Raw genomic sequence first — 70,915 nt, 5'->3', positions numbered from 1 at the left:
TTAAAATGTTCACACTTCATTTTATTAACTTCTTATTCTCCAGGGTTTGTTTTGTTCTTATTAAATTATAGCTGTGAACATGAAGCTTTACTAGTTACATAGGTATAAATTGCAGGCTGATTTCTCCTTGAACCTTGTAAATGATAAGCAAAGATGGGACTCTAATTGTAGAGTACCTCCCCACCCAGCAGGAAGTTAACCGCTGTAGAATTTTCTCCTTTTTCTGAGTCCCATGTGTTTAGCTAATGCAGACTTTATTGTGTGATTTCATGATGTTTTTTGTGTATCATGCAGAGGTCTGCCAAGAGGTGGATTTTACTTTGAGAATTCTAACTTTGCCATCTTTGCCATCTTGTAACACTTTTGTAATATTCATGAGGAAGGATACTGTCCAGATGGAGATGGGGCCTGTAGATGCTAACCTGCATGGACTTCCATCAACTTCAATTAGCTGCAGTTCATGTGGCTTACGTTTGCTCTGGGCACTTCAGAGTGCCTCTCACCCTTGCCTTCCTTCTGTTTCGGTAACAGCAACAAGTGGGAATGGCGACTTTGGTGACTGGAGTGCCTTCAACCAAGCCCCATCAGGCCCTGTTGCTTCTGGTGGCGAGCTCTTCGGCAGTGCCCCACAGCCTGCTGTAGAGCTCATCAGTGGTTCACAGCCAGCTTTAGGCCCACCTCCTGCTGCCTCAAACTCTTCAGACCTGTTTGATCTTATGGGCTCATCCCAGGCAACCATGACGTCTTCCCAGAGTATGAATTTCTCTCTAATGAGCAGTAACACTGTGGGACTTGGTTTGCCCATGTCAAGATCACAGGTAAGTTGTCTGTTTCCCTTGGAAATTGTTACTTATATCTCCTTAGATGTCTAATAACATGATGGGTTAGTGTAAGACAACAAGGACCCCTCCTCCACCCCCATAGTACAGTGTGGGCCTAAACACCATTAGGTGGCACAGGACTGAGAGGCCATGCTTGTGTTGTAAGTTGTACTTTTCACCCACGGTGTCTTCTGTGTGTTCTAGAAGGCAGGACAGTCTTACCTACTTACAGTCCTTGGCACAGAGAGACATGCTGAAGTCTGGTGGGTCACCACCAATTACTATTCAGTTATGTTTAAAGATTGATTTGGGGGGAATAGATAGATTGTTTGACTCATGGAAAATAGTCAATAAACTCTAGTTTGTCTGGATGGTTTTGTATCACTGTGCACCGTTGCTCAAGTAGAAAATCCAGTGATGGATGATACCCCCTGTTCCTGGTTTGTTGGCAACCGTTGTTTTAATAAGAGAAAACTCATGAGAGTTTTTAACTTTACACTTTAAGAGTTAAGATTTTTGCATAAGAGTATCTTAGACTTGAACATAGTTGGAAAGTGTCTGAGTTGTACCTGAAATTTGCTAGTTTTGACTGAATGACTGATATGTTTCTGGTGCTAATCACTTGTTTTCATGTATAGATCCTGGCTTTGGGGTGTTGGGATGAAGGAAGGGAAGAAAGAATCAGAGTGGTGCCGGAGAGGCCAGTGGTGTTCTTCCAGCCACTGTGTCCCTCTCTGACCTTTGCCTTGGTAGACTTTTCATTTCTCATCTCCCATTCCTTTTTTTCTGTCCTTTAAAATCCATTGTGCACCTCTGCTTCTTTCTCCTGGATTTCTTCTCTGTCAGTCCACATGTGTTTTGAGAGCCACTGACAGTGCCCATTCAAGGCAGTGGGGGTGCACAGAGCCAGGAAACACCAGTCAGGCCCTGTGACGTTCATTTGCCTCTTGATGGCTTGGGCCCTATGACCTAAGCAGACAGACCTCCATTCTGTTTTGTAAGGATAGGTTTCCTCCTTCCTCTGGCTTTAGTTGTGTTCACCTGGCTGGTTGGGTATCTGCTCCCTGTCCAGGTACTGCCCTTTGGGTTGTACTCAATAACTCTGTTTTCCTGGGGTGGGGAGCTATATTAACCTGAAGTTGGTTATTGTCCGGGCATTTTTCAGAGATAGTGCCTTCTAAAGGACTGAGCACTGGGTTATGGGATCATACCCAGTGTCTTCAGAAGGCTCCATTTGAGACCGGGAGTGGGTCAGTGAGCGGGATGTAAAGTGAGTAAATAAACGAAGTGTCTCAGCATTGAAGTCATTAGTATAAGGCATCCATGGTTATTTGGTATTCTGATGAAGCTGTCGTCTGATAACTGAGCAGCTGGTACTTCATTTCTAGAGCATCCTTTTCTTTTCCAGCCTCTGCAGAGTGTTAGTGCAGTGCTGCAGAAGCCTAACCCTCTCTATAATCAGAATGCAGATATGGTCCAGAAGTCAGCCAGCAAAACCCTGCCCTCTACTTGGTCTGACCCCAGTGTCAACATCAGCCTAGACAACTTACTACCTGGTATGCAGCCTTCCAAGCCCCAGCAGCCATCGCTTAATACAATGATTCAGCAGCAGAGTAAGTCACCTCAAGTGCCCCATCTGTGTTTTATATATTTTGCCCTGACTATAGGACTTCTTCAAGTGTTAAAATAATAATAGATGAATATACTGGGGATGGGTGGGTGTGTATGTGAAGATAACCATGTTCACCCTTCCCACTGGCACACTGACTCTGCACTGTGCTTCTGGTGTGATATGATACGGTTCAAGGATAGCTGAGCTACGTAGAGAGACTGTGTTAAACACCCAGGCAGTGAGATGTAGCTCGGGCTAGCTCTTGCCTGGCATCCTACAGCAGTGGATTCTCCATGGTGCTCCAAAACAGAAAGTGGTTTTTCTCAGAATCAGTGTACAGCTATCTTTGCAAACCATGATGAAGAAACAAACAAAACCGTGTGAGCTCCCCAGCTCAGGACCCCTGCCTCATGGCTATTCTTTTCTCTTGGGATGCTGAGGGATGGATGGATATCTGTGCTGTTGTTTTTCTTGTTCTTCTTACTTAACAACATAAATATGAGGGATTTTTTTCTTGTGTTAAACATTGTCAGAGAAAAATGATTTTTAGATTATCCCCTCATACCAGTGTATAGCTTCTCGTATTGGTCGTTTAAATTATTTTCAGCTTTTTAAAGTATAAATAGAATTAAATTTGTATACATTCTGTACATCTGCTTTTCCTTCTTACAACACTCTGGATCAAAGAATATAAACTTTTTTAAGGCTTTTGGTAGACCCTGACTTTGGACAGTTTATTGGGTGGGAGTCAGCAATGGATTTTGTAGGAATGTTCTGGGGTCATGGTTCTCCCACTCTTGCTGTTTCTACATCTCTAGGAGACCAGGCCAACATCCACTGAATATTTGTTTAGTGTAACCAGGGCAGATTAATTGACTTACTGGGTATTGACAAGTCAGGAAAGTGTGTCATGTTTTTCTGCTCTGTAAACCTTTACTGAAGTCATTTTTCTCCTTTCTTCTGGTAGATATGCAACAGCCTCTGAATGTGATGACTCAGAGCTTTGGAGCTGTGAACCTCAGTTCTCCATCAAACATGCTTCCTGTCCGGTCACAAACTAACCCTCTGATGGGGGGACCCATGCCTATGAACATGCCCGGTGTAATGACGGGCACCATGGGAATGGCCCCTCTGGGGAATACCGCAGGGATGAGCCAGGGCATGGTGGGCATGAACATGAACTTGGGGATGTCGGCCTCGGGGATGGGCTTGACAGGCGCAATGGGAATGGGTATGCCCAGCATGGCCATGCCTTCTGGAACTGTGCAACCCAAGCAAGATGCCTTTGCAAACTTTGCCAACTTTAGCAAATAAAAGGTTGTAATGGAGCGAGTGGAAGAAGACTCTGTAGCTGCAATAGGTGATGTTGGGATGGAAGATGCTAAGCAGTTCCCTTTTCTTTTATCAGTTAATTAAATGACCCACATAAAGAACCAAAAAGGCTGGTGTTTGAGAAGCGATGCTAGAGCACTTCAGACAAGGCAGTCAGGATCGGTTTCCCCAGTGAAGATATGCTCCTAATGGGGGGAGGGGACACGGGCCTCTCTGGGTCAGAGAGCCCGTGTCACAACATAGTCTGTGGGATAACTGGCACGGCTGGGGCTGAGTAAGTGTGCTTCACTCTCTAACTTTATACTTTTCTCTCCCTGAGGACCTTCATTGTCTGTCCCTCAGTCGCCTTGTCATGACTGGGTCAGTTCCTTTACTCCCACACTCACGTCCATATAGGAAATCACTAAAGTTGGATGATCGGTTTTTTATAAAAATATATATTTTTGTCCAAAAAAAGGCATACATATGTGATTATGGCTAAATCAGAGGTAACTGGATGTATGTACTTTTGCCAAGGCTCCAGCAGTGCTGCTAACTACCATCTGAGTTTTCACAGAATCGAACCCTCATCCACAGCTGTGAGACTTCGCCCATGTCTCCTACAATCACCCTGTGCAGGACTGGGAAACCTTTCTCAGGACTGCTCGGCGGTTTCCTTTAACAACGGAGAAGAAGACTCTTGTGTGTTGTTTGTTTGTAGCAGTTGTTCATTGCCCTTTGCAGTGACTGACTTGGCAAAGCTGCTTCCTGTGCGTATCCTTGTAGCCATCATTCAAGTCAGAAACAGTCAAAAGAGAAAAATATTTATTTTTATCTTTTTTGGTGTCTTTTCAAAAAATTGAAAGGTAAAAATACATTAAACCCTTAAGTTAAATGTACATGTTAGGACTCAGCATTGTTCACATTTAGGTTTTATACCATCTTCATTTTGTTTGCGTTTTGAGTGTGTAATACCGCATTAGCAATATGGTTCCAATAGAAGTTCGATATATATTATTAAAGGAGACCTGTAGCAGTCAGAGATTTTATTGATTTAATGACAAATAAAGGAAATTAATTAAAATTTTTTTTCCTGCTGTGATTCTGCATTAAGCTCACATGAAAATCATGATGCTAGAGTTTGGAATGCAAAATTAAATGTTTCAACCTCAAGCTGGGAATATTTTTTAAAATAAATACTATAAGTATCAAATTATTACCTCCCCACTTTATGTTGAAAATTTTTTTATTGAATTGATACAACTTTGTTTCCATTGTATTCATGATGTTCTGTTCTATATAACATTAAAACATTCATTAAACCAACGTGGGCCGCCTCGTCTCTTATCCACCAGACACGAGGCCATTGGGGGAAAAATAATTATAATTTGGGCAAAGTAATTTTTATAAATAATTTAAAATTATTTAATGACTTCTCTATTCTCTCCTATCAGGCTCTGCTGTCAGGAATTAAACATGAAGCAGCGGCGACACCCTGCTCTGCTCTGCTCTGCTCTGCTCTCGCTAATGTCCCATAGACAACATTTCTAATTAGGCAGAAGTCCATGTACCTCAGCTAAGTGGGAAGGAAAAGTGATTCATTTGCTGAATAAGAGATGAGAGAGGGTGTAATTAGCTGACTGCGGTTTTTAATCTTTCAACAATTCTGTGTGTTTAAATTAGTTTCAAAGAATGGGAGCTTTCAACTGTTGTTACTTCAGAGCGGTCCAGCCAACCTCTGCTGGCAGTGGGGTAGGCTGTCTGCATTTACGATTGAACCCTGTAATCTTCACTTAACTCTTAATTGAGAAATATGTCTTCACTTTCTCAAATATCTATAGTTCTTAAAGGAAGTAAATATTTCATACCTGAGCCTGTTTTGCTGCTGTTGTTGGTTTGGATTTTTCTTAGAGCATTTACCTCAACACATTTTCCAGCCAACTCTGACTTTCCTTTGCTGCATCTCTGTGGACATGAAGGACCCCCTTCCCCTTTCTCCTTGGACCTAAATAAACACAGTCTGCCATATCCAAAGTGGCTTTTGCCACCACAGAGGATGGCTGAGTGTTCCCTCAGTGAGGACTTGTCTGGTTCCTTTTGCCTTTTGAGATGTCTCCCTGCACAGCGAGGCCCACCTCACACTTCTCAGACTCCCCAGGCTGGGGTTACAGTGTGTGGCAGCACACCAAAGGTGCTAGTGACGTGCTCTAAGGATGTGTCTGTCTGAATGGTGTAATGGGAAAGTTACCCAGCAGTGGAGTCACAGATACTCTAGTTCTATTTTTGTGTCTTTTTTCTAGATCAGTTTTTCCTTCTCTTAGTAGTTTCAAGAACCAAAAAAATAAAAATAGCCATATGAGTAGGCTCAGTGAGTAGAGACCTGAGTTCAGGACCCGGACGGTGGAAAGAGAATCACCAAATCTCACAAGCTGTCCTTATACCTTCACAGACACACCTACATCCATCACAAATACATGCAAAATAAGTTATGTTATATATGTGTGTGTATTTATATATATATAAATTGAGAATATATCTATAGTGAAATGCCTCAGACAGTAAAGTGCTTCACTCCAGTTTCACGTGAGTCCCATCCCCAGAACTCATTAAAAGTAGACGGTGAGAACTGACTTCACGAAGTTTTCCTCTGATCAGCACGCTTGCACAGTGGCATGCACACACACACAGTCATGGAGTAAAAACATGCTCTATGCTATACTTCATTCAGCTTCCTTCCCTTTGGTAAAACCTCTAAGTCAGGGCTGGAGAGATGATGGCTCAGCAGTTCCAACTGCTTTTGCAGAGGACTGGAATTGGGTTCCCGGCACTCTGCAACTCACAGCCACCTGTCACTCAAGTTCCAAGACATCCGACAACCCCTTCTGTCCATTGTCACCTACACACATGCACATACACAGAGACTCGAACCCGTTAACACAGTAAAACATCTAAGTTGCCTTGGTGATAATAGTTTGGAGGTAGTCACAAGAACTGGGCCCTACAGTTAACTCAGTTTTATGTACAGGTTAGCACTTTGCTTCGGCCTCAGGTACTCATGAAATGGTAGATTATGTTGGCGGCTTTCCATGCATTCTGGTCTTTCCACTGTCTATGGTGATCAGTCATTATGATACAGTTTTATAGCTAAGGTAATGGGATGTGATGCCAAGTTTATATTGGACATGTTAAATGGATTTCAGAAGTAAACTGGCATTTTGTTTCAGCCCGCCTGGGTGGCAGTAGTGTAGTGATGGAGGAAGATCCATTTGCTTGGAGCTGGGTCTGATGGTCCGAACCTATAATAGATTGCAGGGGAGTCCAAGTTCAAATCCAGGCTGGACTATGTCAAAAAGGTTTCTTGTTTGTTTGTTTGTTTGTTTAAAGGCTGGTAGAGGGTATGAGGCTCAGGGTAGGATCCCACACACACAAAGTTTGAAAGCAAATATATGAGATCCCCCTTTTCGAGCTCGATCAGTATTTAACTGATTTCTAAAATGAAGTCCAGAGTCTTGCCTCTTCGTGATTAAACAGAACAGCAGGGACCCACTCACCCTGAGTGTTTCTCTTCCCCCCCCCCACTTTAATTATGCAAATACTCTATGATAGCAACTCCCTTTGCTCCTGTTGCTCTTCGCCACTTCCTGTGATGTCACCTAATTGACCTAAAAGCAAGTCCTTCAGAAAGGCCAAGTAACTGTTTTAGGCTGGTGTCTGTTTTAATTGTCGGTTATGCTGCCTTCATGGACTTAGCACCACTTTTTACATTTTTAACTATGAAGGGAACTGTTTTGACTCCATATGTATTTACCATGGAAATGCCGATGTCTGAGAGAGAGAAGCAAAGACACACTCAACTTTTGGTCTGAGATCTGCAGAATATTTCCTGCTAGTTTACTTACTTTTGAGACAGAGCTTCATGTAGCCCAGGCTGGCCTCCAATTCATTATATAGCCCAGGATGACCTGTAGCTTGTGCTCAGTCTCCAACTTGTTAGCATTACAGGTGTGCTCTACCACACCAGCCCTAGCTTTTATTAGCTGTAGAGATCTCAGGTGTATTATTTGATTGAATTCTAGAAATCTTGTTTACTAAGATCCGATTATATACAAAGACCGAAAAGAGGGAAATCCATGAAAGAAGAGTTTTTATTTACCTCTGACTCAACAACGGCCATGATTCCTCTCTTCCTTTAAGGTGGTGGGTGGGGGATCAGTCACAATTTCAAAGTCTGGCTTCTCACAAATTTGGGAGAGATCTGAAGTCCTGATAGGCAAAAATGGGCTTTAATTTCTTGAAATAACTCACACATTTATGGGACCCTTCTTTTTCTTTTTCCTTTTCTTTTTTTCTTAGCATACATCTTGGAGCTATAGTCTACCCCAAGCACATGTGCTTCCTAGTCTATAATGAGATCAGCTGATAAATGAAGCTCTGTGTTTTCAGGATCCCTTTACAATAAGCCATAAGAAAGAAGACCTCAAAATATGCTCACCTGTGGCTGCTGCAGTTGCTCAGCTGCACTATCCTGTGAGCTGCACTATCCTCTGAGTGCATTACCCTCTGAGCAGCACTACCCTCTGAGCAGCACTACCCTCTGAGCTGCACTACCCTCCAACCATAAAGTTATTTGTGAATATCTGATATGGGACCCCAAAAGGGTTGCAACAGGTTGAGAACCACTGTTGTAGAGCATATCCTATAAATTTTACTAAATGTTTTTTATGCCCAATCTTAGTGAAGTCACTCTGTAGCTGAAGCAGGCCTTGAACCTAAAATCCTCCTGCCTTACCTCAAAAGCAACAGGGATTACAAGCCTGGCTTCTTTCTTTCTAAGACTGGATGTCTTGCTCTGTTGCCCATCATCATCGTCAACAACAACCAAATCTAGAAAGCGAAAAACTTAGCAGATTCAGAGCAAGTTAACCCAAAGGCGCCTGAAATGATCAAAAGATAGGTCACAAGCAAGCTGCAGGTGGAAGAGGGTTGGGCTATGTGGCCGGTGAAGGGATCCAGTTCAGAGAGTACACACTGGGAAGCCTGTGTGTATTCTTGACAACAATCCTATGAGGCTAACTCTGGAGAAACAGAATTGAGAGGCCCAGCCACCAAATCAAATTAGATAGGAACTTTCTACAGGTAAGGCTGTTCTTTTTTGGTTTGAAGTTCTTGGGAGGGTTTGGAGGGGTTCTTTTTGGTTTTTGTTTTGTTTTTTTGTTTTTTTTTGAGACAGGGTTTCTCTGTGTAGCCCTGGCTGTCCTGCAACTCACTCTGTAGACCAGGCTGGCCTTGAACTCAGACATATGTCTGCCTCTGCCTCTGAATACCAGCCAGGCTTAAAGGTGTATGCCACTACCAGCAGGCTAGTAAGGTTGCTCTTAAGGGCCTTGAAGGGCATTGAGACAATGCTCAGCCATTTGTGAATACCACTTTGATTTCCAGTTGTTGAGTTTATTTTTGATGGGTGGGGTTGATTGGAGCATGGGTTATGCATGTGTGCACACAAATTTTAAGTCTTTGTTTACATAAAAGTAATAAGGTTAAATAAAAGAAATATTAAAGACTTTGATCTTAATGTTCTTGGTTTACTAGTTTTGTCCTTTAGACCTAATCTCTGTAATGAACCAATAAAGGATATTGTAACAGAAAAATAGTTAAGAACTTTTTGTAGCTGGACTGTGGTGGCGCAGTCCCAGCACTCAGGAGACAGAGGCAGACAGACCTCTAAGTTTAGGCCAGCCTGTTCTACAGAAAGTGTTCCAGGACAGCCAAGGCTACACAGACAACTCCCATCTTGAAAAAAGCAAAAACAAAAATAAACAAAGAAAAAAGTAAGAACTTTTCATATAGAGAGACCAGCAAGAAGACTCACTCAGTAGATAAAGATGACAGCTGCCAAGTCTGAGGTCCCGAGTTCAATCCGTGGGACCCACATGATGGAAAGAGAAAGTCATTCTCTGACCTCCACACATGCACTGGGGAATGGATGCATACACACACATAAAGAAAATGTAATACTTTAAAAAAAAAAAACAACCTTTCACATACCCTTAGTTCCTCTAATGTGGAGCTGTGTGCTTCTCTGAACACAGCACCTATCTTTATGTATGTAATGAATGGTCCCTCTTAAACACTGTCTTCACCCAGTTCTTTAGCAACCCCGAGAGCTCTTGGATTTGAATGATAAAAGGATGCCAAAAGGTGCCGATTTAGTAATTAACCAGTTCTTTAATAAAACCTCGATTACTTTATTTTCCCGATAAGGAGGGGAAAAATGTTCCAAGACAGAGTTACATTCGACATCTGGGAACCTCCTAACAGCTGGCTACCTAATGAATATTCATCAACCTAAGAGGCTCCAGACCATTAATAAACCAATAGATGTAAAGCAGAAACAATCTCTGTCAGCTTCAAATGAGATCGGACGCAATGCGCTGCAAAGTGTCACTGCCACACTGAATTGAGTTGGGGAGGTTAACAATGTGTCCATATTCCCTCTGTAGCCTCTCAGTTCTAAAACCCTCCCCAGGCTGCTGGCCGAGTTTCCCTTGTATGACTTCGTTCTTCCTGAGTCCCTAATTGGAAGCTTACAATGTCTGTGTTTAAAAAAACAAAACAACACAAAACAAACAAGTCTTTCATTTCGTTCTCCTAAGTTACATGTTCACCGAGGTTCTGAAACGAAGGACTCATCTTCACTAGAGAAAGGAGAATGCCAACATCAGACTGGCTCTGTGTGTGTCCTTGTGAGTAGAAAATACTTAGGGTGTGTACTGGCTGGTTTTGTGTGTCAACTTGACACAGGCTGGACTTATCACAGAGAAAGGAGCTTCAGTTGAGGAAATGCCTCCATGAGATCCAGCTGTAAGGCATTTTCTCAATTAGTGATCAAGGTGGGGAAGGCTCATTGTGGGTGGTATCATCTCTGGGCTGGTAGTCTTGGGTTATTCTGTAAGAAAGCAAGCTGAGCAAGCCAGGGGTAGCAAGCCAGTAAGTAACATCCCTCCATGGCCTCTGCATCAGCTCCTGCTTCCTGACCTGCTTGAGTTCCAGTCATGACTTCCTTTAGTGATGAACAGCAATGTGGAAGTGTAAGCTGAATAAACCTTTTCCTCCCCTACTTGCTTCTTGGTCATGATGTTTTGTGCAGGAATAGAAACCCTAAGACAGGGTGAAACCTAGGGACACGACAAGACTCTTGGAACCATTGTTTGTTGGGTCCTTTTGAGGGACTCCCTCACCCCTCCATTGCAGACAGTGACCTGGGTGTCCATATGCTCCCTAATTGGGAGCCTAGAGTCCACAGTGCCTCCGTGTAACACTGCTGTGCTTGGGGTCCTGTTTCCTGGTGAGATCTGAGCACATGTTTCATGTTTCTGGAAGCCCTGTCCTAAGTGAGAAATGGGGTCTAGAGAACTCTGCACTTCCGTAATGCAACAGGAGCCCTTCCTTGGCTCTGTTCTCATCAAGAGTACTGAGAGGCATTCTGGGAGAATATTGGGGTAAAGGACAGTGCTAACTCTTGGAGGTTCTTTAAATCAGCTCTGTATTTCACTTCACTAATCTTTTTTTTTTTTTTAAAGACATGGTCTCATGCAGTCTAGGCTGACCTCAAACTTACCATGTACCTAAAGATGACCTTAAAGTGATCTTCCTGCCTCCTCTTCCTGACTGTCTTGGGAGACGAAACAAAACAAAACAAAACCACAGCATCAAATACACACATGAAATGACCCCCTTGTTAAAGAAAGCAAACAAACAAACAAACAAAACAAAACATCGCCTTGAGTATATAGTCAGACTTAAGTACACCACTCAGGGAGATGTAAGATCCATTTCCATGCCGTGACCACCACCTCTTCCCAGATGGAAGGCCAAATCGCAGAAACAGAATGTAATGGATGACTCAGTGACAGAGGAAGGTGGTATACTGTGTCATTCAGGGAATATTCTATATAATAGTAATATCAGAAATCCTATAATTGGATGTGGACTGAGAGGTAGTCACATGACAGAATTCCAGTCACATGACTGAATCCAAACATGATGCTCAGTAAGGAGCTGGAGAGTGGGTCATCTGCAAAAGGTAAGGGTCATGAAAAACTAAATGTGTGCTCGCCTTCAATCTGAACACTTAGGAGACAGAACAGGCAAATCTCTATGAGTTCATAACCAGCCTGGTCTACACAGCAAGTTCCAGACCATCTAGAGCTGTTACACAGAAAAACTGGCTAGGAAAAAAAAAAAGTAATAATACTCATCCATTCCTTATATTTGCAAGATAGCCTCCTCCTCCTCTTCTTCCTCTTCTTCCTCCTCCCCCTTTCTTCCTTCTCTTCCTCCCCCTCCTTCCCACTCCTCTCACTCACCCCCTCTCCCATTACCTCCTGTTTCCCACTGCCTTCTTCCTCTCCTCTCTCCTCCTTCTTACACTGTAGCAGTAGGGACAGAATCCAAGACCTTTGCATGATGGACAGGCAAGTACTCTATTGAGCTACAGTCCCAGACCTTGTTATTAATATATTATATGTTAATTTCTTTGTTTCTTTTTTCTTTTTCTTTCTTTGTTTCTTTGTTTCTTTCTGACTTTTGGAGATAGATAAGATGTTTGATTGGTTTCAGTTGAGGGTGGGGATAAGATGGTTCAATTTTCCCTGTTGAGTTATAGTAAATATATATTATGTCTAATATAGACTAATGATATTATATACACACACGCACATGTGCGCGTGCACACACACACACATGCACACACACACACAATCAACAACTGGCATCTTTCCTTCCCACCAATTCCCTCTGAGCTCAGACAGGATCTGTCTTAGTGGCTTCCTGGATTACATTCCCATCTCTGGTCTCTCCTTCACTCACAAGGTCATACTTATCTCCCTCTGGCTAAAAAATTATTAATGACTCTCATGACCCAGTGAGTTCAGCTGCTTGATGACGTATAACCACAGTCAATCTCTCCAGAATCTTACCCTCCAATTCCCTTCTCACTCACAGTACCTCCTTTTCTTCCTCTCAGTCAGTCCTGGAGGGAGGACACAGGCAGCCTTCCCCAGATGCAGGTCCTGTCCATGGACCCAGCCTTCTCCATGTAACCACAGGGGAAGGGAGACCTGTTCTCATTTTCTCTTGGGTAATTGCATTAATAACCACATGAGTGGTATCACACAGAGCTCATGGTTCCCGCTTTGGATGGAAAGCTGTAACAGATCTATTGAAATCATGGTTAACCCTTCCTTGCCAGCCCTGTGCCAGCCCTGTGCCAGCCCTATGCCAGGCATGCTGCTGAGAGCACCACAGTTGTTAGTTACTCCAAAGGATGCTCGGGCTAACCCATGAGTTAGCACTTCAGCTAAGTAATAACTTCATGGGGATTGTTTGCAGGAGCTGGACTATGGTACACAGAATTACCTGAAAATCTTTTCACTTGCGTGTGGTTACATGGGTATATGTTCGTGTACAACATTTTATTCGAGTTAAAACCAGGCTTAGTGGCACACACCTTTAACTCTAGCAGTAAGGCGGAAGGAAGAGAATCAGGAATTCAAAGTTATCCTTGACTACTACTTAATGAGACTTGGAGGCTAACCTAGGCTATTTGAGATCATATTTCAAAAACAAACAAACAACAACAACAGCAGCAGCAACAAGAACAAACCAGGAGCTGGAGACACAGCTCAGTGGTTCAGAGTACTTGCTGCTGTCGAGAAGACCCAGGTTCAGTTCTCAGCACCAACAAGGTGGCTCATGACCACCCAGGTTTCAAGGGATCTGACACCTTCTGGCCTCTATAAGCTCTTACATAAATGCAGTATACATACATACACCTAGGCCTATATATACATATAAAAATAATAAAAATTCATCTTTTATTTAAAGCCCAAAAGCCACAAGAGCACAATATAGTTTTAGATGATAATTGTTTTTTAATGAAGTATAATTTTATGTCACTGAGTTTGTAGACATCAGGCCATCTGCACAGATCCCACTCTAAGAGGTGATGAGACTCCTCCAAGTAAATGTGCATGGGTTGGGGTCTGCAGGAGAGGCCGCCCTAATCCATTTGCTGGGGAGATTGTATGGGTACCCCCAGTGTAGGTCTCCTTGACTAATCAGGAATCGAATGTAGCGAGAAAGTATTGAAAAGCACAGGCCAGGGCTAGGGAGTTACTGCAGCAGGTAAAAACTGCTTGCCTTGAACTGAGTCCCAGTCCTGGAAACCCACATACAAAGCCAGATGTGGTGGCTCACATCTGTAATCCCCAGGTGACAGGAGGTACACATTTATACAAGTTCCCTGCAAACAAGTTTCCAGACTTGATAATGATCATGACTTTACAGAAGCCCAGCCAATTTCCTCCAGCTTTCTCTTACCTGACTGTCTCGCCCTGCCTCCTCGACTCTTAGCTCATCCCCGTTCCACCCAGAAACACAGAGTGAGAAGCATTCTTCAGAACTGAGGGAAGAACAGTTTTCCAGACCGCTTTGCACAAGTCACTTTTACAAACTCACCCTCCACTACAACTATATTCTGCACTTTTTATAATATGTGTATGTGTATATGTGTGTGTATATATATATATCTATATATACCCTTTTACTCCTTTCTTTCTCTTTCCCTACCTCTCCCTCTCCTCTCCTTTTCTCTCTCTCTTGTTCTCTCTCGCTGTCTCTCTGTCTCTCTGTCTCTGTCTCTCTCTGACTCTCTGTCTCTCTCTCTCTGTCTCTCTCCTCTCTCTCTGTCTCTCTCTCTGTCTCTCTCTCTCTCTCCCTCTCTCTCCCTCTCTCTCTCTCTCTCTCTGTGTGTGTGTGTGTGTGTGTGTGTGTGTACACGTACATGTGCATCATCAGAGAACGATTTGTAGGAGTTGCTTCTTCCCCTCAAGGGGGTTGAACCCGGGTCCTCGGATTTGCCTGTAGTGCTATCTCCACAGCCCTGCTCTTTACATTTCAGCTGCATGATACTTTGGATTAGCTAGCATTCTTATTCACGCTCTTTCCCCTTGAAGATTGTCCATCTGTCCCAAGACAATATGGGCCACATGACAACAAGAGTCTCTGTGCCCAGTGTCTCAGATGCCCACCCAGGGCCTGGCCCTTGTGCTTAGTAAAATCACCCTGTTTATGTACAGAACACATACTCTAAACTACGGAAGACAAAGGGGCGTGCGGAACTGACTGACTTGCAGTTTATCCAGTAGGAGCCTTAGGGAGACAGATCAGGTGTATTCTTAGATTCATGAAGATAGCACAGAACCTAATCCAGCAGAGGAGCCAGAGCCTGGTAGACAGTAAGCACTCAATAAAGGAAGTTGTTAGGGTTTTATTATCATGTGTTGTTACTCAGGAAGATAACCCCGCCCCTAGGATCTGACAATGTTCTTTCACAGTGGAAGCTTTTGCTTCTTCTTGGCTCACTCTGACCCCAGAAAACAATTCTCCCTAGGGCCAAGAAAGCAGTCCCCACCCCCACCCCCCACCCCCTACCCCCTAACAGGCACAGTCCAGCGCCTGTGTCCTTTAGCAGCCCCGCCCCCACCCTACAACTTCTAAAATCCTCGGCCCCCGAACTCCCCACAGGATTGGCCTCTGCTTTCTTTGTTCACTCTGTTTGCTTTGAAGCCCTTTGCAGGCACCGAGAAATCAATAAGCCCGGTTGCTGCTGCCCCTGAGTGTGGCTCTTTCCCATTCTCCTCTGGGAGGCTGGGCTCACTCCAGCCCACTAGCAAGTAGTGTGGAGCCCAGCTCTGCCTGCAAAGGAAGGTCCTTGTAAGTAATCAAGGAGCCCAGGTTTAGCTGGCTGGGGATTCCCTACCCAGGCTGTCATAAGATGAAATGGAAGCAGGCGGTTCAGGTTTGCCTGATGAAAAAGCCTCAAGTTAGGCTTGCTTCGATAGGGTATCAGTCACTGAACAAGTTAATTATTTAGGAGAGTGCTTTTTATGGTGGGGTTTCATTTAAATTTTGCCCCTTGATGTCCGTATATAAAAATGACAAATCTGTTGGACACTGTCATTGTGCGCCATGCATCTATCACTATCGAGCCTCTTTTTCATAATTGGTTTATTAATTATAGCATCTTAATGATCTGTTTAAAATAAATAAACCATTTGCACCATTTCAAAGGTATTTTGTGAGGCTCAGCTGATATGAAAATAGCGCCAGCCTTATGTGCCTCTTCAGCAAGTGACCTAATTAGTTAATAAAGTAATTGAATATTAAAAAGGATGTTGCAAGTGATTAAAATTTAAGAGCCTTCAGAATGTTATTAAAGCTATAAATCATACATCAGGGTTTTAATTTGCATAGCTCCGGAATTACTAATGGTCCCCCGTGCACAGGAGGGTTTGGCAGTCAGTCCTTCAACAAAATGTTGATGTTCAAGGCACCAAATCCTTTCAGGCTCTTTTCATAGCCACATAGAAACCTTCTCTTGCTGAATTAAATGTCTAGCTGCTGACACTGCTGCTTGCTCCTTCTGGCAGGTATGTCCATCTACACATCCATCCAGGCGTGAGCACTTGTGCACGCACACAGATGAAAATCTTCTGTGTCCAACTTCTGTGCCACGTGTTGGGCCTAGTGAGAAGCAAAATGGATCCAGCCCTCCACTTGGAGGTTTAAGGCTGGACAGTCATGTTGTCCCCTTCTTGGGGAGTTATAAACGGTGCTGAGGAGCCAGGTCTTGTCTGCTAGACTAGGGAGGGAACACCCAACTCCAGGTAAAGAGACTGGGGCTTTGCTGAGTAGGCTTTGGGTGAGGCTTGGCCAGGCTGGACATACTTGAATCTGCCAGTAGAGCATAGGAAGCACCAGCTGAACTGGCAAGTACTCTTCATATTATACAAGAAAATCAAATAGCCAGGTGTGGTATGTGTCTGTAATTCAATCCCAGTGGGCTGAGGGCAGAAGCTAGCTAATGACTGGAAGGACAAAGAGGAGCTGAACAGCACACACATGCACTTTGTATGTTTGCACTTGCTTTAGCACCAGCTGAGTGGAGGACTACATAAGAAATTCCGTAAGGGTTATGGACAATGGGGGGGGGTGGCACAGACTCTGTGACTCTGGAGTAAAAGGTGCATGTCAAAGAAACCCTGGGTTTGTTCCTACTTAATAGCTGCTCATTTGTGACTTCCAGAAAGGTCTTCAGTGTCAAGATTCCTGCAAGGATAATACTTTTATCAAACTTGAATATGAAACTTCCAGGTCCCCGGTCCTGAGCTCCCTCACTATGGCAAACTGGTTTTATGTTTTCGACGCTATTGTTTCCTAATATTGTCTTTGCAGATGGCTTTTGATTACTGCCTCGTGTTACACAGCACATGCTGACTCCCCATCTACAACAATAACAGCAGTGGCAAGCACAGGAGCTGCTTAGAGCTGGCCTGAAGATGAACGTTTTATTTTGAGTAGTCACATGTGTCATAGGGAGTCTTGATCTGAGGCAGATGTCTCAATTTTCCTCTCTCAGCACCCTTTTAAGGCAAAGTTAAAAAGCAAGCCAACCTCAGGGAAAGCAACAGCTAAACAGACATGGGGCAGGAGGTGTGCTGGAGACCAAGGCAGAAACTCTGAAGACGCCACGAGTTACCCGAGTGGGGAGGCACACTGGGCCGTGCAGTCACAGGAAAGAGGATGTAAGCACTGGGTTGGGCTTCTGACAGTGATGATCACTGGTGACCAGCCATCCTGGTGACCAGTTAGCTAATGTGTGAGCTGCCGCTTGCTGCCTCCAGCGTGTACTTCCCACGTGACTCTAATTGGCCCACACAGGAGTGAATCTGTGACCCTTCTCTCATTAGCCACAAGCTCAGACCAGCTGAGCTAGCTCACACTGGGTCACTGGGGTCCCTTGTAGGAAATTACCATTCCAGTGCCCCCATGGCCCTCTTGTAACCCCAACTAATGAATGTTCCATGGAGCCTAATGTCCTTCCTGGGGAAACACGAGGCTCCACTAGCAGCATATGTGATCTTCGGAAGGTTTAACCCAGGAAGAGCCAATTGAGGGAGCACAGAGAATTTGGGGAGCCAAGGAGTAACCTCTCAGACACATGTGCTGGGAGAAGGGAGGAGGACACTGTGGCGGTGTGGTGGATCTGGTCTCAAGACACAGAATGCAGGCACAGGGGAGTGCAGGAAACTACAGAACATCACACGGCAAGTTCAAGTGTAAACAGCACCAAGGGTGTGCTCTGTCGGCTTAGCAGGCTACATCACCAACGCTCTAAGATTGGTTTTTACTTATGTGTGTCTGTGTCTGCCGCATGTGTCTGGAGATCATCGTGGCCATTGGATGCCCTGGAGCTGGAGGTAAAGATGCTTGTAAGGCACCAGACATGGTTGCTGGGATCTGAAGCTCTATCCTCTGAGGGCCTGTAAGCACTTTTAACCACTGAGCCATCTCTCCAGCCCCAACTGGCAACTTTAAAAGATGAAAATGGTGTATGCCTGTTTTAGAGATGAGAAAAGTTTGGCTTTGAAGTGATTCGTGAAATAAGTTCACTATGAAATACAAAGGGCGTTACTTTGCTGTAGCATGCATGCTGCCTCACTGTAGGCTTGGAGCAATTCGGCTAATCAGGGACAGGAACCTCCAAAATTATGGGTCACACAGATAAACCTTTCTCTTTAATATATATATAGTTATATATAGTTATATAGTTCTCATTATAGTTATAGAAACTAGACAAACACAACCATAATCTTGTTTCTCCTTTAAAAATCAGTTCTCATTTCACCCACCATATTTGTCTCCACCACATTCGCTGCTAGAAAATCATGCTTCAGGAAGGATAGGGAAGTCTTTTGGAGGCCAGCATGAGTTAGAGTGTTGATAAAGCTTTGATACTCCACCTCCCGACACTGTTGCTTGGTGATTCCAACCTAACACAACAGGTTTCCTGTATTGATTATAAATGCTCGTTTGACTCACGAACTTGTCTGCATCCAGTTCTGGAGTGGTCACTCCACTCAGTAGCAACCATTGTCAGACCTGGGCTTTCAGACCGCGCAGCCCGACTGTATTGTTTCATTTGCCGAGAAACAAGGGAGTCCGAATAGCGGTGCAGGCGCAGTCTCCTGCCACCAGGGGGAGATCGTGACCGACACCCTGAAGTAGGGGATACTGAGAAACGTTTCTTCTCACTCTTCTTCTAAGTTCCTTTCCCTCCCTGACTGACAGCATCTGCGATGGCTGAGATTCAGATTAGGTAAAGACAACAATCCATGACAATCCACATTGCCATGGGGTGGGTCAAAGCTTCTGCATATTTAAGTATGGATTGCTGCCTGAGACATGGGTCCTTCTGAGACTTAGTGAAGCAGTTTTCTTTAACCCACTGCCACCTAGTGGCAACCGAGCAGATTGAGAAAGATATTTAGTTCTATCTAGCCGTCAAAGAATTTTTTTCAGTTCTTACTCTACCCAGGAAACCAAGGTCAAGATAGATATATTTATTTACGGGCTTTCCATATCTTGGCCAATTTCTGAGGTATGGCCAGATCTTGGGCCTTGCCTCGACCTCCCCTTTTGTGGTGGTTAGGACTTTACAAATGCAGGTGATCCCAGGTTAACTTAAGTGTATTAGAGCATGTCAAATTAACATAAGAACGTAAGTGGGAAGAGAGAGAGAGAGAGAGAGAGAGAGAGAGAGAGAGAGAGGAAAGGGTTTTGTTCATGCTAGACAAGAACTCTACCACCAAGCTATACCCTGTCCTTAGAGCTTTAGAGATTGGATCTATGTAGCCTAGGCTAGCCTCCAACTCATGACTCTATCTCCAGTGTGCTGGAATGGCAGGTATATGACATGTCTGAGCCAATATGACTTTTGTGTCCCCCTGGGTACCGTGAAAGCACACAGGAGAGATTAAGTCCTTGACATGGCAAACCCTTGGGCCACTCAGCTCGCTTTCAAGCAGTGGGAAGCTGTGATCTGTTCACAGGTTTCTGGAAGCGTGTAAAGATAATTCATGGTGACTTCACCAGATCATGAGGAGAATGGATTAATGCCAGTGAAGGCCAGGCAGAGGGAATCCACAGGTCAATTCATGCAGCTTGGAGCTGGGAGAATTCAAATTTGGGGGAGCAAAGCTGCCTGGAAAATGGGACTCCAGATATGGGTGTGCAGCAGTAGGACCACAACTAGCTAAAGCTATTTTATTTGGTTACTTGTGTGTCTCTGTGAGTGTATACGTGTGTGTGTGTGTGTGTGTACCCATTTGTGTGCATTTCTGTCCATGCTTAGGGCACTAGATGTCCTCCTTCACTCTGTCCCTTTGATTCAAAGTGGGGTCACATCCTTGAACCTGGCTAGAAGCCGGTAAGCTCCAGCTTCTGCTGCTGCCCACCAAGACTTACACCTAGGGCTACAGGAGTTGTGGGATGCCTGACTTGCTACATGGTGCACTGATCTGAACTCCAATCCTTATGACCGTGTAGCTGCTGAGCCAGTTCTCCAGCCCCTGCTTGAAATATTTTAACTTTCTAGATGTGTGTCTTCTCTTGGTAATAGACACACAATTTCCCCAGGATTTCCCCCAAGTTAGCAGAGACCAAGCAGCAAGCAAATGGATACAATCATATTTATTAATTCCAGACTCCCATTTGACACATATCAAAAGCAGAACACTGCAAAGGTTACTAGCAGCAGGCCCCTCAACAAGAAGGGTCTCAGTTAACCTAACACCAAGGGGGAGGTGAGGATGAGGTCAGTCAGCGATTTCTTCTAACAGTTGCTCTGTCAGCACTCTGTCATCCAGCTTCAGCCCTGTCCATAAAACCACCACCAAGTCACAGTGCAGAGGGGACACAGTGGCCAGAGTCTTTACATGTCTGTACTGAGTAAGCAAATTACTTTTGGTTGCTGTCATCTTAATTTTTTGAGACACTTTCCCTCTGTAGCTTAGACTAGCCTGGAACTCACAGGGATCTGCCTGCCTCAGTCTCCTAGGGGCTGGAATTACATGTGTGTGTGTTTTAGGCTCACTGTCTTGCTTTCCTGCTGGGAAAACAGAAAAGGAGACCAGCTGCTCTGAAATCAGGCAATTAATCACCTGAAACAACCCCTAAGAGTCCCCAGACATGTCCTCATAGTTCTGAAAACATAACATCAGACATTTGCTCCCAAGGACTCACAATCAAAAGCGATTGCAAAGTGCTTGGAACCAAACTCCCAGCTTTCCTCGGGGATGCCTGTATTCTGAGGGAGCTTAGACACGGCAGCTTAAAGACCCCAAGGGTCCCAGGTGTGCTGAGCTTTCTTGCCCCTGATCTTCGGACCACCCATGCTGTTCTTGATAGAGGGCTTTCATTTTTATTAGGACCGTGCAAGAGAATTGACAGACATTTGAAACATACTCAAGACACTGGGAGGTAAGGAGGCCCAACCCATCTTCAGAACACTGTGACAGGGGCCCAAGGCTTATCTTAAATCTGCCAGTTTGCCAGAAAGTAATGGCAGACTTAACAGCCTTTCCCACACAGACCAGTTGAGATGGTTTTACTTCCAACCACTGAGAAAAGCCTTCTGGGCAAGAAAGACACAGGTGAATAGGGTTACCAACAACAGGGTGCATGCATTCCAGATAGGGTGCAGGAAGAGAAAAATGAAGACATCTCTCAAACTACTCTATTTATTCCACCAGATTCTTTTTCTTCCATTAACCTGGCCTGCACACAGCAACCATTTCATTCATTAAAAGCACATACAGGGAGGAAACGCTCTGGGAGAGCACCAGTGACAGCTAGCTGTCTTTGAATATTTTTAATTTTTTCCTACAGGAAAAAATCTACAGGACATTTAAAGAAGCAATTTACAGAACCAAATGTATTTTCCAATTTTGCCTGGGTGGCTGTCACGAAAACAGCGCAAACAGAAACACAGACACCCACTTCCACTCATGCTGGGCCTGTTTTTTTTGTCTTAAAGGGCAGAAGTGTAGGCACAGACCTCTGTGAGGCCGATGAGGATTAAGGGCAGCTGGGAGCTCATGACCTGACAACCTGAAGGAGCAATCCTTCCATGCCAAGGCAGGTGAGGCTGCTCCTGATATGACAGCAGCTCACAGCAAGAGTTCAGGGGCACCCACACCTAAATGCTCTCTGCCTTGATGTGCAGCAGGGAAAGAAAGAGCAAGATATAGACTCCTTCAGCCCCCCCCCCCCTGCTTCAGATGCTAACTGGCTAAGCATTTCACAAACCACCTGCTGGTTCTAAGGAAAACCTCAAGCTTCCCGGACACTAAAATGGACAACCAGGTGAAAGCTGTACTGATACAGAGTACAAGACTGGCTCTGTGGACACAGAATGGCCTGTGGTTCTACATTTACTATGCCCATTTAATGCACGCTACTTTCAAAACATTATTCCCACCTATAACCTTCCCCGGCTTTCCTGTAACCTTCATGGGTTATGTCTGAACTTGACCAAGGTGTGGCTGTCCCTGGTGGTGGTGTGAACACAGCCAGCAGCTTCTGCAAGCTGAGCAGACAGAAACAGGCAGACCACTTTGTCAACGCACCCACTGAGACATAGACAGAAATCTGGGCTTCTCTACATTGGCTGACTGGGCCTGCATAAGCCTGCCCCCCCCCGCCTTGTCTATTTAAGCTGTATTTCTTAGTCCTTGGACAGCACCCAGGGCCTCTGTCCTGTCTTGTCCTGTCCTGTGTGTTGTCTCCATTACATTTGAGCATGAGACTGTAACAGGCCTGTTGAGTTCGGGTGGCAATATTTGCCTACCTGTAACTTCCCTTCAAGCTGAGCACAACTGTGGCTAAGCTGGTCTCACTGATGGCTGAGCCACAGGGTGGTAGGCCACCTCTTTAGTCATAGCATTGGCAGGCAGAGGCAGGCAGATCTCTTAGTTTGAAACTAGCCTGGTCTACTTAGTGAGTTTCAGACCAGTCAGACAGACACAGTGAGACTGTTTCAAAAAATAAAAACAGCTATAATCTGTGAATTATTCAGGTGGCTAGAAATTAGTTTGAACAATCAAAGCCATGTATTCAAAAGTAAGGCATATCCTTGAGCAAATTGTAACCACCACCCCCCACACCCCAACACAAGTGAGGAGGCTCTAGTACATCCAATTGTGGGGCTCCTAGGAGGAAAGGGGTGCATCTTCTAGTACATGACCTCATCAACCCCTTTCCCTGGGTTCTTCTTTTCTCATAAGGAAAACTTCAGCTAGTGATTAATCCATGCCAGGCACTGAACTCAGGATCTCATGAACAAAGCACAGGGCCCACCATGAAGCACCCAGCCCGGTTCCCTAGTTCCCTATTCCCCCAGACACTAAGCGACTCACAGATGACCTATGTGATATCATTTTGGAGAAGCAATACATTATTAAGACCTATGTTCCTTTATTTTTGAAAACTCTTCCAATGCTAAAGGCAATAATTTATTAAATTGACTTTTCTAAAAATAATTACCATGCTTTGCATGAAATTGCACATTTCCTAGAGAGTATTCATTTCAGAATCATCATCCAAATTAAACAAATAAATGGAGGGGATCTAAAGATAGAACACATACAATTTAAAGATAATCTTCACAGAGAGAGTTGTCATGTTGAGGGGAAAATTATTAATCAATCCTTATGGAAATATGGGAGAGCTATATGACAACATGAAACCGGCACCGGGAGGTTCACTAGGATGAACAGAAATTTGTTCTATTTCTTCTGATTGCACATTTCTACATAGTCAGGGGGAAAGAGCATCCATTCCAGCTTCTAGCTAAGGGGCAACAGGGTAGATGGGGGAGCACTGGCACACAGGGAGCACTGCCACTCAGGGAGCACTGCTGGAGACAGAGGCACTCTAGACTGATGAGTGAACAAAGCAACTGCTGTCTTGAGAACAAGTCTGGCGCCTGGGCCAGGAGGCAGAGGAGAATTTAGACTCCAGGATCAAAGAGCTTCGAGCTTTACCCAGAGCTTCCACAGACCCCAGTGCACCTGTCCTGCCCTCGAACTTAGATACAACCAGAAATAAAACAGGCAAAGTGAGAAGGGACAGAAGCCCACAAATCCCCCTTGGGGAACAATGCTGTTTTTAGATGCATATTCTCCCTTCAGTACCAGAACAGATACCCTTGAAAAGCAGGCCGGGGATGTGGGGCAGCAGCAGAGACAAAGTCACTTCCTCCTAGATAAAGGTGTTCCTCTGAGAACTCCTGCTTCTTTCTAGAGGGAGGAACAGACCATGGAAGGCAGCTGCCGAAGCTTCACCACAGCCTCTGAGGAAGGAAGGTTACAGGACCAGAAACAGCAGCGGAAGCTCCCTTTCTCATACAGCACCTGCCTCGCTCACTGGACAAGTTTTACAGAGCTATGCTCTAGAGTAAGGAGGATTTATTCATGGCACTGAGATATGCTTAGAGGCTGTAAAACACCTTCCTAAAAGTCTGCCACAATGCCCTGGTGAGGTAGGTGTCTGATGGGGAAACTGAGACACATCTGGTGACTTTTCATTGTCTGATGAGGCAGTGGTCCAGCTAACAGAAGAGCCAAGTGTCCCAGCCCCCTCAACTTAATTTACCCTGCTTCTCGGAGGGTTTACCAAAGCTATTCCCAAACCCGGCAGGGGAAATGTCCTATGCATACATACATTTGAACTAGCTAGCTGTTTTCCATTCTCCCTTAGAAAATAAGTTATCTAAGACAGAGCAAGTATAAACAAAACTTTGTAAGTCAATAGTGCCTAACAGTCTATGTCAAGATGCAGCCAGTTCTGTGCTAGTGATTGAAAAGCATATGGTGATACAATTCAAGTAGGAACACCCCTGGGGCCTTTGGTATTCCTGAGCACCCCTGGGGCCTTTGGTATTCCTGAAACTGGAGCATTAATGGGAGTCAAGTGTCCTTAGGACACACTCATCCTTCTAAGAACCTCACTGGCTTGACACAGGGAATAAAAGCGCGACCCCTCTTCTCTTTCACACTAACACCATTCTGAGAGACTTTCTACACAAGGCCAGGCCTGCCTGGAAAGGCAACTCTCAGCCATGTGAGAGATGCGTATTACTGAGTTCATGTAGAACTCTCTGAAGTCAGACACGAAGGGCACATCAGGACAGGGCACACAAAACACATGGGGTGACAGCACAGGTCACATGCACTAGCACCATGCCACAGGAGTCGGAGAGGACAACAAGCCACCAAGAGTGCGGTACAGTCCCATCTGGTGTGCCATGTGCAGAGGCCACCTCTGGTGAGGGAAGACAAGCTTCTGCATGCCTTCCCATGGGAGAGGGGTCAGAGCAGAGAGGTTACCACTGGCTGCTTTGAGCAACCACCTAGCCGAGCTTCACTCCTTCGTAAGCTGGTAACTTTCCTAGACCTTATTAATATCCAAGGATATGAAATTTCATTTCTTGATCAAGAAAGAATGATGTAGAACAAAGATCAGTTCCAAGATATGGGTTCAGGGTCTTGGGCAATTTACACCGCTCAAACATGATCATCATGAGATCAAACTCACGGTGCTCAGAGCACTAGCTTTTAGAAATGAAATTATTCCTTCTCAGACATTTCTGGGGTTTCCACGGAGTGGATTCCACTCATACTATGACCCTAGGTCAAAGCAAAGTGCTTATGCTTGAGACTCTGAAACAGCTCCGCGTCAGAGCATGTCCTGTGAATGGCTTTTGCCTGGTTAGTACTGCTGACCTGTCCTTCCAGAGGGTGAGCCAGCTCTATGCTCTGCATGGGCAGGACCATCGGGAATCACTTCGACTCACACTGTTTGGGGTACTAGGATATAGCATAGGAACAGTTCATGCACTTTATTTCTAAAACCCAAAGGTCAAGTGGGGCTGAGCTGCTCACTGTGCGAGATGAACCAGCAGGACATTCTCACCTCGAATGAAAATCTGATTTATGTGTCTAGTGAATACCTGCTGGTAATCCACCTTGGGCTTTCGCTTTTTCTTACGGGACTGGCCCCGGGACAGGGTGGTGGCCCTGGAGAAGGTACCTCCCACACTGGACCCTTCTGTCCGTGTAGTCCTCCCTGACAGCTCAGACCTGGACTCCTCCCTTGCAGATGCTTGCAGGGAAGAAGGGACGGAGCGGGAGCGCCTGTGTGAGCTCCGGTCAGTGTCCCCTCGGCCCCACACCGAAGCCACCTTCCAAGTCGATGTCTGTGAGTATCGAGACAGTGTGGAGTCCTCGACTGCAGATTTGGAATCTGCTTCCTTTTTGGAGGAATCTTGGAGTTTCAGCCGATCAAATAGCTATAAAGAAAGCAGTGACAATCAGCCATGGTAACGCCTACAATGTAACTCTGTCAACACACATGACAAGGTCAGATTCCTTAGGTACATCTTGTGAACGCCTTGCACCGACATTTTTTTTTTTTTTTTTTTTTTTTTTTTGGTTTTTCGAGACAGGGTTTCTCTGTGTTGCCCTGGCTGTCCTGGAACTCACTCTGTAGACCAGGCTGGCCTCGAACTCAGAGATCCGCCTGCCTCTTGCACCGACATTTTTTAAAAGGTAGCAGTCACTTTCTAATTGCTGGACGTAATTCAGATAATGACGACAAGATAAAAGGTACCCTTTATCTCTGTGGTAAAGGCATTAAAGTCTTCGAAGAGGCAACTTGTGGCTCATATACATAGGTAAGAAGCGGGTGCTTTTGGGATCTGCTGGGAGCATGAGGTGAGGGACTAAGGCTCTGATAAAGGCAGTGGGCTTGTGATCGGGGCTTCTATGCTAGAAGACAGAATGGGTACCCAGGAGGTCAGGGGGAGCTGCCTACCCTAGTGAGAGTCAGCGAAGAGTCCCGTTCGTATGCTTTGCCTAAGACAGGTTTACGGTAGGTCTCATCCACATCTGTGAGGGCCTAGAGGAAGAGCCCAAAGGGAAGAGAAGGGAAAACGGGCATTATTTATAGAGGTTTTGCAAAAAGGCAGAGGAGTATCTAGTTATAGCAGAGCTAAACAGGTGAACTGCACAGCTTGGACACAAGAAGAGAGTACGATCTAACACCAGCTGCCTAGGATTTCCAAGCTCCTTCTAGCAGATTAAACGGGCTTCTTTGACAACGACAAGGTCTTTGCCACACCATGGTAGATGTTCTAAAACTGCACATAAACTGCACATAAACATGCAGGGACCTTATTAAAATTCAAACACCAGGCCGCTCTTTTTTTTTTTTTTTAAATTGAGGTTTTCTGTTTGTTTCTTTGGTTTGGTTTTTCCTTTCTATCCACCCCCACCTCTAACCATCTCCCCTCTCCCAGTCCCCTTTGAGACAGAATCATTACATAGACCTGGCTGGCCTGGAATTCTCTATGTAAACCAAGCTGACCTGGAATTCACTGAGATCCACCTGCTTCTGCCTCTTATGTGCTGGGCTTAAAAGCATACACTAGCACACTGCTAACTTTTTTTTTTTTTTAACATTTGTGTGTATTCAGGGAGAAGGTGAACAATGCATATTGTGTTGCAACTCTGAGAGGAAAGGTAACCTGACAGTCAGGAGGCAAGGAATATCACAAAGTCACACTGCACAACAAATCTCACAGAGTTACTGAAGAGTGGCTGCCTGAGCTTGGGTGAAAGCCACAGGAAATCAAGCAGGAGGCGGGCTTTATATAGGGTTTCTTGGGGACGGAGTTTTCCAGGGTGAAGATTTCCAGGGTGAGGATTGGTGGAATTTCAAGCCAAGCCCAGGGATTGGTGGGTTTTCTAACCGGGAAGTAGGCTCGGACCTTTTACCCTATAAGGCAGGCTTATAAGAGGTTTCCTGGGGGAAACAGTTTTCTAGGGTGGAGGTTTTCAGGGTGGAGACTGTGGGATTTTAAATCCTGAGCTTAGAGTGAGGCCAGGGATTGGTGGGGTTGTGAGCTCAGAGATTGGTGAGTTTTCAAGCCCCAGAAGAAGTGAGGTGAGCTCAGACTTTTTACCATACAATCCTATTATCACTTGGGCATAGAAGTCAGATGACCAAGTTAACAGGACTCAGTTCTTACTTTCTGCCAGTGGGATCTGGGGATCAAATTTTGTCATCAGGCTTGGTGGCCAGCGACTTTACCTGCCTGAGCCATTTCATCAGCCCCAAGACTAGAGATTCCCACAGTACTGTTCAACAGAAATCTCTGGTGATTCTGCTGCAGGGCAGACCACACACTAAGAAGCAGTCGTTACTCCTTCAGCCTCAGTCTCAGTAAGCCTGGGGTCCCACCAGAGTGACGTGACAACGGGGCACAAGACCAGCCTCACAGGAACCTGTCAGGATCAGTGACACGGTGCAATGGGAGCTACCCAGAAGAATGTTAACTCACCCTACAAATCTAGAGACACAGTAATTATGGCCACTATTGTCAAAAAATATACTCTTTTTAATTCTCTCCTCCCAGGGCCAGGTATGGTGGCTCACCCTGTAATCTCAGGCAGGAGACTGAGGCAGGATGACAACTGCCACAAGCTCAAGGCCAGTCTAGGCAGCATAATGGGGTCCAAGCTGTAGAGTGACAGCCTGTCCAAAAATCCTGAAAGAGAAAATTGTCTCTTTTCAACAAAAAATCATCACAGTGTGTTAGCCTACTTTGAGAAATGAGAAGAGGCTCAGAGGGATTACCAATAGGTGAAGCCCCAAGGATCCAAATTCCCTAACAATCAAAAGAAGGGTTTCAAGCTAGATATTCCAGGAGACCAGCAGTCAGTACTCAGGTGTCACATTCCTCAGAAGCTGGTCACCTTGCTTTTTGACACAGGAACAAAAGAATGACACAGGCTTGATGGCACACACCTTTAATTCCACCACTCAGAAGGCAGAGGCAGGTGGATCTCTATGAGTTCTGGGGCAGCCTACTCTACACAGTGAGTTCCATCAGGAGTACATAGTGAGACTTCGTCTATAGCCTGGTCTATACAGCTAGTTCCAGGATAGCCAGAGTCACACAGAGAAACCCTGTCTCAATCAAAAACAAACAAAAGAATGGCTGGTAGGCAGCCTATTCTAAACTACTTTTTTTTTTTTTTTTTTTGGTTTTTCGAGACAGGGTTTCTCTGTATAGCCCGGGCTGTCCTGGAACTCACTCTGTAGACCAGGCTGGCCTCGAACTCAGAAATCCGCCTGCCTCTGCCTCCCGAGTGCTGGGATTAAAGGCGTGCGCCACCACCGCCCGGCTTTATTCTAAACTACTAAAGGAAGACATAAGTGTTCTTTAACAATACAGGTCTGTCATCCTTAGCAGTATGGGCACAAAGGACAGGAGAGTTCTTTGAACAGTGGAGGGAGGCTATCTTGTGTGCTGTCAAACATCAACCCACATGATCCTCTTATTTTAAAAAACAGCTCAAGAGGACCATACGAGCTGATGTTTGACATTTAATCAGGTAGAACTTGAGGAAGGCAACTATTTTCCATTATGGGACTGGGTTTTCGTTATTATTTCTAAATTGGTCCCACTGATATTGTGGTGGTTTGACTAGGAACAGCCCCTACAGACTCATGTGTTTGAATCCTTGGCTATAGGGAGTGACACTATTAGGAGGTGTGGCTTTGTTGAAGGAAGTGTGTCACTACGGAGGTAGGGTTTGAGGTCATATGTGCTCAAGCTATGTCCAGTATAGCACAGAGCCTCCTGTGGGTCAAGATGGAGAACTCTCAGCTCCTTCTGGAGCACCATGTCTGCCTGCATGCTGCCATGCTTTCCACAATGACAGTAGTGGATTAAACCTCTGAAACTGTAAGCCGACCCCAAATTAAATGTTTCCTTTGTAAGAGTGGCTGTGGTCATGGTGTCTCTTCACAGCAATAGAACCCCATCTAAGCAGCACTCCAGTATCTCTCACACGTGACTAGAAAAATATAATCACACTCTCCATACACTGCCCTGTGTTCCTGGGAGCAAGGGAAGAGTAAAGCTGCCTGGGTTGAGCACCCTTGCTTTAAGGGAAACCAGCAGGAAAGCTGTTTTCAGTGGTGATGGTCAGGGTGTATAAAGTATAATTCTGAGAAATTATCCCTAGGGCTTTGCTTAACAAGGTTACTTACGCCCTTCAGACACACAGGAGAGTGTTAAAAAGGCTTGTTACCATATTCCAGAACTTGTCGAATGCAACGAGGAAGCCAGTGCAGACACCTCGGAGTCCCTTGAAAGTGCGGATGTGAACATTCACCTTCACTCCCTCTCGGATGCAGCGGTGTAGCTCACCCAGAGGGCTACCTTCATGCACTGAAACAAGAGGAGGCCTTGGTCAACACTGGCTAACACCCGACTCACTGGCAGGACAGCTGGGGTCACCAGGGCCTCCCAGCATGCCCAAGGGACCCTCATCTTCCCCACTATGCGTTCCACGAGTGGCAGGGTGGACATAGCCAACACACTCAGAAAGGAGGCCAGATTCCAACAGGCTGTGGAGAGGCTGCCATGTGCGACTCAAATCTAAATCGCCCACTATCTATAAACGTCTGCTCTGTTTGATGAGCACAGTGATCCTAAGAGGTATCATCATTTTAAAAAATGTCTGCAGGCTAAAAAAAAAAAAAAAAAAGAAATAAAGGGGAGTGCACACACCAGTAGCTGGGTTCTTCTCAGTCCTGAACAACGGTTCAGTATAATTCTGGTGAGCTGCACTCCTGGGCCAACCTTTTCATGAACCAAAAGCCTTGTTCATATGTTGAGGGAAATAAACTGTGCCTCATACTGCTTTTAAATCTATGCTAGCCTTTCAAAGAAAACGGCTTTTTAGGGAACTAAATAGTATTCATTGAAATAAAAGCATATTTTCAGCAGGGCAGGGTAGCACACACTTTAATCCCAGCACTCAAGAGGCAGAGGAAGGCAGATCTCTGAGTTCAGGCCAGCCTGGTCTACAAAGCCAAATTCCAGAACAGCCAGAGCTTAACAGAGAAACCCTGTCTCAAAGACAAAACAAACGAAATCATAAACAAATGAAAATGAACATTTAAAACACATAATCATTATAGTTATTTCTGTGGGCTCAGAGTTGCTCATTTGGCTAAGTTTATATTACGCGCCATAAAAGTTTAAAGTTGTAAACTGGATGTGGTGGCACACACTTTTAATCCCAGTACTTTGGAGGCAGAGGCAGGCAGATTTCTGAGTTAAAGTATAGGTGTTCATAAAATGTAATGCTGTTTCAGTATTTATAATTTTATATTTTAATATAAAAATATATTTTTATATATTTTAAAATATATTTTTATATTTATAATGCAATGTTATATTTATATATTTATATATTTATATATTTATATTTTAATCAATATGTTGTTATAGCTGCCTTTAGGATGAATTAGTCTGTTCAATTATATATTTTTTAAAATTTAAAATCTTTATTTTTCAATTTATCATATATAATACTGGATTTCCTCATGGCACTGTAGAACAACATTTGTCATTGTTGTAGAATGGCCTTTTGATGTACACTCTGGGGAGGCTCCTGGAGTTACTGTGTTTCAGTGTACACCTTCACACCAGCAGGAAATGGACCTGACGGTGTGAGGCGCACATGCTGAGTGTCTGGCTGCTCAGAGCTCTAAACCACGCCTTATGAACACAGCGCTGTGAGCATGCAAGGAAGGGATGATGGGCAAGTAAGATTCTGTTTTTTATGTTGTGAGCTTCTCTTGCAGAGCTTGGTGCAATGATAGACTTTTCTTACTTCACACCAACTTATCTTCCATGTACTGCTGGTTCTAGTATTTAAAAACAAACAAGCAGACCAAAGAACCCCAATACATTTTTTATTTCATTCTTGCTAGTGGTGTTATACACACACACACATACACACACACACACGCAGACACACACGTACTCCAGTTCAGATAACAGATTTCTTTATTCATGAGTTGGTGTAGAAATGAAAATCATGAAAAATGAAGGCAAATCTCCTGGGAGAAAAATAACTCAACAAATAAAAGTGGAGTTTAGGTGTCATATTGGAAATTAGGTTACACAGTAGTCAGAGGCCAGGTGTCAGGAACAGTGGCCTTGGGAGGACACTGCTGCTCATCAACTTGTCTTCTGACAATGGCTTTGAACCCTTGATAAATGTGTGTGTGTGTGCGTGTGCGCACATGTTACAGGCTTTCTAACGTCAGGTATGTAAGCAGCGTTCAGACCCTTACTCAGAGTAACCTCAGCAAGTGACTTACTCCCTACAAGTTCAAGTTTCTTCATTTGTAAAGTAGAATTGAACTAGTAGCCTTCTAGACCACATTTGGGAATAGGTCTCTATAATTCAGTTTCCTGAAGCTCACCCCAATGGCTTGGTTAGACCCTTTGCATACAAACGCGAGATGTCTCTTCTACAAAGTGGAAGTTCCCTTTCTAAGCTGAACAAAATACGGGCCTGTATCTTAGTTATACATCATAACTAAGCAAATGGCAACTCTGGTATCTTCATTCTTATATCTGTAATGTTCTTTAGATTTTTTCTCCTTCCAAAGATTCAACAAGCTGTAGTTCTAGGGTGCATTCACTTCTCTCTCTAAGTGGTCCAAACACAACACTAGCATCACCTATGAAAACAAGCTGTCAAGGCAAAAATGAGCTGCCCATTCTAAGACTACACATTCTTTTCCAGCCATTCCATGGCAAACTCCAAAAGGGTATGAAGCAGACTCTTAAAACTTATTATGGAAAAAAATGCATTACCCTGAAGAAAGTTCTTCCAAAATCCCTTCCTCTATTGCTACTAATCTCAAGACATACCCATCCAGCTCCAGATGATCTTTGCCCTCTCTGTTTGTGGTCAGCAATAAGTTCAGGCCAAGAATGACCATTCCCAGTATTCTCTATCTCTGAAGCACAATTCAGCCCAGAATCTTACTTGATGACTGGCATATTTCAGGTCTCCTGGCTCTCCCTTCACCAACTACAACATCCGCCTCATTACTGCCTCTCCAGGTTCTGTAAGAGCTAGGTCCCCAGGGAAGTTTATTTTAACCCCATCCTTTTGTCTCACTATATCTTAACACACCAGTACTTCTGCTACCAAGAGGCTGAGGGTTCTCTTGCTGTATTCAGATGAAAATCATGAACAGACAGATCCTGAGTTCAGCAACTCCATCCTTAAGGTGCCAGGCCCTTGCTGTCCACTCCTCCACAGCCAGCTCTAATAACTCTTGATGGTTCTCTACAACTCCTCTACCACATAGCTCTTGGCTGCCCTTCTCCATCCACAGACTCTGTCATCTTAGTACTCCTTGAGTGCTTCACAGCCTCAGCCTGTACAATTTCTGTTCCTAATCACTCTCTGGAACTGTCCAGCGACCAGCTAGCTCCTGCTGGGTGTGCCTGGTGCTAGCATCCTCAGGAAGTTGTCCACTCTTCATGTGACCAGGTCTGCCTCCTCTGCCCAAGACAAAGACCACACTCAATGAAGCCATTCAGATGGGGAATCCCTGAGGCCGAGTGTTTCAGCAGGAGAGGGTAAGAGAGGAGGAGAGTAGAGCAAGGGCTGTGTGCATAGCTCGTGCACAGACCCCAGTCTGCTAGCTTCTAACCACACTTGGTCATGCAGTGAGTGTAGGTTTACTGGTTACACTTCCGGCTGTCATGAGTAGGTGATCCTCCTGCCCCTGATTGAGGACATCTGTAAGATGGATGGGGTCATCCAGAGAGGTTGTTGAGTTAAGGTAGGCATAAGGGTGACACTGTAGGGTTGAAGTGCAGTCTGCCAAGGTGACAGTTGTCTGTGTGATGGCCTCCAGACTAGAAGCGAGAACATATCAATCAGGCACAATAGCTACCTACAGAGATTTCTGTGACCAGACCGACAACAACCTGGGGTAACATGCCCCAAGTGTCTGAAACAAAGTGCTCTGGGCAGACATAAGGCACTAAAGGTAGCCACAGCTGCTGAGGAAAGACTCCAACTGTGGATGTGGCTGGTTGATGAATGGCTCTAGAGTTTCTCAGAAGGTGGTGCTGGAGCACTGAGGGGACACTGGCCATCTTCCCTGGTGGAAATCCCAGGAATGGCAACCAGGTCCTTCACAACACCACTGGGCTCAGACATTCCTATCTGGCCAATCCCCTGCCTGACATGATGGGTTGTTCCTGGGCAGTTTGGACTACAGAAGGACTCTGGGAAGAGTCTGAGAGCTGCCAATTAAGAGATTGAATTGTTCATGTGTTCAAAACTTCAGTCATTTAAAAAGATAAACAAAATACTAACAAGTGCTCACAGTGAGGACAAGGACACCATGAGAAAACTACAGAATCAACTAACCTGAGCCCACAGGGGCTTGCAGAGACTGAATCACCAGCCAGGGAACCTGCATGGGGCTGACGGGCCCTCTGCACATATGTAAACAGTTGTGAATCTCAGTCTTCATGAGGGATTCCTAACAGAGGGAGCAGGGGCTGTCTCTGACTCTGGTGCCTGGTTTTGGGACCCTGTCCCCCTACTGTGCTGCTCATCTAGCCTCAATAGGAGAAGATGCACCTAGTCTGACTACAACTTGATATGCCAAGGCTGGCTGATATTCATGGGAGGCCTCCCCTTTTCTGAAGAGAAAGGGAAGAGGGATGGATGGGGAGTTGGAGGAGGACCTGGAGGAGAGTGTGATGGTTTGTATATGCTCGGCCCAGGGATTGGCACTATTAGAAGGTGTGGCCCTGTTAGAGTAGATGTATCGCTCTGGACATGGGCTATAAGACCCTCCTCCTAGCTGCCTAGAAGAGTATTCTACTAGCTGCCTTCAGATGAGGATGTAGAACTCTCAGCTCCTCCTGCATCATACCTATCCGTACACTACCATGCTTCCCACATTGATAATGGACTGAACCTCTGAACCTGTAAGCCAGCCCCAATTAAATGTTGTCCTTATAAGAGGTGCCTTGGTCATGGTGTCTGTTCACAGCAGTAAAACCCTAACTAAGATAGAGGGGAAACTGCCATTAATTAATTAATTGAAATAAAACAAAATAAAAAGGAATGCTCACAACAAAGACCTACCACAAAGTTAACTTTCTTCTCTGGTGAGCTTTATCTAACAAAGCCTACCCCAAGTACTGTCAGGGAAGGCCGGGTTCTGCTGGCACTCACAAAGATCTCAGTCCAGTTCGAAATACAAAGAGGCTCAAAGGCATCAGAGTAGCTTGTTCAAGGTCATTTCTTAGTCAACAGCTGAGCCAACACTCAGCCCAAGCGCTGTCAACCTGAAAATAATAATGACCACCACTGTAACAACCTACAGAAAGTGACTTTGGATGTTGATGAAAACTTCTCAATTAGAGAATGTCACTGTCCTAAATGTTTTCAAACGAGGATGAATTTAACCCTTACAGAGCCAGACAAACACTACTACTGCTTCCATTAACCACATTGGAAAATTCAGGCCCACAGGTGTAACTTGCCTAAAATTATACAGCCAGAAACGAGGGAAGCCAGTGTTCAAACTTAAGTGAACCCTATACATTATGAAAAGGGCTAACCTCTGCTATATGTAAAGTATATGGAATGACTTGATTTTTGAAGACATGCCCTTCCTTACAAATCCTAAAGGTAGCCCTTGGAGAAACTCCTTAACAAATCTAATCCTGGTGCTTTAGTCACTTGCTTGCTTTCTGGAGGTTGTTCTTTGCGGTACCCACCCATCTCTCACGGTACTCCATCTGCTTCAGGTTTCCAGTGATGAGGGCTGTGAGGTCTTAACTCCAGGAACGAACTTCATCATGAGAGCCAGATGAAGCTGTTCCTCACATAGTCCTGATGCACAGTAAAGCCAGAACCACTCTCATGTGTTTCCCCTGACAATCTTGGTAGCAAGGCGGTAACAGGAATAAATGTCACACTCTGAGACTTGGGTGCAATTCAATAACCTAACAGCGGCAACACACATAGGCAAAAAGAAGGTACTGTAGCGGTTTGTTCCAGAGCCAGGCACGCTCTGTCTTTCTGCTTCTGCTGTGCAAGCCAGCTCTGGGAAATCCTGGCTGGGCAGGGAGACTCTGGTACAGTATGTCAATCCACAAAGGCACGAGCAGCAGTAGACAGCTTTTCAGGGTCTTTCTCTCTTAATAAACACATTTCTAGGAACATAGCAAAACAAAAATCTCTTGCTGAGTTCACACCTTCTTTTCCAAAAGAAGCCACTTCAACACTGTAACGATTTCATGAGCAGGCTGCAGAAGCTTTGACTGTCTAAGTAGGTCATTGTGTTCATAGGGCAGATGTCATAACTATTTGATATAACCCTAAGCTGTTTTTATTCCATTTAAACAAGATCTAAATAGCACATTAGAACCTCTGCTGTTTAAAGCTTCATTCACCCTGAGGATCTATTAGGATCTATTACATCTATAAGATGTAAGAAATTCTTTTGTGCCATTTACACCTTCAGAATTTAAAACAACTTGCACACAAGGCAACCTGAGCCTGACAGATAGTCCTGCCCCAGCCACCCAGCGGCTGTAAAACCTTGTATCTGTATTTTGGTAGCATTCTGTGTCTGCCGCACTCCAACACTAGTGATTTAGTTAGTGTGAACATATGCGGATCAAGTCTCTGCAGCCGTTTTGGAAACGGCACCCCAGGGGGGCTGTCACTTCCCATGCTGGGATATGAGACATCTCTTGTGCTATATGTGAACATACCTATCTCCTCACTCTCCACCTGACCCTCAAATCCCACTCACCTCAAGACTGGCTGTGCTCCAACACAACTTCTGTACATCTCCTCAACTCTCTGCAGTGGTTCCCCAAGACCTCTCATCATTTCTGCAGACCTCTGATGTCCGCCCCATCCCCCCAAACCGTCTACAAGCCCTTCAATCGCTCCTCATCACTCCCACAGCCCCTCCGCAGCTCCTCACCACCTGCGGCGGGGGGATACTCATCAATACCCTGTGCAGATCTCCCCCCCCCGTGGGTCGCCACCCTCCCTGTTCCTCAACTCATGCACAGCCTCTGTGACTCACAGGGGACCCTCCTCGCGCCCCCACGGCTCTCGAGACTCCCGCAGACGCCCTCTGCGAGCCCTCCCTAGACCTCTGGCCGCCCCACAGCACTCACAGGGCATCCGCGTGAGCACGTTGCGGGGTGCCTTCTTGCTGCGCCCCGGGCCCTGGCGTCGCGACCCGGCCGTGCCGTCCGTGTCCTCCTTGACCACCATGAGCCGGCGCAGGCGCTGGATGCGCTCGGGATCCGGGGTGGGCGCGGCGCGGCGCCGGGCCCTGGACGAGGTCCCGGCTCCCGTGGAGGTTCCGGTGGAGGTTCCCGCCGAGGCCGGCTCCCCGGTGCCCCGAGCCCGACCGCGCCCGGTGCGCCCGCCCTTCAGGAAGCTCTCGTACTCCGCCACGTTGTTGAAGCAGGGCGCGTTGGGGTAAGGAATGGGCGGCAGGCGCGGAGCGTACAAGGCCAGCAGCGGGTCGAAGCTGTAGGAGCTGACGTCCAGCCGCGGGCTGGGCGGGCTGGCTGGGCTGCCGGCGCGAGCCGACCTCGCCCCCCACTCGCGCTCCTCCATGTTTGAAAGGCCCGCAAGCCGAAGCCGATGGGCGGGAGGAAGGAACCGGGCCGCCAGAGGGCGGCACTGCGCAGCCGCAGCCGCGGCTCAGGGGTACACACTGCGCAGCCGCTGCCACCAGGGGGCAGCATAGATTTGCTCTGGAGAGCTGCAGGGGCGTGGCGCAAGGCAGGGGCGTGGTAAGAGGCGTGACCTGCCTAGGCCTCGCTCCGCCTCCACAGATAGCAGCTGACAGGTTGAAGCTATCCAACCTTTTTGTTACTAAAGTAGATAACTGTTTATTACTTCTCATGTCCCCCTCCCATTGACATTTACTATCTCTTCTGTATTTGAGATCTAACGTCAACAAAATGTACAATTAGGGACATATTATTTGAAAACAAAGCCAACATTCCGGAGGCAGTAAAAATTAACCAATTATTTGGTAAATCTCACCGATACTCACAGACAGCTTAGGATGTTTGATGCTCCAGACTCGAGGGTGGGCCCCAAGAACAGCATTTTAAAGTCTCAGGATGTTCTGTTTCCAGCTTGAGCTGGAGGCAAAGGGCATGAAGACAAGACATAACCCATTTTTCACTCCTGTTAAGTATATTCCTAACTTGGATTGGGTTAGCCTGGCTGGGCTCAAATTACTGAGCCTTTTTGGGTTCTTATTGTCGTCTGAAATATGACAGGAAGGGTACAGAGTACACAGTGGGTGCATGTTAGCTGGTTGAGTGCTATAAAAGATGGGTGATTCCAATCCTCATGTCCTTTCCCTGCCGGATAAGACTGGAGAACCCTTGGTATCAATGAAAACAACTGACTCTGTTGATGTTTTCCTGAGTACTGCAAAATCCAAAGTATCAACACTATTTTGTAGCTCTAATTCAGCAAAACTCTTTAAGAGATATTTCATGTGTATGCTTGTTTGATTGTGTATGTGTTAAGTCTGTGAACCATGAGCTATCAGGGCCCACAGAGGCCAGAGAGTGCTGGATCCCCCTGGAATTGTGGTCGTTGTGAGCTACCATGTGGTTTCTGGGTCTCCCTTTGGAAGAACAGCCATCTCTTCAGCCGCAAAGTATTTTTTCTTTTAAAGTGAGTCTCCTGTAGATAGTCCTCCTCCTCATCCAACATAGCAGTCTTCCTTCCTGCCATCTCCAGCGACACAAGACATTCTCCTGCCACCACCTTCTCAAAGGATCAACCATTATTAAGCCTACACTAGCTGCTTTGGGGATCTTTACTTTCTGTAAGTTTGAAAATGTAGCCCAAAAGAACATTTGGATATCTTTAAGACAGAGATGAAACTTAATATGCAACTACAAGATGCACAGTAGGATCAATTGATCTATGAAGATCAAATGAAGAACAAGCTTTGAGTAGGTAATGGTAGTTGATGGCCCTGGTGTTTAACCCTGTTTAAAATCCCTTACCTGAGTGAGAACTTCCAAGCTACATAACCACTAGTAAATGACTGTCTCAGGACAAGCACAGAGGTAGACTTCCCTGTATCTAAAAGCACAAACTTTCTCTAGCAGCTGTCATGAAACTTGGGTGTCTATTCCCTACTTGTCCAATTTTGATATAAAATGCTATCAACTTACCATTGAGTTAAATTTGCTCATCAAGAGCTAATGATCTCACTACCTCTTCAGTATGCTGAGGGAATTGCTTACCCAAAGTGCTACAATGCTCATAGCCGTGTACCAAAAGCATTTCGAAAAAAAAAAAAAACACTGCAGAGTCCCAAATATCCACATGGGTATCTTACATTGGCACTTTCAAATTAAGCATTCGAATGAACATTTTAAAAAGCGTATCCAGAGCTCTCTGGATGTCTGCTATGTGGGAACATGCATCCTAGCTTTCTCAAAGGCAAACACACCAGTTAGACTCATTCTGTAGGAGCCAATTAAGTAGGCCAAGGAGCTGAAGTCTTTATTATACATTTTTTTCCTCTTAAAAAGATTTTAGCAGTTACCAAACATGAGCTCTATTGCTTCTTCCTGGGGAGTGGGGAGAACAGGAAGGAAAAAAACGGCACTGGCAGATGGGGTGTCAATTAGTGAGGGATGAGGCCAGACGCCGCTCTTTCAAAAATACATTTTCTTCTTGGCTGAAAATCCTGCAAATGCAAGACCAGGCAGCAGCAGGACATGGGCTGTCTTTTAATTAATTCCTAATGGAGCCAAATAAACTTTTTCCTCTAAGATATAAAACAAGGTCAAGGGGAAACGTGATTTCCCCATTGAATCCAACACATTGGGAACAAATGATCTTCATCCCCATTCTCTGCCCCTTGCCAAGTCCCATCCTGCCATCAGTAGGAGGAGCTATTTTAAAGCCTCTGCAATCACCCCAACGCCACCCCTTTTTGAGAGCCTTTCCATGTTTGGCTTCAAATATTTGATCTTCCTGCCTCAGCCTCCCAATTAGGATTAGGCTATATCACTGTAGCAAGCCTCCTAGTGCTCTTGAATTCAAATGTTATGGCTCTGATTGCATTGAGGCTGTTTGAAAGTGCTTGTCCAGAAGTCTAACCCAAAGTCAGCTTTTGCCACTGATGTACTTCCAGCGTGCAAGGAGTAGCTGCTTCTCCATTCTTATTCACACACATTTACACACACACACACACACACACACACACACTTCCCTCTCAGATGTACACACATATACCTCCCTAAAATACCTTTTCTTGAAAAGAGTTAAGTGACTGGAAACTATGTTCCCGGTAAGAGATGACATCGATTATGGTAACAATTCCAGAAAAACCAATCCTGGATAACCAAACCATTCCTCCTGTTCAGTCAAAGCTGCCACCCTGGGAACTGGCACAGTCTCGAGTGTTCCCTGGGATTTCTCAATCTGGAGGCATCATTCAGGCAGCAACCCATATTTAACTGTACGCCAAAAGATAAGCACAGGCACTTGGGTGTCAGAAGGGGGATTTTTCAGTCACTGTGTTTTCTAGTTAAGTGGGTGAGGGTAAAGTTTGGGCTCCTTTTCTCTCAGAGGTGGAAAGAGGTGACAGGTTTTTGTCAGGCTTATACCACAGCTAAAAATGACTCCTTCAGCAAAGTATGAATAGTTCCTTTATAAAAATAGGACCATGATTTTGAAAAGAGCCAAAGAAGTCATGTTCTAACACCGTGGTTTTTTTTTTTTTTTAAGGTATTCTGCTTAAGCAGAACAAGATACGCCACCCCCACACATCCTTCCTTCTTCTGTCTCCACTCAGCTTCAGTCACGTCTCTCCTTACAGTGTTCTTGGGACCAGGAATGCACGAGCCACCTAAGGTTGGGGGAGACTCGGGGAGCCCTGCGTGATCAAGCATGTCAGCAATGCAGAGTGCAAGATCAGTTCTCTTCCGCCAGGATCTCCGGGTGTTCCTTCCAGAAGGCATCCCCAATAAGATCACAGTTCAAGGCCACCAGCCTGGTTCTGGTCCGAGTCACGGCCATCTTTTCCCCTTCCATTTCTGCTGGCAGCCTAACTTCTTGTGTTCTGACTTCATCCACCTACAGGCAAAAGACAGAACAGGGAAAATGGTGAGAGAGAGAGAGAGAGAGGGGTGGGGGGGACAGAGGGATGAAAGAGAATTATGGGAGAAATTCACCTTTTTAGTTGCTATGCCACTGACTGCTGGAGTTTTATGTATCGGCAGGGTAGCCATCTCTCTAATTAGAAAGACATTTAGAGCCGGGCGGTGGTGGCGCACGCCTTTAATCCCAACACTTGGGAGGCAGAGACAGGTGGATTTATGAGTTAAAGGCCAGCCTGGTCAACAGAGTGAGTTCCAGGACAGCCAGGGCTACACAGAGAAACCCTGTCTCAAAAAAAAAAAAAAAAGAAGACATTTAGTCTGGCATGGAGCACACACCTTTAATCCCAGTACTTAACAGGTAGGCAGACTTTTATGGGTTCAAGGATAGCCCTTGAACAGTGAGTTTCAGGCCAGCCAAGGCTACACAGTGAAACCCTGTCACAAAAACTAACAGACTCAAACAGCACTTTCAATGCTGTGGCAGTAGACTTCCTCTCTAGCATACATAAGGCCCTGGGTTGGTCCTTGGCAACACAACATTTTCAACAACAAGTCTTAGGAGAAGGTTACTTTACTGTATTTTGAAAAGTGATTGTTGGTTTTCATGTCACCTTGCCACAAATTACAGTCATCTGAGTAGGAGGGCTCAATTGAAGAATCCTCCAGATTGTCTTGAGATGAGAGGTCCCACTCAAGGCATGGGCAGCATCTTCTGATAACAGAACCAGCTTCCACTGTTGACTAAGGACCAATAACCTCAGGAGCCTTCCAGGTTTTCAGTGTCGGACTGGAATTACTGAGCTACCCAGTCTGGTGGACTGTGCAGTTACAGGGACCTCTGCCTATCTAGTGGGGCACAGCCCCTGAAAGACGTCTGCAATTGCTGAGGCCCAAGAACAAGGCAACTAATGGGTTTTTACCCTCTTAGGTGAGAAACAACTCTTGTAACTATTTTAGTCTAAGTTGAGTTAGTTTAAAAAAAGAAATATATATACATATATTTATATAAATATATGTCTATATTCTATTATTCTGTTTTTCCAGAGGAACCAACTAATACTGTAGACTTAGGAACAAAGAAGAGAATTCATTTCCTAGTTAGCCATAACTATGGAACCAAAGGTACCTTTCCTTTGCCTGGAAAGTACCCAAGGCTGTACTAAAGAACAAACACGTAAGAAAAGGTAATAAACGAACTGAGGTTGCCAGTGGGATGTGTGGCTCTCAAGGTGCCCTTTAATCCTTGAAGGCACTCATTCATAAAAAACTAACATGAAAAGAAATGAATTTAGAGAAATAATTATGCCTATGGGCTGACAGCAGAGAAAATAATGGAGGAATTATGTATAGAGGCATCCCAGAATATTAAGATAAGTATGAATTTCTGGGAAAGCTAATAAAATTGCTCAAAGTCAGAGTCTCTCATCTGCTCCCTCCAGTCCCGTTTTACGGTATCTCTTAGTACTCAGTACTTCAGTTGTCCTGAACCAAGGGGATGAACCATGGAATGGTATCATCCAGCATGGAAAAAAGTATTTTTTAAAAACGTTTTATGAATACAAAAGAGATGTGCCATATGCACGCTGTGACTGAGGTCAGGAAGAGGTGTTGGACTTGTGGGCACTGGAGTTACAAATGGTTGTGAGCCACCATGTGGGTGCTGGGAACTGAACCCAAGTCCTCCACAAGGGAGCAAGCAGTCTTAACTGCTGGCCCACCTCTCCAGCTCTGTACTCTACCAGTTAAAAGGGTGCATTTGATATGGGGACACAGAAAGCAAATGCACAAATTTAAAATTCTGGGATACTATTTACATCTGCTCTAAGAGATTCCAGACCACTACTGACAAAAATGACCATCCAAACTATGCCTCTACAGAGCTTTCTTTTGGAAAGTATGCCTATGACATGTTAGCAACCATCACCGTAGCCCCACATGGGATGGTGGGCAAGACAGAACCCAGAAGGGACTAGTGCTCCCGCAGCCCAACCACCATTTTTCCCTGAATATGTAACCTTACCTTTTGCCATACCAACACTGTCCCTTTCCTGTACATGAGTGGCTCGTTGTTGTAGTTGATGTGGAACTCAGAGAACAGAATCTCATTCTTGTCTGCTGTGAGAGTTCCCTGAGGAAACACACAGAGAAGAATCACAGGTCTTTTCCCTACCCATCCACCGCCAAGGTGAAGGGCTGTAAGCACTCCGCTCACAGTTACTAATGAATCTCATTTTAATGAAAATTCAGATCACTCTACTTCTGAGCTACACCTCAGTGCCTAATATTCTAATCTAGGTGTCTACAATCATGAAATCCCTGCTGCAAACCCTGGCTGCACTGACCAGGCTGTGTGGGGTTAGTAGAAGCTAACAGGAAAGAACAACCCTGTGTGCATATCAACTCGGTGTTGATATTTCTCACTTGATCACAATGTCATCTCCATTCTTGAGAAGAAAAAGTAGATGAAGGCTATCTTTACTCTATTTGCTTTGTTTTGTTCAAGACAGGGTTTCTCTACATAACCCTGGCTGTTCTGGAACTCGCTCTGTGTAGACTAGCCTAGCCTGAACTCAAGAGATCTGCCTGCCTGTGTCCCTGACTTCCGACCCCCAAGGGCTGGGAATAAAGGCGTGTGCTACCACTGCCCAACTGTCTTTACTTTTCTAAGAGGAAGCACAATCTGATTTTGGCTCTACCTGGACATGACTGCTGGCATTCTCACCGGTGTTAATATGTGAGTCTTCATCATTGATACTATTAATACAGACCATAACCACCTCAGTAATCACAATGTAGAAGATGCTGTATCAGCACCTGTCACAGTACCTCACCTCACTTAAGAATTAACCATCCCACAGGTGGCAGTGTTATCAAAGAAGGCAGCACTTACTCAGCACTTATAGCTCTGTGAGTTTTAACACATCAAGGCATATACTTTCTATAAGCCTATGAGGTAAGAACTATTATCCTAAACTTTACTAAAGCAGAGATACACAGAGTACAGTTATGCGACTCTCAGCACTGACTCATTTTATTCAGGGATTTAAAACAGGAGCCCAATAAGACAGGGCATGAGAGAAGTGGACTTCCGGGGGCTAAGAAGAAGAGTGCATGCACCTTCTAAAGAGGGGCGGAGCCAAGACGCAATCGCAGCCAAGGGTAAGCATGCTAGCAGAGCGGCCCCAGGAGAAGTAATAACCAACTCTGCTGACCACAAGCAAGGCAAGAGCTTCTGCTACTGAGATCTTTACATCCTTTCAAAAGAGAGCTGTAAAAGAAGCTAAGGAACCAAAAGGAACATTACAGAAGTTCTATGAGAGACCAGAGCAAATGTCCTCAACTGTGTTTGTGTTGTAGGATCTTTATACCTTTAATCTCTGCTGGGCTTGGACTGGTGTTAGTCCAGACTGCTGGATAAGGGCCCAGAAAACTGTATTATAAAGATTATTGATGTGACCTGTGAGAGAAACAAAATGACACTTATGTATACTGAATCTTATTCTTATAAATGTATTATATATTAAATATATATGCATTATATACTACATTATAAATATTATATATTATAGTATATTCATTTTTGTTTTATATAGAGACTATTTATGTTTCCAGGAATACCACAACCCAGCTTCTCTCCACCTTAAAATACAAAAATCTGAGAGACATTTAGTGGCTGCCCAGTCTGCCTACAGGGAACAGACAGGGGAAAGGGGTAGGCATGTAAACTTCCTGAAAACAACTTCCCATGGTCATCTCAGTAATACCTAATGCAAATATGCTGGCTTAGGTGTTCATCCTAGAAACAGTTGCCAAGGTAACTCCAGGGGAAGGGCAGGGAATAGCAGGGACTCTGCAGCTTATGACTTCATCAGTGAGTCGCAAAGCAAAAAGGGAGCTGCTACCACGCAGGCTCTGTGTAAATGGAGTGGAAATGCAGGACTGCCTTATCTTCCAAATTTAAAAAGCAAACATGGGCCAAAGAAATAACGGCTAAACGGATAAGAGCTCTTGGTGTGCAGGCTGGAGGACCCAAGATTGGATCCCAGTACCCGTGTAAGAAGCCGGACATAGCCACATGCACCTGGAACCCCAGAGCTGTTCTAAGAGGATCTCTGGGGCTTGCCAGCTGCCAGACTTGCTCGAGGTTCAGTCAGGGAATAAGGCAGAGCAAGTGATGGAGCAAGACAGTCCATCTCTTCCTCTGGCTCTGTAACACTTGTACAGGCAATCACACATAAGCACATGCATGTACATGTACACTCATACACAAACATGCATATGTGTACACACCCGTATACATACAGAGCAAACAATTACAGATAATATTCCCATAAAAAATCTCCTAACTTTTTCAATATTGTTAACTAATTAGTGTATGAGAGACAGCTTAGTGTGGTAGTCCACACACTCTAACAGAGGTCTTACAGAGTTAAGGCAGGATTGACTATTGACTATTGACTATTGAATTAAAAAAAAAACAAAAAACATTTTTTACAAGACACTTGACTCCAAGCAACATACCAATGAGCCAAACTTTTGTCAAATCCATGGCTTTAATGCACAGGTTTGCTAGTTTGACTCAAACTGTGTACTTGGTACCACTTACAGTCTGCTTGTCTCCAACTGAGGTAGTCCTTCAAAGTCTGGTTGCTAGGATACAACACGACTCTTCCGTCAAATCCTGGGGGATACAGAAGGGGCTGGTCCTCAAAGTAATCCCGCCAGTAAAACACATAACTGGAAGCGAACTGGGAGGCCACGAGAGTCATGAACTTACTTGCAAGACACATTGGGTGGAACAAGAAAAGAGAAAGTATTTGGTATTAATTCCATGCCAAGATAGGACCTGCGGATACAACAGAGAGATTACAAACCTCCCAGTCAGCCAGAAGATAAACTATATTCAGCTAAGAAAAATTTTAATATTTTGGCTGTATGTTTTGTATTTAGCCAGCCTCTACTTAAGATATTCACTGTTTTAGAATTACTATTTCTGTGATGAAGCACCATGACCAAAAGTAAGTTGGGGAGGAAAGGGTTTATTTGGCTTACACTTTCACATGCTGTTCATCACTGAAGGAAGTCAGGACAGGAACTCAAACAGAGCAGGTTCCTGAAGGCAGAAACTGATGCAGAGGCCATGAAGGGGTGCTGTTTACTGACTTGCTCAGTCTGCTTTCTTAAAGAACCCAGGACCACCAGCCCAAGGAAGGCACCACCTACAATAAGCTGGGCCCTCCCCCACCAATCACTAATTTAGAAAATGCCCCACAGTCAGATCTTACGGAGGCATTGTCTTAATTGAGGTTCCTGCCTCTCAGGTGATTTTAGCTTGTGTCAAACAGACATAAAACTAGCCAGCACATTCACTAACACCAAGTGTTTCTCCATAGGATGTGGTCTACTTTTATAGATCAAGATTTTGTTATTGTTGTTTTGTGAGTGTGGTAATTGTTTTCAGTCTTGGAAAAAAGGGAACCATTATTTTGAAAACATACCAATTCATCATATAATTTGATTCCTCTAAGACTTTCACTGTACTACCAAATTCATTATCAGATGTATCCGATCAGATATATCGTTAAAAAGTTTAATACTTTAATGCATGGAAAGAGTAAACCTGGCAAAGCTACCCACAAATCACTAATATTCTATATTTTTCTAGTCTCTGTTTATAGTCTAAATATTCAATAGGTCAGTCTGGAAGCTGGACTGATGGGATACAGAAGGGAAGGAATTAGGTAAAGAAAGCATCTTAAAAATATAGACAGCACAAGAATTCTCAGATAGCATTAGAAGGAAACAGTCAAAATAAGACATGTGCACTCTGTAAAAGCAGCATCACCCACGATCTTTACGACCTTGGCTGTTGTCATGATAAACAGAAGAACAGAGAACGAGAGAAAACATCCTAGCAGGAGGCTGGTTTTGAAACTCACCTGGCTCTTCTTTTGAACCAGTTGCTTTTCTTCCGGAACACAAAGCTATACTCATCGCTCTGGCCATATGCAATCACAATGTCCTCCAGCTCCTCCATCACCGTCTGGGCACATTTGGTCATCAGATGGAGTGCTCGGCTGTCATTAGGTTTGGCAAAGCTGTGCTTCTCAGCAAACCTTCATGGAGGAAAGAGAAGGGCACAAGCGAGGAGAGTCTGTCATTGCCAACACTATCAACAGAGGCAGTTAGAAGAGATTGAGAAATAGCTTGGTAGGTAAACCATTTGTCAGGACCAAGTTCTGGCCCAGAAACATAAAAAAAAAGTGTGGGGGATTGGTGGCACCTTCTTGTAATCCCAGTGCTGGAGAGATGGAGACAGGATTCCTGGGGCTAGATGACTACCAGGCTAGAGTACTTGGTGAGTTCCAAAGAAGTTCCATGAGAGACCCTGTCTCAAGAAAGACAAGGTGGATAGCTCTGAGGAGTGACACTCACCATCGACCCTACACTTATTTACGCATAGGCACACACAGAAAAAAAAAATAGCACGCTTTTCTTTCTTGCTTTGACAAATGGACAAAAAGGGATACAACTGGTAGGCTTCAATCCACTTCCCTGTGAAGTTTCACCTTACTGGGTGAATTGGGAATATAAATTACCTTGTCAGGTTGTATTGATGATTAGGAGATCAAAATGTAATTATGCCTGGCTTTTACTAAGTACTCAATACACATTACTATAGCTCTATGTACTTATACGGCTATAAAATGATAACTAATAGCACAGCCCTTTATCAAAATCAAGTTCCCAATGGTTTACATTCTCTCCCTCTTCCCCCCCCCCCGCGATGCTGTCAGTCCATGTAATATGAAACTGACAATGAGAAAGGCACATACTGTCAACTCCTAACCACAGTTAGGCGTATGCAGGCCTCTTAACAGCTCTCAGAAATAACAAAAAAGTTGCACATGTTGCTTTTAAGTAGTGGGCCGAGAAATGTCATCCCCTCCTCCCGGACACACACACACACACACACACACACACACACACACACAAAGTTCTTGCAAACTGATTTCTGCTAAAGTAGCACGGGCTTTTCATCTATTGCAGTACCCGGCTCCTTTTAAATATCTCAACCACTTAGCAGCAAGGTATGATCTTAGCAAGGCCTTCAGGCGACGCTCAATGCTGAGTGCTCATTGGCTGCCGCGTTACCCTGGTAACCATGAGCCCCGCACTTCCCGGAAGTGCAAGTGCACCACGCGGTCTCCCGCCCCACCAGCTCACCGGTGGAAATTCCGGCCGTCCAGACGTACCACCACCCAGCAGTGCGGCAGGCATGTGTCGTCAACCTCAAAATCCCGCACGTACTCAAACTTGCTCTTGGCCATGGCCACCCCCAATCTCAGGCACCGTCTTAAAGTAACGGGAGTAGCAGCCAAAAGACTGCCGATCCTAGCCGTGCGGAAAGCCCACATTCGACCTAGGGAAGCAATGGACGGGCCCCACCCCGGAAGTTCCTGTCGCTGTCGGAGCCGCTCTAGCCACGGTGGAGGTTTCTCTGTTGACTCTCCTATCTTCAACTCAGCCGGCTACCCAGAGAGTGTGCTCTCCTGGGCTGTGCTATTTTCCCCCGCCAGCAACAAATCACTTTTATGAAGCTATCAGACGTTGTTTTGTGACCTATTTTGAAAGTGTAGTTGTGATCTTTTGGTCTCTTACTTCTAAATAGCATTTATAAAGTATTTCTAAGTAGCATTTATAAATTCTTTGCAAAGATGAAATACACTAAATTATCGCTTTATAGCTCCGGGGGTGGAGGTCGGGGGACCTTCCAGATTCTTCTCGGTAAGTTTAAACAGGGGACATAAAATAGAAATCGGTCATCTGTACAATTTTGTATTTTCTTCCATTGACCGTTTGTTTTTTTCCAGGGTTATTTACTGGTTATTCCAAACGTGTGATTTAAACCAAGAAAGAGCCAGCAAGACAGCCCAGTCTGAAAAGATGCTTGACGCCAAGTGTGATGTTTGATCCCTAGAAGCCACATGGTGTGACCTTCCTTTCTCAGGCTTTCCAATAGCGAATATCAGAGGCATGTTACCCTGCTGTATGCCATTATGTGAATTTAAAATTTGAACTCACCACTATTAAAAGATTTTGTATGTGTATGAGTTTATGTGCATCTGTGCTTATGTGCATGTGGAGGTCAGAGTAGGGCATCAAGTATCTTCCTCAGTCTTTCTCTCTCTTAATCTTTGAGACTGGCTTACACTGAACCTGGCTCTCACTGATTCACCTAGAATTCACTAGATGGCCAGCAGGTTTTGTTTTGTTTTGTTTTGTTTGGGTTTTTGTTGTTGTTGTTGTTGTTGTTTGCCAGCAAATTTTAGGAAGTCTCCTCCCTCTCCCTTCCTAACACTGGGGTTAACAGGTATAAACTTCCATATCCCACTTATGTGTGAATGTTGGGAATCTGAGCTTGGATCTCTATACTTGCCTGGCAAACATACTAATTACAGAGCTATCTCCCCACTCTTGATCTCAGGATTTTTTAAAAAATGCATTTCCTAGCTTTGCCCACTGGGCACAGATGAAATGGTACCCTGCAAGTAATAGGCATCCAATTCTTGGTTGCCAGCACCGCTCTCCACTAGAATAAACTCCTAGAAGAAGTGACTGCCTCCTAGTTAGTTGTGTCACAGAAAACACAAGATGAGACTGGGGCACATGTTGTGGCAGAAGGGGAAGAACTGCTCGGAGTAATAAGCTGATGTGACAAAATGAGCCGAGAGGAGGTGTGCTTCCACTGGGCAAATCTGAGGTGATTCGAGCATCAGTAAGAACAACAGTAACTGATTATCATACATGGAAAAAGTGAAGACCCAGGCACCATAACAATGCTCAAAGAAAGGAAAGCTCCTGGGTAGTGTTGGAGGTGATGGTTACACTAACTTCTTACACTGGTAATTGATTATTAAAGGGAACAAGGCCTTTTTCTTGTCTCTTGTGTAGAACTTTAATTCAATACCAGTTGATGAGAGGAAGCACTTTACAAAAGAGTGCTAACTAGTTTCAAACACAGAATGGTGGGCTCAGAGAATCATTTTGTTTGTAAACTTCTTTGAAATGATTAATTCAAGCATGGATCACTAATGGATGCTAAAACTGATTTATATAATTAGCAAAGACACCCTATTCTGGTGGCATTCTGGTGGTCACAAAGAGAAAAGCATAGTCACAAACAAGAGCACTTACCACCTTCAGCTAGTCTCTGAGGGAGTGTTTAATAGCACTTTTGCTAAAACCTACAGCCACTAGAGATCCTGGTCAATGCACACGACAGACACAAACAGAATTGCTTACAACCAACTTAAGTATTATTCCAGTGGGTCACAGTCTTCCCCGTATGTTAAAATCAGAGGACACATTTGAAATTGCCAATTCCCAGGCTGCTCACAGGATCTTTTAAAGTGTGATCCAGGCAATAGTGTATTTTCTTTCTCTTAATTTTCTCCTTGCACCTTTTTTAAAAGAGATTTTTCTTTTTTTTCTTACTTGTGTATTCATGTGCACCAAAGGAGACTGGTGTGTGTGTGTGTGTGAGTGTGTGTGTGTGTGTGTGTGTGAGAGAGAGAGAGAGAGAAAGAGAGAGAGAGAGAGAGAGAGAGATTCCTTGGAGCTGGAGTTATAGGTGGTTGTGAGACATTCCCCCACCCCACTCCAGATGTGGGTTGAACTCCAGTCCTCTGAAAGAGCATCAAGTGCTCTTTACCAATAAGTCACATCTGCCACACTTCTTGCATGTCTTAAGAGGCTTAAAAACTTAAAAAAAAAAAAAACAAACCCATAGTAGAAACACTGTGCACGCCAGGCGGTGGTGGCGCACGCCTGTAATCCCAGCACTTGGGAGGCAGAGACAGGTGGATTTCTGAGTTCGAGGCCAGCCTGGTCTACAGAGTGAGTTCCAGGACAGCCACGGCTACACAGAGAAACCCTGTCTCAAAAGACAAAAAACAAAACAAACAAACAAACAAAAACACTGTGCACACTAGGATAATTCAGCGTAGTACTGAGTAGGTGTATTGCATAGGTCTGTGTGGAGATACACAGGAAATCCTAGTAATCACGTTCCCAGAAATTCCCATTTTTCTTTCCATCAATTTATCTATCATATCCTCAGTGGCTTTGGGATGGTTCTGGGGTTTCCAGTGTTTTGTGAGTTGAATTTAGACTTCCTTTACTTTCCTGGTTTCTGCCACAGATAAGGTAGGATTCACCGCGGGAGTTTCTAGAACTCAGGCCACCACCAATGCTCTACTGCATTTGGTTTATGACTGTTTTTATTGGTGTGTGGTGATTGTACAAAATAACGGGTTTCATTCTCATCCATGCTGTAACATACTCTGATTATATCCATCCCCCATTATCCTCTCCTAGTCCTCACACGGACATAGCCTACCTGACCCCATTGCCTCTCCAATAGTTCCATCTTCTATGTACACATATTTTTAAGAGTCTGCATATGAAAGGATAAAACAAAAGCAGCAGTCGGCCTTTAGTGTCTCGTTTACTTTTCCCTCAGTTGTGTTATACTGCTGGGGGGGGGGGGGGGCACAAACAACTGCAGACTCCACACTCAGCCCTTCATAGTTTACCTTGTGGTGCTGAAGCTGACCTTCAACAATGACCAAAAGCTACTTGGGAGGAGTTTCTTTCAGCTTGCAGTTTGTAGTCCATCGTGAAGGGAAGCCACAGTAGGAAGTTGGAGGCAAGAACTGACATGGAAAGCTGGTTTGTTTCTTAGTAGGCTTTCTTTTCCTTTCTTTCTTTCTTTCTTTCTTTCTTTCTTTATTTATTTCTTTATTTCTTTATTTCTTTATTTCTTTATTTCTTTCTTGTCTCTGTCTCTTCTGTCTCTCTCTTTCTCTCTCTTTCTTTTTTTAAAGACACAGTCTCACTATGTAGTTATAGCTGTCCTAAAACTAAATTCATTCTGTAGTCCAGGCTGGCCTTGAACTCATAGAGATCCTCCCACCTCTGCCTTCTGAGTGCTGGGATTAAAGGCATATGCAGTCATGCTGGTTCAGTTTGATTTCTTATACAACCCAGGAACACTTGCTCAGGGTGGCACCATCCATAGTGGGCTGTGCTGCAGGGCTGTACCATGCGTGGGTCCTTTTGGGCTATGTTGTGGTTCCTGTGTGTCTGCTGCCCCAGGCTGCTGGAACCGCGGCTCTGGGGAGAAGAAGCCTGGAATTTGACTTTTACTCCACGCAGCGCCGGATGGACGCTGGGCTGAGAAGCCTCAGGGCTCCGTCTGGGTGTGGAGAGGTCTCAGTCTGAAGTCCCACGGGGGCAGAGCTCCTGAGTGGGGATCTCCGGGCTGAAGCGGCTGACCGGGAGACCAGTGGTCTCTATCTTTGAGCTCCCAGATGCCCCTGGGAGCCACGGAAAAACCAAGATGAAAGGGCATCCGGGCTGGACCAGCCGGCAGCTGAGAGGGACGAGGGAGAGAGCTCTGGCGACGCCCTCGCAGAGTGGGAGACTCTTGGTTAGGCACTCTCTTGGCTGGGTCGGCTAGCTTGTTTGAGTTGGTGGGCCTCTGAGATGGGAGGCGGGAATGTAGAGAAGTCTTCCAGGCAGGAGATTAGGCTGGAGCAGCGCCTCATTAGTTAAAGGCTCATCAGCCTTCTCCACGGTGTCCCACAGTGGGGCCCCAAAGACACGAGGAAGTCCATGGTTTTAAAAGGTTTATTGTCATGGTGGAAAGTGGATGTGGATGTGGTTGTACCCACCCACACACACACCGTTTCTCAGGGCAGACCTGAGTTAAATAAGGAGTGAGGGGGGTCTGGGAAGGAATGCTTAATTGGCTATGCCCTCTGGCCCTTAGGTATCTCATTAATATGGAGATCTCTAGAGGCCCTGAGACCTGTAGTCACGCCCTCTACCTGTAGAGGGGCTGGTAGGGCCGTTGCCCTGCGTGACTGAAAGGCACTGGTCAATGGAGGTCTTCGGCCGAATGTCAGGAGCCTGGAATCTGGGAGTGTGGCAAATGTATGCCATCCCTTGCAGGGTCTCCGGCCATCTCTAACCAGTGGTCCACCAGAAACCAAGCGATCCTTTCACGGTCCCACACTGTGAAACATCAACCATTAATCAAGAAAATGTCCCACAGATAGTCCCACAAGCCAATCTGATAGAGACAATTCTTCAATCGAGGTTCCCTCTTTGCCAATTTGTGTCAAGTTGACAAAAACTAAAGAATAAGCTGTTCCAGACTGAAAAGGACTTCAAAGCCAAACAAACTCAGTGTACAAATCTTGACTCAGTACCACCTTCAAAGCTGCTTTAAATCCAAGGGTGTGGTCTAATTACAAGCAATCACCGATTACCACTGCCTGATTGAGTTTATTTCTTGCTCACCACTGGTTTTTCTCCAGAGAGACGTTTTTGATCCCCAAAAAGCCTCAGTGCAAAACCCAGGAAGTGATTTGAGAAGTTTCACCACTGGGTGGCGCAGCGTCTTTTTACTGTTATTAATTAGGTCAGTTTCATACATATATGATGTTCTGTTATCACATTCACTCTACATTATTGCCTTTATCTACCTCACACCCGTCATGACCCACTTTCTCCCCAACTAGTTTCCTGGCTCCTGGTTTTCTTAGCACAGGTCTAATACTTGTAGCCTTGAGTTATATGTGTTTGTTACTGCAATGGCCACACCATTATCATAAGACAACATTTCATCTTCTGTTCTGCCCCCTCTTCCATGACATTCCCTGCATCTTGGAGCCAGTTCCGATGCTTCATTGAGAGCTGAGGACTCTGTAGTCCTCTGTTCTTAGCAGCAACTCAATGCTTACTCTTTATTTGTTGAAATGGTATAGCCACCTGCCAAGAGTATACAGCAGGGGAATATTATCATCTTACACAGAAGGAGGAAGTAAATAATTGGAACATTAATGCAATCTACTGGAAATACTCATTAATCAAAAGTACAGAATTATGGTGGGCAATGGTAGTGCAGACCTTTAATTCCAGCACTCAGGAGGCAGAGGCAGGCAGATCTCTGTGTTCGAGGCCAGCCTGGTCTACAAAGTGAGTTCCAGGACAGCCAGGGCTGCACAGAGAAATCCTGTCTCGAAAAAAGAAAAAAAGAAAAGTAGGAAATACCACCAAAATACCTTAAAGTCCAAACAGACATCTGGTGTCTGTACCTTTATCTGGTCCATTTTTTTAAAGTGTATGCTCAGTGCTTGACTGTGAACTAGCCACATTGCACACAGATAATCTTGCACTGTACACATTGCCCTCAGAGGCTGGGTCCTTTAGCTTTGGTTTGCAGCTTCTATCTTCCGTGGTTGGAACTCTGATCATCACTTCTATATCCCAGACAGGCAGAAGAAAGGAAAAGGCAGCTAAAGGCCATACCTCCTGATGAATTATCTCTCTTTTTACATTTTTCACTAAAGTGGCATAAATTCTGCTTACATATTTCTGGTTGTTCTTATTTTTAGAAAAGGCCAGAACATACAGTTGGTTTTGTTTTGTTTTTTAAATGTTTGGCGCCTGACTGTCTTCCAACAATAAGAATTTTTTCTGAAGTATTGTTTTAAATGCCAACATGTTTTTGTTATACTTCTATTTCTGAGACTTCCATTCAGAAACTACTTTTTCATTAGGATTTGGTTTATTTTCCCTAAACCTAAGCTTATTTTGAGAACGGCTTATAGGACTTATTATAAAAATTCACTATTCATTTTTACATAGCATTTTCATCATCCATGAAGACCTAAACTGAGAGTTATGGCAGATGGTACTGAAAATAAAATAGCGCCTCTTTGTGCAACCTATTTTGCAAAGTGGAAAATATATATAATGCACCATTAAAAGCTGTCTTGGGCAGGCAAGATGGCTAGGCAGGAAAAGGTCCTTGTCATGGAGCTAATGATCTGAATTAGAACCTTGGATCACCCTGAAAGGAGAGAACCAACTGTCCCCACGTTATCCTCTGACCTATGCTTGCTCTGTATTTGTTGAAACAGCATTTCCAGGTGCCAAGATTGTACAGCAGGGGAGTGTACATCATGGCACACATGTCCCCCTCACCACACACATATACATACAGATAAATGTTTAAAAATGGGTGATGGGCTGGGGAGACAGCTCAGTGGCTAAGTCCTCTTGCTGAAGACCTAGACTCAGTTCTCAGCACACACGTTAGCTTATAACTACCTATAAATCCAGTTCTAGGGGAAATGGCAATATCTCCTAGCCTCTGTGGGTACCTGCATGTGTGCATGTGGTGCACATATATACACACTCAGATCCATACACATAAACTAAAGGTTTTTAAAAAAAATTAAAAGCAATTTGAATGGGTTTGTTTGTTTGTTTTGTTTTGTTTGTGAGACAGGGTTTCTCTGTATACTCCTGGCTGTCCTGGAACTCACTCTGTAGACCAGGCTGGCCTCGAACTCAGAAATCCGCCTGCCTCTGCCTCCCAAGTGCTGGGATTACAGGCGTGCACCACCACCACCCGGCTTGAATGGGTTTCTATGTAAATATTAGAACATTTCTCACTCATCTTTTTTTCATATCTTAGTTTTAGGTATGCCTTGAAAAAATAAACATCAAGGAACAATGCTCAACTAGTACATCATTGTCTATAACGTCAAGCGAATTGGTTAACACTTAGTGTTCAGTTTCTGCAAGCTCTAATTTCACACACTTAAAACTCCTCCCCGTGATTAAGAACGTCATGTTTGACATGTTTGGATGGAGGTGACATAAATGGCGAACTAAATGTATAGGATACAAAAGTTAGTACAAAACCAGTATATGTATGTACACAAATATGGAAGACAGCACCATTTTCTTTGGCTTCTCACATGGATTTATGCTGTACTTGTATTTGATGGAAAAAATCTAAAGAGTATCAAGTAATTAGAAAAGAAACAGATAATGCAAGTTTGCTGGAGCTGGGGGTTCACATTATAATCTGCACTAGCTATAAACAAACAACTCAAAACATCCATACACCAGAAATAAAGCACTCAAAGGTAGAAAGGCTTCTCTCTCTCTCTCTTTCTTTCAAAAAATGTTTATTTATTTTATGTATATGAGTATGCTATAGTTGTCACTACACATACCACACACCAGAGGGCATCAGATCCCATTACAGATGGTTGTGAGCCACCATGTGGTTGCTGGGAATTGAACTCAGGACCTCTGGAAAAGCAGTCAGTGCTCTTAACCACTGAGCAATCTCTCCAGCCCCCACTTCCTTCCTTCCTTCTTTCCTTCCTTTCTTCCTTCCTTTCTTTCTTTCTTTCTTCTTTCTTTCTTCTTTCTTTCTTTCTTTCTTTCTTTCTTTCTTCTTTCTTTCTTTCCCTTTCTTTCTTTCTTTCTTTCTTTCTTTCTTTCTTTCTTTCTTTCTTTCTTTCTTTCTTTTAACAGGGCCTATCATAATGTTTTCATCCTAAATCTCATACTAAAACAGCAAAGTATTAACATGCAGTTTTCAAAGAATATTTTTAAGTGAAAATTAATGCTTTTAGATAAGCGATTAGCTGTGCTCTAGCTAAATGAAAGCCAAAACCCCAAATGTAGAATGACCCCAGGAATCTTACAACACTTAGTGTGTGCTGGAAGTTCTCTATATGCCTTCAAGACCTCTGGCTTCATCTGCGTTATATTTTGACTGTTTGAGCTTTGTTACTGTGATAGTCTTTCAGTCCAATCAATATATGAGATGTTTATCCCAGCCTTGTCCATCTTTAGAAACACCGAATCTCTCATTTCACGTGTTTACTCTTAGTTCTGTATCAGCTTTAACCTCCTGCACCTCCATTCTTTGACATAATCATAAGGGATAATTAATTGTAAGGCATAATCGTAAGGCATGTTTTGTTCTGCATGTTTCAGTGCTTTAATGGACAGACAGAAGTATCCATCAGTGGTAAATGTTGGTACATAGTTTAGTTAGTTAGTTAGTTAGTTAGTTAGTTAGTTAGTTTAGCTAGTAGAAAGTTGGTTAACTTGAGACATGCACAGCTCATCTAGAAAAGCAGAAGAGAGGGAAAGGAAGGAGACCAGATGTGTTGGGACTTTTTGGTAAAATGATCCTCCCTTGCCTCCATGTACCCTTCCTGCTTGTCACCTGCCTTACTCCTGCCTCCCACCCCACCCCGGTGCAAGAACAGGTGACAGTGTGCTGTGGAGGTTTCTGGGAAAGCTAAGGAAGGAGGACAGTCCCCTCAATTCCCAAAAGGAATCTAGGACTTTGCAGCATTCTCCTGGTGTTATCATGACAAAAGAAGGTACCAGGAGAGCCACCCACAGAGCTGCATCTCTCCGTGGGTCTCCTGAGATTGGCGAATGTATATAAGTGTTAAAGTCAGTGGCTAGTGACGTCACAATTACAGTTCTCCTGAGTAGCTGGGCCAAAGGAGGAAAAAAGCATGGTGTGCCTGAAGACAGAGAGGGATACCCTCCCTGCCTTCCCTCACAGCCCATGAGTCCAGGAGAAGTCATGGTGGGGTCAGTAAGGGTCTCAGAGGTTAAAGGGCAAGTCTGGAGCTAGGAGTAGCCCGTGGGAGCATTGAGCCATCTTAGATGAAGATGGAGACAGATAGCTGGCAGGGCTAATGGGATCTAAAGCTGTTCTTATACCCAAAAAACCTGAATAGCAATGGAGGGTCAGGGTGATACCAAAATGTTCCAGTACAGCAACCCAGCATGCATCTTCCAGCCTAAATGCCAAAAGCCAAAGGCCACGTATCTCCTCTCCAGCCCAAGCCTCCACAGGAATCATATCTGGAAAAGATACCATTTGTATAGAGAACTCGGAGCCAGCCATGTATCCCAACTCCGCTCCAGTTGTGTGCTTGGGTGGGAGCCAAATTCCCCGTCTCCCACTGCAAGCCCTTCAGCAGAAGGCACAGTCTGTGCTGGGGCAGAAGTAAGGTTTCAGTAGTCACAGATTGAGGTTGCAAAGTTGGCGGTTGTGTTATCAAAGTGAATGAGATATTAACAGGATCTACCACTGATGTGGTTAGAGGATGGGTCAGTAAATGACACGATGCACTTTAGTGCTCCTACTGACGGAAAAGACAATTGATAAACAGTGTTTCATGTCTCACCGACCAAGTTCAGATGAGTCACAGCCCAGTGGTGATACAGATGACAGCATCTATTGAGCATTTCCAAGTGCTGTGTGATTATGCATAATAACCCATCCTAGGTTAGCTCTCCTGTTTTGAGGGGTGAAGGCAAGTAACAGAATCTCATTATGCAGCCCCGACTAGCCTGAAACTTGCTATGTAGATCTGCCTGCCCGGCCTCCTGAGTACTTGGATAAAAGACCCATGTCCAGCAAAGTCATCTCCTTATTGTCAGAACAACCCAACCCATTTTTGCAAATGAAAATGTAAACAGAAACTTTAAAAAAAATAGGAATTAAAGCTACACTTCTAGAGTCATACTGTTTCTTCAGTAACTACCATCTACCATATTGACTGACATTGAGTTAAATGTTCAAGATGCAGCATCTGGATTCATCCCCCAGCGTCCATGTTGGGAATCATTCTTTTCATGTATCAGCTATGTACAAGTTTTATACAGAAGCTTGTGGAGACACTATGAAAAAATGAACAGGAAACTGGGAGACATACCAGATCTCTAGGGTTTGATCTGAATTCAAACTAGATGCAAACCCTCCTCAAATGGGGGTGTTGCTAGAAGACTCACTCACTAAACTCCATAAGAACCCACCTCAGAGAATTCTGAGGGAGATGAGTAAGCTGTAAGTCTCTTTGAACTTACAAAATTACCTTGTAAAACTCAGCACATGGAGAATGTAAAGGTAGAGTTGTTCACATCTGTTTCACGAGAAAACAACCAACCAACCAAACAGAATTAAGGTAGGAACTAACAGTTCTACTTTATGGGGTTTATACTCAGAAGAACCAAACCACTTTCTTTTCTTTGATGCTTTAAATTTTCTCTTTCTCCTCTTCTCTTCCCTTCCCTTCCCTTCCCTCCCCTTCCCTTCCCTTCCCTTTTCTTCCCTTCCCTTTTCTTCTCTTCTCTCCTCTTCTCTTCTCTCCTTTCCTTCTCTCTCTCCCTCTTTCTTTCTTTCTTTCTTTCTTTCTTTCTTTCTTTCTTTCTTTCTTTCTTTTCTCTTCCTTCCTTCCTTTCTTTTTTCTGAGTCAAGGTTTCTCTTTGTAATCCTGAGTGTCCTGGAATTCATTCTGTAGACTAGGCTGGCCTCAAACTCAGAGGTCTGCCTGCTTCTGCTTCCCAAGTGCTGGAATTAAAGGCTTGTGTCACCTCTGCCCCACTTAATATTTTCATTGTATAGATCTTTCATGTCCTTGGTTAGCTTTCTACCAAGGTGGGATGGTTTGTATATGCTTGGCCCAGGGAGTGGCACTATTAGATATGACCTTGTTGAAGTAGGTATGAGGGTGTAGGTTTAAGATCCTCACCCTAGCTGCCTGGAAGCCAGTCTTATGTTAGCAGCCTTCAAATGAAGATGTAGAACTCTCAGTTCCTCCTGCATCATGCCTGCCTGGATACTGCTATGTTCCTACCTTGATGATAATGGACTGAACCTCTGAACTTGTAAGCCAGCCCCAGTTAAATGTAGTCCTTTTAAGACTTGCATTGGTCGTGGTGTCTATTCACAGTAATAAGACCCTAACTAAAACACAAGGTCTACCCCCCACCCTGTCTTTTTTTTTTCTTTAGAAAGACTAATGATTTGGATATGTTAATTCTGTAACCTGCCACTTTCCAGAAAGTGTTTATCAGCTTTAGGAGTTTCTTAGTAGAGTCTTTGTGATCTCTCAGGTACGGAATCATGTCATACAGAAACAGGGATGTTTTAACTTCTTCCTTTCCTGTATGCATCCCCTTTCTTTCCTTTGTCTTTTTGCTCTAGGTAGGACTTCAAGTACTCTACTGAATAGGAGTGGTGAAGACAGCTACCCTTGTCTTGTTCCTGATCTTAGTGGAAATGCTTGATTTTTTCCTCTCCATTTAACACAAAGACAGCAATAGGTTTGTCATATATAGATAGCCTTTAATATGTTGAGATATCTTCCCTTCATCCCTAGTCTCTCCAGGGTTTTTATCCTGAAGGGATGTTAGATTTTGTTTAGATATACAATCTGGTTTAGATTCCAAAGAGATATTTATGCGTCTATGACCATGACTAAGATGAGGATATAGCCTAATGGACTGATAGGCAGGATGAAATGTGGCATGTATGTATAACAAGATGCTATTTTGTCTGAAAAAGTAAGGAAACACTGACATGCTATAACATGGCTGAACATTGAGACTGCCATGCCACATGAAATAAACCAGTCACAAAAACACAACTGGCATGCCGTTGCACTCATGAGGTGCCTGGAGTATTCAAGTCCACAGAGCCTGAAAGTAGACTGGTGGTTGCTGAGGGTGGGATGCCGTGGGCGTGGAGTGATTCTTTGTTTAATGGATGGAGAATTTAGTTTTATAAGATGAAAAGAAGTCTGGGGATTGGTTCACAATTTTGTAGTTGTACTGAATTATATGCTTAAAAATGGCCAAGATGCTAAATTTTATGTATTTTCCCACTGTTAAAAAGACAGAAAGCATTCTGAACATGACAGGTATTTATGGCCTACATTTGTACCGGCCTCTGCTTTTTATTATTTCTATTACTTTAAAGACCACTGTAATGGAAAGAGAAGTAATTGGCTTAGGTATGGAAGTCATATTTCAGTTTGTCTTCCTTCATGCTGACTCATTTCAATTTCAGTAAGAGCTGCATTATGCAAATAAGATCCAGGGTGGAAGAGGGTAAGAAGGACTAGCTTGTCCCTAAATCCTCCTCCCTCTGAACCACTTTAATCTGATTTCTGACTGAGTCACGGATGTGCTTCCAGGAAAGGCTGCTTGGATCTGTCATAGTTCCCAAACAGAGAGAAGCATTGGGACAAACCAGAATGCACAAGGTTATGAAATCTGGAATGAATATTCTAGAAGAAATGGATAATCACCGAGCCTTGATTGTGTATGTGTGTGTGTGTGTATGTGTATTTTAAGATATCTCATATATAGCTCAGAATGAGTTGATTTTATTTTAAGATAGTCATTGATTGTGTGTCCTTAAATGGATATATTTAGTCAACTGCTCTATTAAGCAGAATTCCAGAAGGATTTGTTTGCTAGAGGGTTGAGGGAAAGAAGTTAGAAGGTTAGGAGAACAAAAATTGGAAATCAGATGTGATTACCTAGTCCACTAGACTTTGTTATATTTATTCCATGAATTTACTGGACAAATGGTTCTTAATTCTCTACCATGTTACACATCCATCTGGAGAAACAAAGAAATGCCAGTGGTGCCTGCCTAGTGGAGTTCCTGGTCTGCTGAGACGATGGTTTAAGGTATATTGCAGTCACTGCCCTGTTTAGGGAGCTGGGATTACTCATGAAAATGTCTCTGACAAAAATGTTTGAATTGAGACCCAACATGAGGCTGACAGCTTGTTTCATAGCTCCCTGGAATCGTGTGTTGCAGTGTTGATTGAACATTTTGCCTAAGCTGTTTGCTTGTATAAAATTTTGAGAAAGCACCCAGAGCAAATGAGTTTCCATATCATGGATCAGACAACTCATAAATGTCTGTTGAGCACCTTTGATGCATGAGAAGGGGGTACTGTCTGGAAAGATAATAAACAGTGACAACTTCCAGGCTGTGTCAGCCACCTTTCTTACTGCTGTGACAAAATAAACCTGACAAAGAAAACCTTTAGGAAGGAAGAGTTCATTTGGGCTCTCATTTGAAGGGATACAGTCTGTCATGATGATGATCTATGGCTGTTAGTCAGACTGTGTCAGCAGTGGAGAAGCAAGAGCGATAAGGACTGGGCTCAAGCCTTTCTTCTCTTCTTTTTTATTCCTCCTGGGACCCTGGCCCATGGTGCTGTGAGATCCACATTCAGGACGGTCTTGTGTAGTTAAAATTATTAAAATCCCAGCCCAGAGCTTCTATCCTGATAGCCTCGATCATTGAGTTCCTGGGGAAAAAAAACAACCCACACATGGCCTTTCTTCTTACAATAAGCCTTAATCAGCATAATAGCTGGGCAACTGCCTACCCTCCATGCTGTTAGAATCTATTTCCCTATCAATAACTCCAGGTTATGACTTACTATGCTTCATCTGGGCTGCTCTTAGCTCCAATTGGCCCATGGCCACTTCTCCTTTCTCTTCCTGCATGTCCTTCCTTTATCCCATGGTGGTTTCTTTCTCCTTCTTCTCCTCACGGTCCTCTCTCACTCAAGCCCTCGAATCCTCAACCCCACCTATGTCTCTTCTGTCCAGCTATTGGCTGTTGGTATCTTTACTCACCAATCAGAATAAACTTGGAGGCAGGGTCACAGGGGTTACATGTAGACTCCAGGTCTTGCCCACTCTCCCCACCCCCCACTTAACATTACAATATACAGTAAAAGACAAAACTTCAACAGTCTTATCTCCTCAGTCAAACCTCTCTGGAAACACCTTTAAGGACACATTCAAAAGGTGTATCTCCTAGGTGACTTCAAGCCTATTTAAATGGCAAGGTTTAACCATCTCACAGGCAGAAAAAAATAAGAGTTTCCAAACCGTTCTCTCACACAGGGTCTCCCAGTGAGTCTATATGTGAGTCAAGAGAGAAATTCTCAACATCATAAAAGAAAAAGGTTGAGAGGGGCAGTTAATGAAGTGTCTTCCTAGAATCTGGGTTCTAGAACTGCAGTCAGAAATCAGTTCTCTTGCCTCCAAGTCCAGCGTCCTCTGTACTACCCCAATTCTTCATGATTTAAGGAACAAAATATCTAGCCATAGTTTGTGATTACCCATCATTACTTTTCTAAGTTTAGGCCATAGCAGCCCAACAGTCTGTTCCGTATGCAGACCAAGTGGCTCAGGCAGAGATAACCTTTTCTTCCCTTTGCTCCAGGGTGAGCACAGTGCAAATTAGGAAAGAGCTCCCTGCTCTTCTTAGGTCTCCCCTGAGCAGACCCAGACCTTGCCTGTCCTCTCTGAAATGAGTGCACATATCTGTAGTGGCCTTTTCAGTTTCTCAGACATGGATGGACAGAACCAGAGATGTATATCTGGCCCAACCCAAGTGAATAAGTTCAATGTTTCCCACTGGACTGCTCTCCCCTCTGGAATTGCTACATAGGTGCCTTCAGTAGGGAAAACTATATTCAAGAATGGTCCCTGTCCCAGTTAGGGCTACAATTGCTGTAATAAAACACCATGACCAAAGCTACTTGGGGAGGATAGTGTTTATTTGGGTTACATTTCCACTGAACTATTTATTGAAAGAACTCAGGACAGGAATTTGAACAGGGCAGGAACCTAGAGGCAGGAGCAGATGCAGAGGCCATGGAAGACTGCTGGCTTGCTTCTCATGGCTTGCTCAGCCTGATTTCTTATAGAACCCAAGACCACCAGCCCAAGCATGGCCCCACACACAATGATCTGGGCCCTCCTACCTACATCAATCACTAATTTGGAAAATGCCCTATAGGTTCTTATGGAGGCATTTACTTAATTGAGGCTGCCTGATCGCTAATGATCTTAGCTTTGTCTAGTTGACATAAACCTAGCCTGCATAATCCCTACAAAGGGAAGACAATTTGAGAGACTATGCAGAAATTTTCCAATGGCATTTCTGATTGCCATGGCTGGACCAGAGACATCCCTGGAATCCCGTAAGTTCCAGGAGAACAAGCACTTTGTCAGGGAGGGTGTTTGAAGCAGAGTCTTACTATACAGTACAGGCTGTCCCCAAACTCCTGACAGCCTGACTCAGTCCCTTCCCCCTGGTATTGGCATTGCAAGTGTGTAATACCATGCAAAGTTTTGTATATTTTCAAGGCTCTATCCTTCATGCTAAGAAAAGTTCCTGGCACATAGGAAGCAATTGGTAAACATTTAACATGTTCCTAAGACCATATATGCCTTTTTCTGTAGATGTGACAGGTTTTTTTAATTCTTAATTTATCAGGGTATAAATCATATGTGAGGTAATATAAATGTTTCCAATAACCACTCTTTTCTCTTCTTATTTCTTGGTAGTGAGTGATTACATTAAAAAAAAATCGCCGGGCGATGGTGGCGCATGCCTTTAATCCCAGCACTTGGGAGGCAGAGACAGGCGGATTTCTGAGTTCGAGGCCAGCCTGGTCTACAGAGTGAGTTCCAGGACAGCCAGGGGTACACAGAGAAACCCTGTCTCGAAAAAATCAAAACAAAACAAAACAAAAAAAATCTTTGACCAGGGTCCAGCAAGATGTCTCAGTGGGTAAAGGTACCTGCATCCAAGTCTGAAAATCTGACTTCAGCCCCTGAACTACATGGAATTACAAGAACCTACTACTGTGAGAGCCGACCCTGGGGTCAGGAAAGCTGGTGAGCAGACCCTGCATCTCGCCTGAGCAGTACAGTAGCCCGGGCCCTGATTGCAGGACAGTGAGTGAGCCAGCCCCAGGAGGGGGAGGGGAGCTGGCCCTGCCACTAGTCTGCTGTGAGGGGGTGTGGGTGTAGGGTGATGCACTCCCTCTGTCAGAGGTGTGGCCTCTGACAGGAGAACTAGCCCCAGAGTCGTGAGAGAGGGAGCGCTGCCCCTGTCCCTCGACTGAAGCAGTATTCGGGAGAGTGGGCCCTGCACCTTGTCTGGCCAGCATAGTAGAGCTGACTCTGATGGAGTGAACACAGGTGAGCTGGCCCTGAAGGTGATGTGGGTGAGGGGGTCATGTCCTCCCTCACCACCTGCTAGCCCTGCCCCTCACTAGCTGTAGCATTCGGGAGAGAGGGCCTTGCACCTCACCTGGGCAATACAGTGAAGCTAGCCCTGATAGTGAAGGCATGGGTGAGCTAGCCCCCAGGGTGTGAAAGCAGGAGAGCTGGCCCAACCCCTCACAAGCTGCAGCACTTAGAAGAGTGTGCCTCCAACCTTGACTGGGCAGCACACTAGAGCTGGCTCTGGAGGTGTGGGTGCAGGTGAGCCTATGGCAGCTTTGGGTGACCTAGCTGGAGAAGTGCTGGAGAACTTGCATTGGTGGTGCAGAAAGGAAGAGACAGGTCGACAAGCTCAGCTAACACTCAGGCCCAGATCCAGGCTTCTGAATTGGCCCACCTCAAAATCTGTATCATCCACGAATGGTTGAGATGTATGAAAGGGCCAGTCCTGTAGTTCTAAAGCTGCAGGATCCCCATGACACAGAGCAATAATAGGATAATGGGGAGGAGTCCCTCTGATGATCCGATATTGATGATGTCATAGAAACCAGAGACTTTGTATCAGATGAACGACGCATTACAATGAACATTTGCAAATGAAGATGTATGGACAGAAAGACAGACTGTGGGACACACTGTGACATACTACAGCTTCCATAATGGGATGTTTTCTATGCTCTGTTTGTTTATTTGTTGTTGTTTGTTGTGTGTTTTTTATTTTGTGGAGGAGGTTGCAAGGGTGAAGGGTGGATACAAGGGGATGGGAGATGAGCAGGACTGGGGTGCATGATGTGAAACCCACAAAGAGTCAATAAAGAGTTAAAAGAAAAGAACCTACTTCTGTGAGTTGCCCTCTCACTTTCCTGCTCATCCCTACCTGCAAATAGAAACTAAAATGTGGTTTCAAAGAGTAACATAAAGAATATTGACCAGATTTGCTTTTGTCACCAAACCTTCAAGGAGGTGTGTGCAAACTCCCAGTGGGTTCTCTTTCTTTCTTTCCTTCTTTCTTTCCTTTCTTCCTTTCTTCCTTCCTCCTTTCCTCTCTTCCTTTCTTTTTTTTTTTTTTTTTAAGATTTATTTATTTATTATGTATACAGTGTTCTGCCTGTTTGTACACCTGCAGGCCAGAAGACGGCACCAGATTTCATTATAGATGGTTGTGAGCCACCATGTGGTTGCTGGGAATTGAACTCATGACCTCTTGAAGAGCAGTCTGTGCTCTTAACCTCTGAGCCAACTCTCCAGCCCCCCCTCTCTTCCTTTCTTTTCTTCATTTCCTTCCTCTCTCCTTTTTCTTCCTTCCTTTCTTCCTTCCTCTCTTTCTTCCTTTCTTTTGTTCCCTCCCTCTTTCTCTTGTTCTCTTCTCTTCCTTCCTTCATCCCTTCCTCCTTTCCTCTCTTCCTTCCTTTTCTTTGTTCCTTCCTTCCTTCTCCTTCTTCCTCCCTCCCTTCCTTTTCTTCTTTCCTTCCTTCCTTCCTTCCTCCCTCCCTTCCTTCCTTCCTTCCTCCCTTCCTTCCTTTTCTTTGTTCCTCCCTCTTTCTCTTCCTTTCTTCCTTTCTTTCTTTTCCTTTTTCTTTTTAAAGACAGATTCTTAGAATCATTCTATGTATTCCTGGCTGTTCTGGAGGCCTCAGATTTACAGAGCTCTTCCTGTTTTTGCCTCCTGAGTGCCAGGATGAAAAACATATGCCACCAAATCTGGCTACCAGTGAATTCTAATGTCTCTGAACTTACAAATGGAGTATCTTATATCCTTTCAACTTTGAGCCTTTGGCATGCTTTCAGAATACTAGGAAAATGCTCTCAAATCCTATCTATTAGGTTTTAGAGGAATCAAAAGCACTTCCCACAGATGGAAGGAACTAAAAAGAGACTCTGGCGATGGTTTAGGATGTGCACATGGTGGCTCTTGAGTGTCAACTTGATGGATTTTAGAATTTTACCTCAAAGACATACCCCTGGGCTCTCTGTTGGAGTGTTTCCAGAGAGGATGAGCTGAAATTTTCAAGGAAGCCCAGGAATAAAGAGAGCCGAGGAAACAGCTCTGTGTGCCCTTCTGTTGTGGCTCCTTCCCAAATACATGGATCTATCATTGCTGTCACCATCTTCCTGTGACATCAAATGCTAGCTCCTATGGCCTTCGGATTTGAGTTCAACACTAGTGACATTGCATGGAGCTTCAGGCTTCAGCAATGAGACTGCTGAGACATTTCAGGTTCATGAACTGAGACGCTATGGGCTTTCAGCTTCTCCAGCATGCAGATGGCCATTGTTGGACTGCCCCTACTAGTGCTGTGCCTGCTACCACCATCTTACTCTATTATGTAAGTCAATCTAATAAAGCCCCTACTATAAAATACATCCAGTCTGCCAGGTTTCCCCCTCTAAAGAACCGAGTATAATACAGGTGGACTGAAGGGCATGTGAAGATACTAAAAAGAGATGGCAAGCAGGCTGTTGGGGGAAAAACCCAAACAAACCACGAGACAATTCGGACCTGAGCTAAAGTATGAGCTAAGGATTTTGGCTTTGTGGTATCTAATGTTTTAGGAAAATTAATTTGGCTAAGGTATGAGGGGTTAAGGAGAACAAAGAGAACCTGGAGGCATTTAGGCCAACTGACAGTCTGCCTAGATATTTCAGACATGCAGCATTGATTAAAAGGCAGAGTTTGATTAAAAACAAAAACAAACAAACAAAAAAACCCAAACCACACACATAGAATTTGTTCTTCGCAAAATGTCTTCCAGGTCTTAAATCACAGTTTTAAATCTATTTTTAAAAGGTAAGGTGTTAAGACGTTCTGAAACAATATAAATATAATTGATATGGAGGCAGAGGTATGCTTGATGAATTCTAAATTAGACCATGTATCAAGGACTTATTTATAGGCCTGTGCAACTTTGTGCCTCATAATTAGTGTGGGCCCTAGTTAGATAGCCAGATTGACACGGGCAGATATACTTCAATTTAATCTCAGTAAAACGATTTGACTGGGCTGTTAAACAAGTCAATTTGAAATCTTCATGCCAATCTAAACATGGAATCTGAAACCTGCTTTGAATCCTATTTGGCTGGCGTGTTCATAGAGCAGACATTAAAGAGAAAAGAAAATCCAGTACGGGATTTGTGGTTTGTTGGAGCGGGTTATTTCCACTTGTAATTCAATAAGACATCCTCTTTAATTTTAGCTACTAATAAGTAAGTAAGTAAATAAATAAATAAATAAATAAATAAAACCAGTACATAGGTAGAGGGTAAAGTAAGCATGGATTTTAGGTTTATTTTAGCAGGTGAGAAAGCAAAAGTAGGAAGTAAATACACCCTCCAGAGCAGAGGGCGGACCAAGCTGAGCAGTGAGCTTGGCTGCACCATCTGTGGAGTTCCTTTCTTGTAATTGGCAGAGGTGTGTGTGTGTGTGTGTGTGTGTGTGTGTGTGTGTGTGTGTGTGTGTTGTTTTGGATGAAAACTGCTCTACAGGCTCAAGTATTTGCACACTTGGTTTCTAGTTGGTGGTGCAGTTTGAGGAGGTGGTGCAACCTTGATGGAGAAAGTAGTCACTGAGGATGCTCTTTCAGAGTTCCTAGGTTCACTTCTGGTTTGCTGTCTGCACTCTACTTGTGGTTGGAGATGTGAGCTCTCAGCTTCCTGCTTTTGCCTTCATGCCTTCCACCTGCTGCTAGGCTTCTCTGCCATGGACTCCTATCCCTTTAGAGCCAAAAGCCAAAATAAACATTTTCTTCCATAAGTTGCTTCTGGATATGGTATTTTAGCATAGCAACACCAACTTAATACAGCACCTTTACTCACAATCCAGTCTTTTACAATTAGCTGAAAGAATATTATGAAAATATAACTATCCATAAAGCTGAGAAGTTTACTAGGGGAAAGGGCAATGATGCCTAGTATATGTTCCTCAGAGAGTTCCTCATGGGAACCAGCCAGAGGCTGCCCAGGCCAGCTCTTCCTAGAGGCCTGTTCTTATCTGATAGCTTGGCTATTTTATATTCAGTTGTAAACCTTATTTGCCTTTCTCAGTGTTCCTGACGTTGACAATTTAACCCTAATGTTTTCATCATAACATTACCACTGAAGAAATATTAAATTGAGAAGAGAATTCAAAGACTTTCAGAGACTGAACGACATTCCATCATGAACATTACGTGACTTTTCACCATTTAAGGAAATCGGATTTTTTTCCTCTAAGATATTTTGGTTTTGAAGATGACTAACACCAGCAACTCCTACATGTTTGCGTTTGACTCATCACAGATATAGTCTGAATGTGATCTTCCCATTAAAGTATTTGTAAGATATGGTTCTGTCATTGAAGAATTTCAGAATGAGACGCTGCAGTAAAAATCAGAACTAAGGAGAACAGTGTTACCTGATAAGGGATGTCCCACATTTCTTTACTTTATAACTACATGTAGGCTCTATTTTATAAGCCTGAAGAGGAACTTTATTGCATTTTCCATTTCCGCCTTGAGTTTTGGCCAGATTCCTCCCCATCTTCCCACTCAACTAGACTTGAAAACTGCATCATTATCAGCTGATCTCTACTCTTCACCAATAGTAAGAGCCCCACATTGGATCCTTACTGGGGACCAAATGTCGGGCTCAGCCTTTTCTATATAGTGTCTATTGTCCACTAGTTAAGAATAGGAACTTACTATATAGCCGAGGGAACAGTCTTCAGAGATTTAGCGTCTTATCCAAGGTTACATCGTAAATGACAGAGGAGGATTAGGAAGTCAGGTACCCTTAGCAGGGTGGTGGTGGCACACACCTTTAATCCCAGCACTTGGGAGGCAGAGACAGGCGGATTTCTGAGTTCGAGGCCAGCCTGGTCTACAGAGTGAGCTCCAGGACAGCCAGGGCTACACAGAGAAACCCTGTCTCGAAAAACCAAAAAAAAAAAAAAAAAAAAGGAAGTCAGGGACCCAATGTCGAAGCTTACATTGTTAGCCAGTGTCTTTATACTAATTGCCAATAACATCACATTCACCTATGGATTCTTTTATTTATAAACACTTTCATTAAAGAAGAGATGTCATGTAGCTTAGGCTGGTCTTGAGCTCTAAATATAGTGAAGGATGTCCCCTAATTCTGACCTTCCTGTGTTTTGATGCCTTTTTGAGTAGTTGTTGTTGTTGAGATAGAGTTTCCCATAAGTCAGTCTGGTCCCAGATTTGTTGTGTTGTTGAGGGTGACCTTGAACTTCTGATCTCCCCACTCCCACTTTGGGAGTTGTGGGGTTGCAGTCTGTGACACCATGCTCACCTTATATGCATGCTAGGGTTCAAGTCCAGGGCCTCTTGTATACTAGGCAATCACTCTACAAACTGAACTATGGCCCCAGTCTGAGGCTTACTATCTTTGAAGTAGGGTTTAATTATATAGCCCTAGCTGGCTTTCAACTCTTAATTAGAAAACATTTATGAGATAATACAGTCCAAAGAATATTGTCTCAAAGTTATTGTGAAAACTGGTTTAACCAAGCAAACTCTTGGAAAGCTCCGAGTGCCAGAATTGCAGGGTTGTGTGACCATGCCCAGCATAATTTAATGCCTTTGCTTTATACTACTTGATACTTAGATTTTATACTTCTGAGTGTGCATTTTTTCATTAGCATATAATAATTGCAGACAATAGGTCTCTTGATAACATTTTCATACCAGTATGTAATATACTTTGATCATAGCCCCAGTCCTAATCTTCCTCGCTTGCTCCCTCCCAATTCACCGCCCCTTCCTCTTCCCAACTTCCCTTTCCAACACACGCTGAGCTGATAAAATCTAATCATCTCATCACCAAAGCAAAAGATAGTTTCCAATGAATAAAAACTTATTCTAAGTGAAGCGTTCTATTTTCGTGTTTCTTTGCATTTCAATCCAGATTGTACAAGTGAGAGAAACTGTGCAGAGTGTCCAAGTCTGGCTTTGTATGACATCCAGTTTTATCCATTTTGTTGCAAATGAAGTGATCTCATATTTCTCTATAACTGAATAATACCACTGTGCGTATCTGTCACATTTTCTTTATTTTTCTTTTGATTGGCACCTAGGGTGATTCTATCATTTCTGAGTGGGAATTTTCCCATTTCATCTAGGAGGTGAGATAAACTGTTGATAAAGATTGTTTCCAATATTATTTTATAATACTTTGTCTTTCTGCAGTGTTCAGAATATTTCCATTTTAATTACTAACCTTGCAATCTATTTCATTTTTTTCTTTATTATCTTGATAAGATAGATGGCCTAGATCTTTTGAAAGGTCAAAGAACAAATTCTAAGCGTCATTAGTTTTTCTCTATTATTTTGCTGTCATTGATTTCTTCCATGATTCTTTGTTGCAGTTTCTATTTCATTTATATTGGCCCTTTTTTTAGTTTCTTAAAGGATATTTTTTAATTATTGATTTTTA

The 70,915-nt window shown here is 44.2% G+C and overlaps 3 protein-coding genes and 1 long non-coding RNA gene across 7 annotated transcripts in view; 2 read left to right on the top strand and 2 right to left on the bottom strand.

The window, feature by feature from the left end:
- Window positions 1–5,070, top strand: part of Clint1 (clathrin interactor 1) — a 53,115-nt gene extending 48,045 nt beyond the window's left edge. For 2 of the 3 annotated variants that reach the window (XM_028777690.1, XM_028777691.1), the window contains exons 10-12: window positions 532–818; window positions 2,230–2,434; window positions 3,401–5,070. In XM_028777690.1, coding sequence (XP_028633523.1) covers window positions 532–818; window positions 2,230–2,434; window positions 3,401–3,747 — 839 coding nt within the window. In that variant the 3' untranslated portion in view covers window positions 3,748–5,070. The remainder of the gene's footprint in view (window positions 1–531; window positions 819–2,229; window positions 2,435–3,400) is intronic. The other variant, XM_028777692.1, reaches the window with a different exon arrangement.
- Window positions 5,071–20,319: 15,249 nt separating this feature from the next.
- On the bottom strand, window positions 20,320–37,212 carry Lsm11 (LSM11, U7 small nuclear RNA associated). Its single transcript, XM_028777742.1, has 4 exons — window positions 36,761–37,212; window positions 29,808–29,947; window positions 26,521–26,604; window positions 20,320–25,996 (listed from the first exon to the last, which is right to left on the bottom strand). The coding sequence occupies exons 1-4, from the start codon at window positions 37,209–37,211 to the stop codon at window positions 25,586–25,588; spliced, it is 1,086 nt and encodes a 361-aa protein (XP_028633575.1). The 5' UTR covers window position 37,212; the 3' UTR covers window positions 20,320–25,585.
- Window positions 37,213–40,127: 2,915 nt separating this feature from the next.
- Thg1l (tRNA-histidine guanylyltransferase 1 like) lies at window positions 40,128–48,183 on the bottom strand. 2 transcript variants are annotated; one of them, XM_028777676.1, is made up of 6 exons: window positions 47,972–48,183; window positions 46,684–46,860; window positions 45,351–45,520; window positions 44,113–44,201; window positions 42,765–42,872; window positions 40,128–40,718 (listed from the first exon to the last, which is right to left on the bottom strand). In XM_028777676.1, exons 1-6 carry the CDS (start codon window positions 48,160–48,162, stop codon window positions 40,557–40,559), a joined length of 897 nt encoding a protein of 298 aa, XP_028633509.1. In that variant the 5' UTR covers window positions 48,163–48,183; the 3' UTR covers window positions 40,128–40,556. The 2 variants fall into 2 exon arrangements, with proteins under 2 accessions (XP_028633509.1, XP_028633510.1); XM_028777677.1 differs by lacking the exon at window positions 47,972–48,183 and having other exon boundaries at window positions 45,351–45,425; window positions 46,684–46,750.
- On the top strand, window positions 47,963–48,858 carry LOC114629609. Its single transcript, XR_003712697.1, has 2 exons — window positions 47,963–48,532; window positions 48,619–48,858. It is a non-coding gene; the product is annotated as an uncharacterized LOC114629609 (long non-coding RNA).
- The last annotated feature ends 22,057 nt before the right edge of the window (window positions 48,859–70,915 follow it).

Source organism: Grammomys surdaster, unplaced genomic scaffold (assembly GCF_004785775.1).
Source record: "Grammomys surdaster isolate TR1022 unplaced genomic scaffold, NIH_TR_1.0 313, whole genome shotgun sequence".
NCBI lineage: Eukaryota > Metazoa > Chordata > Mammalia > Rodentia > Muridae > Grammomys > Grammomys surdaster.
This window is presented reverse-complemented; position numbering and strand designations above follow the sequence as displayed.

Excerpts from the sequence above, each read along its gene's own strand:
- Lsm11 (XM_028777742.1), bottom strand. The coding sequence starts at position 37,211 with ATGGAGGAGCGCGAGTGGGGGGCGAGGTCGGCTCGCGCCGGCAGCCCA. Across the intron at positions 26,605-29,807 it reads TCGACAAGTTCTGGAATATG|GCCCTCACAGATGTGGATGA; the intron begins GTAACAAGCCTT and ends CTCTTCCTCTAG. Across the intron at positions 25,997-26,520 it reads CTTCGCTGACTCTCACTAGG|CTATTTGATCGGCTGAAACT; the intron begins GTAGGCAGCTCC and ends CTTTCTTTATAG.
- Thg1l (XM_028777676.1), bottom strand. The coding sequence starts at position 48,162 with ATGTGGGCTTTCCGCACGGCTAGGATCGGCAGTCTTTTGGCTGCTACT. Across the intron at positions 45,521-46,683 it reads TGGTTCAAAAGAAGAGCCAG|TAAGTTCATGACTCTCGTGG; the intron begins GTGAGTTTCAAA and ends GTGTCTTGCAAG. Across the intron at positions 42,873-44,112 it reads AAGCCCAGCAGAGATTAAAG|GGAACTCTCACAGCAGACAA; the intron begins GTATAAAGATCC and ends GTGTTTCCTCAG.